General features: G+C 46.8%; 1 protein-coding gene across 1 annotated transcript; it reads right to left on the reverse strand.

The window, feature by feature from the left end:
• Positions 1-27,838: 27,838 nt before the first annotated feature.
• Pxdc1 (PX domain containing 1) lies at positions 27,839-53,565 on the reverse strand. The gene is made up of 5 exons (XM_006983516.4): positions 52,667-53,565; positions 38,176-38,267; positions 37,331-37,448; positions 30,791-30,902; positions 27,839-28,920 (listed from the first exon to the last, which is right to left on the reverse strand). The coding sequence occupies exons 1-5, from the start codon at positions 52,920-52,922 to the stop codon at positions 28,803-28,805; spliced, it is 696 nt and encodes a 231-aa protein (XP_006983578.3). The 5' UTR covers positions 52,923-53,565; the 3' UTR covers positions 27,839-28,802.
• Between the last annotated feature and the right edge of the window lie 18,524 nt (positions 53,566-72,089).

The raw sequence follows: 72,089 nt of genomic DNA on the forward strand, positions 1-72,089 counted from the left end.
GTGTAAATCCAGAGAGAGAGAGAGAGAGAGAGAGAGAGAGAGAGAGAGAGAGAGAGAGAGAACGCACAAGAAAGCGTAGCCGGCTAAAGCTTAAATGCAGCCACGTGTTCCCTCTTGTGCCGAGTCAAGGCTTGGGTCTGGCTTCCTTAAGCTCCGACCACGTGCGTTGGCTTTACAGGCAGGGCCCTGTTCGGCAGGGCAGGTCTGAGTTGTTTGTAGCACCGGCTTTAGGCAAGCTGCTCACAGACCTAGGCCCGGGCTAGAAGTTGCTACCCGGACTAGGACGCCAGCAGCTCGGACTAAGAAGCCGATCGCCGCCGGCCGCCGTGTGCCGCCGCTGCCGCCGCCGCCGCCGCCGCCGCGGGCCGCCTGCCGCCCTTGCGGGAAAGCGGACCTGCCGCCAAGCCAAGCAGTTTTTAATGGATTCTTGTCACGTTGGGCGCCAGATGTAGATGTATCCAACCGTCTTATTAAATAAGAAACACAGAAACAATGTAAAAGAGAAAGCCAAGAAGTCAGAGCTCAGAGCTAAAATCTCACCCTTCCTCCTGCTGTCCCAGCTTCGCGAAAAGACCTACTTCCTGTCGGTTCGTTTTTTTTAAAGTATGTTGTTCTGCCTTCTCATTGGTTGTAAACCCAAACACATGACTGCCTCGTCACTGTCTGAATGTACAGCCCCCTAGGTCTTAAAGACATGTGTCTCCAATGCTGGCTGTATCCCTGAACACACAGAGATCTTATGGGATTAAAGGCGTGTGCCACCACCGCCACACTCTTGCTATGGCTCTAATAGCTCTGACCCTGAACACACAGATATCTATGGGATTAAAGGCGTGTGCCACCACCGCCGCACTCTTGCTATGGCTCTAATAGCTCTGACTCCCAGACAACTTTATTTATTAACATACAATCAAAATAATAATTCAGTACAATTAGATTATCACCACATTCCTCCTTTCCCAAATCTTACCTCTAGTTCCAGATCTCCCTTTAACTATCACAAGAAGCATCTAGCTGTACACAGGTTGCCTAGCGACCGAGCACACTTTCCCCCACCCTGCAGATAGCTTGGACAGATAGGAGCCACAGGAAAAAAGAAGGCAGTTTTATTTTCTCCCATTGACCTAGAAACTTATAGATTCTTAACATTTTCTACCAATCACGTTTAAGACTATAGTTGAGCACATAAGAGCCCTCTTCTTAGCCATTACCCAAATTTAGCCTTTAGTTAATTTATTTCCCCATTAGTCACTTCCCTTTTGGGTTGCAAATGATAATTAACAATTACTGCCTCTCTATGTGAGTCTTCTCACCCCTCCGTTTGACCCTGGAAGCCTAGCTATGCACTGCCAAGGGATTACTGCTTGTAAGTGCATATATAGCGGGGCTTCCAGGGCACAAAAAGAAACAGAGAAGAGAAAAGAGAATGGAAGAGCTAGATGGGTAAGAAATTGAGAGGAACAAACTGAGACGGGGAAGAACTAGATTGAAGAGCTAGAAGAGAGTACTAGAGGAATGAGATGGAAGCCAGATGGGAAAGAACAAGATGAAGAAGAAACAGATGAGAGAGGAGATGGGAGAAGAGATGATATGGGAAAGAACAAGATGGATGAGAACCTAGAAGGGGCAGAACTAAGATGAGGGAACTAAGATAGAACCTAGAGGGGACCTCAGATAAATGTAGAGAAAAATCAGACAAGAAAGGAGTTAAATATGAGAGCAGAATATAAGCCTGCAACTGACACAGAATAATAAAGTATATGGACTAAGGAGTTTCATGTACATAGATTCATTTCTTTTCATCAAAGATTAATTATCAGCTGGTTGTAGATTCTTCCCGGACCCTGGGAGGGGACTATAGAGGGGCTGCACCCCCATAGTCCCCAATACTACTTGAAAAGATTAAAAGGATTAGGAGGTGTGGCTTTGTTGGAATGAATGTGGTCTTATTGGAAGAAGCCTTTTGCTGGAGGTGGGCTTTGAGGTTTCAAAAGCTCATGACAGATCCAGTCTCTCTCTCTCTCTCTCTCTCTCTCTCTCTCTCTCTCTCTCTCTCTCTCACTCACTCACTCACTCTCAGCTTACAGATCAGGATGTAGTTCTCAGCTACTGCTCCAGCGTCTGCCTGTGTACTGCCATGCTCCCCACCATGACGACAATGAACTAAACCTCTGAAACTGCAAGCAAGCCCTCAGTTAAATACGTTCTCTTATAATAATTGTCTTGGTCAATTGTATAGGGACTATGACAGATGACCACAAGGTTGCTATCGCTGTTACCCAGACACTGGAGACACACTGAGAGACGGAGAAGTACAGCTGTGATCTGATGATATACAATGACAGTAGAAAGCACCAGGGCTGTCACAAGGCAGACAGAGGCAATGTGCATCAGGTAACCTAGAAGTCTGTCTTTCCAGGCCAGCTTATCCTCACCATCAGCTTCAGAGGGCTCACTTGACTCCATGCACTACGGCAGAGCAGAATGGCTGCGAGAGTGTGTGGCAGGAGAAAGCTGCTTCTACCTCACAGCAGACAGGAAGTGGTGGCTGCGACTCTTTTTCTGTTATTTAGCTCTATTTCCCCCCTTTTTATGGGATCAATTTTCCTTTATCCCTATCATTTATAACCTTTTTAGTTGAATATTTCATCATTGTTCTTTTTCTGTTGTTAGCACATTTACATGTATTGGTAATTTGTATTTTAAATGGAGATCTGTAAGGAAGCCCAATAAACTCATTGGTTTCTCAGAGCAAACTTGGGTGGAATTGTTCCTCAGTTTGTCACTGGGATCCTGGGAGGAGGACTTTGCTTTATGGCTCCCAGTGGGAAGGAATTTTAGCAACAGCATCTCTTACTACAAGTATGCTTTCTTTAATTTTCCTCTCCAGCTAATTAGTTCTCTCTTTAGCTGTATCTAAGCTATGGTTCAGCCCATAGATTATTTTTTGTGACCACAGTTTCCATAGGAAAGGCTGAGAATCTGGATTGTTCTTTCCATGATGCTGGATGTCTCTGCAATCCTAATCTGGTGCTGGAATCCTGGAGGATTTCTGAAGAGTTGCTGGTCTTCAGTCTGCATTGAAATCCTGAGGAAGTTGGATTTAATCCCAGGCACAGCAACAGGATAGATGAGCTTGCCAGCGAGAGTGAGGACAAGCAGGCATCCTTTTTATGTTGGCTGCAACCAGGTGTGGCCCAGATGTAAGGTGGGTCTTCTTGATTCAAACAATCTGATTAAGAAAATCCCTGAAGGGAGTACCTAGCAGTTTTGGTTTTAGCTGATTCTTGATGTAGTTAAGTTAACAACCTAATATTCCCCTCTGAGTTCATCTCTAGCGGGAATTGCTCTAATGAGGGTTCCATATGTATCCTCGGTTGTCAAGGGCTTTCTGAAGTCATCTTCCCCATTGCTTCAGAAACTCTCCCAGAACTAGACTAGTTTTCTATTAAAGATTCTGGCCCTGCACAAGTGCTGTTGAAAATTCTGACCACACATCAACGCTCAGTAGAAGTTGTGGCATCCCATTTCTCACAACTGATTTTATTTCTGCCCATAGCCCAGGACTGACTGGGTAGGTTGTAAGTCATACAGATTTCCCTGGTGTCAATTCAATACATAGCACTATTCCTATGGCTCCAGAATTCATGGGAAAACCTCCTCCTCATCACAGATGTTCCTAAAACTTTGACCCTCATCCCTAACATTACAATCCTGGTCCCTAGACAATATTTCTAGTCTAGCTCCCTTTATGTGGTGTATTATTTTTACTTTCAGGTTTACATTTTTTTTAAGGATAAACTTAGGGAGCTGGAAGAACGGCTTCCTGCTGTACTTTATTCTGCTCTCACTGGTTTGAATTGTAAGGGAGATGTTCTTCCTCAGAACTCAGGTTTACCCAGACTGGCTTCTGACATCACAAGAGGGAGTTCAAGTCTTGTCCAGTTACATGGTAGTGCTGCAGCTGTTGGCAGACTGGTTAGGAGTGGGGCAGAAATGAATTTGAGAGGGAAACAAAAATGTTATATTATGTCATTTTTCTCATTCTCTTCATCATTGTGTTATGAGTGTGACTTTAGGGCCAGATAGCTACCAAACAGTTTTTGAGAAAACCACGAAAATGTTTTACATTTTATGCTCTTCAAAATGTATCAGATACCTGCATAATAAGCTTTAATTCTATGGTACTGTAACTCTAAACTTAAAAGAATCTAACAGTAGCTACAAAAGAAATGGCTGGATACATATTTAACCATTATGACAGGAAGCTAAATTGCTGGTCAGGATGGAGAGGCAACATGGTTGTTATTACATAGTAATGTTTAAAAGGCTTGCAAATTAGTAAAAGAGAAAAGGAAGGATTAATTTTATGGTGTGTAAAATATAGGAGGCATCAATATGGACCTATGAATTTTTAATATAAAGATGATAGATAGATAGATAGATAGATAGATAGATAGATAGATAGATAGATAGATGATAGATAGATAGATAGATAGATAGATAGATAGATAGATAGATAGATAGATGAGTTGTATATACATTGTTTAATATACATACACTTATTTCCTTGTCTGTTTAAAGGGTCTTTCAAGCAATGAAATCTGAGTATCAACAAACACAACTAAGGCCCAGCTCTTGGCATTCGAATACCACTTTCCAACTGGAAGAGCCCAAAGCTTATAAAGAAGTGGTTGATTCCAGGATAAGGGCAGAAAAAAACATGTAATATAAAGTGCCCAAAGTCTCCTCAAGAGCCAAAAGCAAAGAAGTGCAAAAAGGATCAGATGTTTGCAAACACCAGGGATGCCATCATGGAGTAACCAGTGGCCAAGACAGAAGCAATTCAACCAAAAAAATAAATAACCACAGTATTGAGTTGTATCCCAGAGAACAAAGTCAGAATTTATAAGTCCATGCTGATAGATACACAACTGAGTGAATACATGTTCCATATTCTCCATGAGAAAATATCCATATTAACAAAAATATCAGACAGAAAAGAGATAACATTTCCTTCCTTATAGAAGCATTCCAACTTGTAAATATTGCAAGAATTGGGGAATTAGAAGACCACTTTATCCCCAGGGCAAATGATGCACCCTGATTCATTGATGGATGCTAGCTTAGCACTGGGCGGGGGAAGATAGCCATATAGTCTCAATGTATCTTCCCCCCAGTTGCAATCACAAACAACAATAGGGACATTTGAATGCTGAAAGCTGGTAGACACACATCACCTTCTCCAAGCAGCCAAAGGGAACATTAGCAATAATACCTAGTGACAGTAGGATCTCTGGTATGGTGCACGGGGCTTCTATGAGGTCCTTTCCCCAAATACATAACCTCAACGTAGTTAACAAAAAAACTTTGGACAAACTTGTATTGAGGAGATAGCCTACAAAAATAACTAGTTAATACTCTTCAAAAGTGCCATGATGGGCCACAGATAGCTCATTGGGTAAACACACTTGCTACTAAGCCAAATAACCTGAGTTTGATCCTGGGGATCCCTATGGTGGGAGGAGAGAACCAACTCCAGCATGTGTCCTCTGACTTCCACATGTGAACCCTGGTACATATTCACCCCAACACAGATAAATAAATAACTGCAAAAATGTGCTAAGGTCATAAAAGACACACAAGGACTAAGGAACCATCAGACATGGTGGAAATGAGGGAGGTGGGTGCTAGAATTGCATGAACTCTGTACTGGGAAGACAGTATGCCTATGGAGGCTGAGGGGAATAGGAATATAGACTGCAGTGCAGGACCATGTTGTAGCAGGCTAATCCCTGCACCAGAGTTTTTATTAGTGGACTTAGTACACAGAGATTTGGCGGTGGGGGAGGAGGTGGAGACTTGGGTGAGGTTACACAGAAATGCCCTGAACTGGGGAACAGCAGTGAGAAGGAACCCAGAGAAAGACACTGACAATAAGAGAGGGAGCCATGTGACTGACAAGACTCACTGTGGGCACTAAAATGTAGCCTTATGTGATGCCTCTGCGAGTCTCATAACCTCCGGTGGGCTAGACAGGTAGACAGGAAGCAGGCAGGGAGAGAAGAGCATAAGAGTATAAAGAAACAGGGGTACCTAGGAAGCCTAGGTGATTTGGAAAAGATCTTCCAGGCAAAGGATATACGTTGCGCAGGTAGGATTAAATGCATTAGTAATCACTAAATTGTAGAGAACAATTCTGAGTTTTTAAAGCAATGATATTTTAGTGTGCAAATCTTTAAAGTTTTACTCTAAATTGGATATTACTTTTTTCATTTGACACCATGAAAATATTTATGATTTTTTATTGTCCTACATTCTGAGGGGGTTATTTGGTTAAATAACAAAGAAGCACAATTAATCTAAAGCACTGGGAGCCAATTATTTCCATGGACAACAATGCCTCCTTAAACAAGATCTTTCTCCATCCACCTGGTAATGACTTACAGAACAAGGGGTAAAATGGAAAAGATTGGGTAACTTCACACATTAGTTTTTACAATGCTTCAGCTGTTAAGAAAAAAAGAAATAGCATAGACCATAAGCCTGCACAGAAAGGAAGTTTTGCTGGCCATTACTTAGTCACGAAAAAGCTTTTGCTTTATACATAATAATTCATTGGTTCACTAGGAGAGTCACAGAATCATATGAAAGGAAAGTAAAAACAAGTTGAATCTTCTGTCTTCACACCCGCAGCCAGTTGGGTGGAACCTGACACAGAATTGCCCCCGCCCCCTGCTTTCCAGAAAATCCTCTGGGCCAGGCCCTTTAATCCTACTGAAATCCTAGAGACCTCCTCTCCTCCAGGTAAGATGAGGGCACTCATCAATAGCAGGCCCACCTCAGCAAAGATTGGATCCTGCTCATACAGTAGATGAAAATGTCTATAAAGAACAATCAAGGAAATCAAAAGCAAGAAACCCTCCCAATTCACCGACATGGCTTGTCTTTTACAATGAAGTTAAGCAGCCTGTGGGCCATGAGCTGCAGACAGGCTCCCATGACTTAGACAATGTGGAGTCTGTTGCATAACCCCTCCCAGCCCCTTCTCCAAGGCAGAATTTAAGCAGCTTCAGCAATGTGACCAGTACTGGGGGCAGCAGCCATTAGGATAACCAGATGGTTGTGTTTGCTCACTAGAAATGTTGAATAAGAATTTCTAGGTGGAAAGTCTTCAGTGCCTCTCAGTCCTGAACAATTCAGGGAGCTTCTGGGGATTTCCAGAAGCCAGTCTTGATTGTTCCTTCTAGCAGGGAGCAGATCAGAAGGTGAGATGGAAGAAAAGCAGGAACTATAAAGGAGAGCAGCACTGAGCCAAGAAATGTGTTTAGGGAAAGAGTGGCTGCCCCGGTGTGGAACTTAGGGGGAGAATAACATCCAGGTAATGTTGGGAAGCGTGCCTTGACGTTTACTATGCAAAATTCTCCTGTATGTCATACTAACAGAACAGTGACTAACACAAAGAGGCGGTGCAGCAAACCAGTTGTCACCATTGCATTGATTGACCAGAATGGTGAGTCTTTGTTTCAAGTACAGGGCACAAAGCTTCAAAAATCCTTGCAATTCCCTGAGGAGAGGAGTGTGTTGTGGGATATTTGATCACACTGTGAACTCCAAGATCGTGTTAATCAAATAAAATCCATCTTGAATCAAGAGGCAGAGTCAGCAACTACTTGATAGGAAGCAGCCATAGAGAGTAAGAGGAAGTCTGGAAAACAGATAGATAAATGCACAGGAAGTAGTGAGGTGGGACTTTCTCCTCACTAAACCATCAGATGTTTTAGACAGGCAAAGTAACACAGCTTCACAGAGTTAAACAAATGCAACATAAAAGAATGCAACACATCTTTGCATCATTAAGCAAATGTTTCACACCATAAACAAATGTAACACATCTTGAAATAATATTCCACAACATCAAATATGAGTGACTCCAAGAACACAGATTCAAGTTACTCAGAATGACATGTTTTACCATGGAAAAAGTCTCTGCAGAGACCCACCCTCCTGTACAGGTGTCGGGGGCTCCTTTATCATACTATTGGTTTCAGAATTGGAGGAACCAGAGATGTCCTAATCTAAATGACGCATCCTGAGAAATTTACTGATTGGTCATGAGAATGTTAGACCATATACAAAAGATGAGGTGGTTGACTAAAAGGCATAAGAGAGCCTGAGGTAACTTTGGCTGTAGACCTGCAATATCTCATCTGTCAACAGTCATGATGATCTAGCCAACTGAGGTCAAGGTATGTTCATGATCACCACTGTAGAAGCAACTTCTCCAGAGACTTCAGTTCACAGGCAAACCGCCCTAATGAAGGTTCTTGGGAAGCTAAGAAACATATTTCATCTTAGACCCATGGATACATATGACTTCCTTATTTTCCATTTCTTGTCTCACATTTCATGTTGTTTCTTAATCTCTTCACTTCTACTCACTACTACTTACCCATCCAGACCCAGCTTAAACCAACCTTCCCTGTAAAGGGCATGAGGTTCTCTGCTCACAGATACTACTAGGGAAATACTAGGGAACCAGGAATGTTTAAAATGTGTGGTTGTCTCTTCAGTGGAAGAAAATATAGCTGTTTTCCATCCAGACATTTGGGGGTGGATGTAGTTAATGGATCTGTGCTATCTGTAGGGCCAGGCCACTCCTGACTCCCATAGACTTTTATGTTTATCTCGTCATTGCCCCTAGACCTTTATCTTGAGTGTTGTTTCTGAGTCAATAGAATCAGTCTTTATGGAAGAGGCTATAAGTACTCTGTAAAGAGTTTCAATGTAAACATGTCTTAAGCTTTGTTGTATACATGGGATTGAGTTAATTATCATCAGGAAACTCCCAAAATTGTGCTGTGCTTAAATATGCCTAAATTAAACCGCCCAGTGTCAGACACTTGAAGTTTAAACCAACATCATCTACAGAGTGATGTTGGACTGGACTTCCTTCTTGCCTCATGCAGATCGTTATTCTGTTGGTCCTGGTATTTGCAGCGACCTCCACACTTTGCTATACCTCTCCCTGCCTGACTTGAGCCTAAGGTTCTCAGCCTGGCCTTCACTGTGTGCTTGGCCCATTTGGTACCTATGGCTTGTGGTTCTTTTGTTGATGTGTCTGTTTAATCCAAAGGATAAACAAGTTAGATCACATACCATCCCTCACACACCATAATAAGCACAGTCACAGTGGTGCACTGGGCTGAAATGTGCTGACATCATCATTTGTATGGGGTCTAATCAGGAACCCACTCCATCACTTACCTCCTTTAATCCACACAATAAATCTATGGGGTGAGTATTTTGTTATGATTCTTACTTGAGAGGCAAGGCAACCCAGTCCAGGAGATGGTAACTAACATGAACAGGCTTCCACTGCTGGTAAAGCAGAAACTTTCTTACTAGAGGAATCTAAATAAGTAGCACTAAATAAGGGACTCTGCAATGGTAAGCATAGATAACTCTTCTCTCCTCACCCTATGGCAGTCTTCTCGGCAATGAAAGATACATGAAAATAGTTTTCTGGGTCTGTTCCCAGAAACCCAGATGCACAAGTAAATGGGACATCATGAGTACAGGGATAAGGATACTGGCTGGACATGCTGAGCTTTGTCAGTGGTTATGGAAATAAAATCAGACTGAGCACAGTCTTTGAGGCAAGAGTTTGAATTGAAGGAAAGAGGATGGAGGAACAAAGAATAAACAACGACCAAGGGAGATGCAGGCTGCCTAGCTGCAGAGGAAGTTGCTGGTATCTCATCAGTGCCTTGGAGGGCCATGAAACTTGTTAATCAGGAGGGGAAATTTCTCCTCGTGGTTTAAAGCGACTTTCCTATGTAAGGTATATTTGGTGGACACATTCCATGTTACCATCAGAAGAAAGAAGCCTAGAGGCTGACAAACTGTGTGGATTAAGAACACGAGAACTTATGGTGCCCTGCCCCATAAGCATCTCTATTTTTATAATGCAATAGGGGGTAGGGAGATAGGGATGGATCTGGAAGGAGTTACGGAGGAAAGCGGGGGGGGGGGGGGGGAGTGTGGTCAAAATGCATTGTATAAAATTTTTAAAGAATTAATAAAATATTTTATCCAATATTAATATAACAACAAAGGATAGATGTTAATGCTGGAGCCCCACCACACACACACACACACACACACACACACACACACACACACACACCCATATAGCACCTTTGTGCAAAGCAGAAAAATGTTATCTGAAAATGCCCTGAAGGGACAAACAGAGCTTGTGAAGCAGCCAATCCCAGGCCCTGAAAGAGCTAGGCTAGGGCAGGAACTGGGAATCAGCTGGGTATGAGTTGAAAAGCTGAAAGCTACCTAATACTGAGCATTCAAGTTTACCAGAACATTCTCCTCATCAGAAAGTGAAAAAGAAAAAAGATGATGTGACATTGCCTAATTCACAAGGTCAGTATAAAGAATGAAATGAGTAAGGGTTTGTAAAACCCTTGGCACAGAGCAGTCTTCAACATGGGTTGTTTTCAGTGGGGTGATCCTGAGAACTCAACGAGTGCAGAGTGAACGTGAGTGTGAATTGTTCAGCCAGGGTCTTCTCTGGGCTGTACGTAGGTAGTACTGTCACTGTCTAGGGGTCTTGATTGGGCTCATTTCTCTGCCAGTTGTCTCGAACACAGCAAATAGAAGCAGATAGAACCAGCATTTAAGAAAGGTGTTTATTGGGGGTGAAAAAAACACACAAATGCAGCAGACATACAGAGAAAGACCCTTGGCAGAGCAGAGGCAGAAATCCAGTCTCTTCTCGAGGGTGAGGCTTTTTAAGTCTCTGAAGGGTCTTCAGACTCTAATTTGGGGCTGGTCGATTTGAAGAAAGACGGAATGTCTGATTGGTTGAAAACTGCTATGCAATAGGTCCTGATCGGCACTAACCTTGTTGAGCCAGTGTGTCGGCAGGGGGGCCTACTTGAAGGAGGAGGAAAAAGAAAAAAATCATACAAAGTCTTTGTTTTAAAGAGCCAGGCTTTTGTCTCGGGTCTGTAGCGGAGGAAGAAGCCGGCCATCTTGGAAGTTCATCCTCTTTATTACCTAGTCACGGACCTCATGTTATAATTTTAGAAACGGTGAGCGAGAGCAGACAGACACACCATGCAACAGGGCTCATGGAGGCTCTCATTGGAAGGGTGGGGGAGAAGGAAGAGACGCAGAGGGCAGTGGCCTCTGGAGACAGTAGCTGAGGAGAGAAGGAAAAGGAGAAGCAGCAGCAGCAGGCTTCTTAAAGCGGCTTTAGCACATGTGCACAGGGATTATGCAGCGTAGGACTTAGCAGCTGGACAGGTACTTCCCTGAGTGTTAGCAAGAGCATGCGCACAGGAATGAGGCAGCCTGCCAGGTCCCCAAGGGGCGGGCCAGGTAATGCCTGAGTGTTAACCCCTCTCCCTCTCTGTCTGTCTACCAGGGAATCTAACTCCTAGTCCCTCAGTTCCAAAGGCACCCACTAGTGCACAAGCCCGCTTCCCCCTAGTCCTCTACTGCCCACCAGGTTTGGGGGGCGGGGTGCTGCCTGACCACGGAGTGAGCTGAGCTGCACTTCTGCATTTAAAGGTGGGGGCCAAGAGCATCTCTGGCCCTGCCTCCAAGCCCCCTCTTGGCTCCAGCCCAGGACAAGATCCTCTCCTCTGAGTCTTCTGAGTTTAAAAGAAAGAGAGGAGTTTTCAAAAATGTGTATGTTTGAGTTAGAGTGTGCATGTGTGCATATATGTGTGTCTGTGAGCAAATGTCTGTGTCTGAGTTTGCGTTTATATGTGTGATGACACTTCAGTCTGTGTATATCTGCATGTGAGCATGTAGAGCTGTGTGCCCACCTGTAAGTATAGCTCTGAAGGGGAGTGTATATCCATGTGTGTGTCTGTATGTGTGTATCTGTGTGACTGCATGAGTTTCTATCTATATGTATGTGTACATGAATGTGTATGTGTATCTGCATGAATGTGTATCTGTGTGATTGCATGTGAATATGTCTGTATGTGAATGTGTCTGCATATGCTGCAGGTCATTGCCACTGCTTGGTGTAGGGAGCCGCCATTTTAGGATGGCACTGACTTCCTGGGAGCCCAGCTGTAAACAACTCCATATTTGGCTATGCTCTCGGGACTACGTGTCCTGTGACCTGTGCATGCACGGGTATGGTAATCGACCTTATGTCCTCAGCCTATCCCGTGGCTCCCCGGGCTTGCATTCTGGCGGGACCCAATCACAGTACGGCACGTTTGCCTGAGTCCTCATATAAGCAGCTGCAATTTAGTTCTCGGGGCCCCTCACCTCCCGCTCTCCCTTAACCAAGAGGCGCTCCAATAAAGTGTGATCTGAGAAGAATCCTCGAGTGGTGGTCGTTCTTCCTCGCTGGCCGAGGAGCTCGCCGCAGCTTGGCACCAACAAGGAGGACTTTTAACCTGGAGGGGGGATCCAAATTCAGATTTCGAAGTCTAGATTTATTGACTTCATATCACTATTATACCATAAGCCACAAAATCCCAAGTCAATCTTATGTATATGTTGAGGAATATTATTTTAATTGGGCAAAGATGTATTGCATTTGTTTATGCTACGGGATATTACTTTAACTATATAAAGGTGAGTTACCTTTGTTTATGCTGCATTTGTGTAATGATGTAAGGATGTGTTGCATTTGTTTCACCTGGCCTGCCTAAGGCACCTGATTGGTTTAATAAACAGCTTAATGGCCAATAGCTAGGCAGAGAAAGGCTCAGCGGGACTGGCAGGCAGGAAGAGAGGAGAGGATGAGGAGGAGAGGGACATGCCCAGGGCAAGAAGCCAGGCAGCTGCCAGCCAAACACATGAAGCGGTGAAAGTAAGATATAAAGAAGGAAAGAAAAGTAAAAAGCCCTGAGGCAAAAGGTAGATAAAGAGAAACAAATTAATTTAAGTTAAAAGAGCTAGCCAGAAATGAGCTAAGTTAAGGCTGAGCATTCAAAACTAATGAGAAGTCATGATTCGGGAGCTGGTTGGTAGCCCCCACCCCACCCCAAAAAGGCCTGGTACATGTATATGTTCTATATAATATGCATACAACATATGAACTATGAATGCATTGTATGCTTATCTAATTGCTGCTAGAATCAGCAAGAAAGACAGGAGCATGCTGTCTAGAGGAGTCTGATTGCATCATTACAGAGGCTATGTGAGTGTGACAAGTTCAAGGTGTGGCATGGGAGTGGATGTCTGAGTGCAGCTGGTCAGCATCTGCTGGGGGCCAGGAGCACGGAGCTAAAACATCCCAATTAGACCATCTGTGAGTAAGTAGGCACAGTGAAAAGACAGCTACCGAGAGCTTGAGAGGATCAGTAGTTATGTGAAGGGGCAGAGCCTGAAATCTGAAGATACTGATGTTCACCCTGGGAGCTGGAGCTGAAAGGTCACGTGCTCCTTGTCTGCTATAGCAATGAGCCATCTCCCTGGAAAGTGGGGCTTCCTAGAGAATGAGGGCTTTGCTCGGATGAGTATGTGAAGATGGGCAGGGTAAGGCAGAGATGGCCCTAAGAGGCTTAGCTTATTTGGTGTCCTGGTGCTGTATCACCGTGGTCCACATTTGTCTAGAGGCTGGGCTCCCTCTCCTGATTCTGCCAATTTCTGATATCACAAACTCCATGCTAAGATGAGAATTTTTGCTAAAGATGTGTGCTGTGCCTGCCAATGAGTATGTTTCACTGTGATGATCAAGACAAGACATGGAAGAATTCTCAGGAGGATTACAGTCAATCTGAGAGCAGTACATTCTGGCTCCAGGCACTGTTCCCAGGAGACAGGGCCTGGTGACATCTCTCATCCTGGTGCAGAAGGCACTACAGGATTCCTCCCCACACCCACAGAGAGTTCAGCCCCGGGCTTTATGTGCAAGTGAGGGCTGAGGGAGCCTTTCTGTCTTTAGGGAGCCAGCAGGCTCTGCCTCTTGTGTTCACCGTGGCTCGTCTCACTGATTAAACCCACCAGCTGCATGTGTAACTGCTCCACGTGGATAATTAATCCAGCCCGTGAGGATAACTGGGGCTCCGCAGAGACCTAGAGTTGAGAATTCCTATTGTCCTCTGGTCTTTTCACATTGTGTGAGGAAAGAACCAAGAATTCTTCGACAAAGGAAAGTGACAGAGAAGAAGCCCCTGGTCCCTGGAGGCAATCCCACTGGGAGCTTGCTGAGGCAAGGCCACCTGCCACTCACCTGTCTGCTAAAAACCATAGTGTCGCCTCCTCATTTCACAGGGCAGACTGAGGGCAGGCACTTCCTGGAGTCTCTGGTGTTCTGGGTTCCAGCTGCTGAAAAATCAACCTAAGTTCCAGATGTTCACTGCTTGTAAGGGGAGTGAAATTCACTAGGGCTTTAATAATAAGGTGAGCACTGGTTGGAAAGAGAAGAGCTACTATTCACCAGCTCTGGGCGAGGCAGTCACATTTGCGATTTCTTTTAGCTGGTTCCTGAAAATTGTGGGAAGACGACCGTGAACCAAAGTGTGCAGCCTGCTGGACCAATCCTTGCCTCAAGTTATCTGTTTATGCTCTTCTCTCTCTTGGGCTGCTATTCACTAAAGAGCCCCCAACTCCCTCCATATTCCAGTTTAATGACCCCTCATTCAGGAAAGTCCCCGAGAGTCCTAGCTACCCTGGGATTCTCTATGGTCCATCTATCTGAACACATGTTCCACTTGTAACCAAGCGCTGCACAGGATGTCATTCTGGCTACAGTGTAAGTTCTCTCAGGGTTGGGTCTACATCTGTCTTTCTGTGTAAGCCCAGGATCCATGCAGAGTAACTGCCCTGTATGACTGAATACAAGTCAGAATGCACTTGAAGGCCACACCACCTAGGCTACAAAGAACTTTGATATTATGGCTACAGCTATTGGGTGGCTGTGAACTAAGCTATCACTGTCCACCTGAAAATTTCCACAAGCTGCAGGAAGGAAGAAGCAGAAATAGCTCTTCCTTTGATTTTTCTTGTTTTGGGATAGGGTCTCATGTTGCCCAGGCTAGCCTCAGACTTACTTCCAAGGCTTGTTGTAACCTTCTGGTCCTCCTGCCTGCTTCTCTCTGCTGAGATTACAGATGTGTGCCCTATACCTTACTTCTAAGAGCGAAGGCTTCTGGGAAAGGGAAATGGCTCAGTCAGTAAGACGCCATTGTGCAAGCATGGGGACCTGAGTTCAGATCTCCAGCACCCATGCAAAAAGCTGAGTATGGTGGCACATAACTCCAGGGCTGGGGAGGGGAGGGGGAAACCAGTAGATCCTGGGAGCTCATTTATCAGCCCTTAGTCAGAGTGACCTAGTCCAAGGTATAGTGAGAGACTCTCAAAAATAAGGTGCATGGTATTTGAGAAAGACACTCATTTTTGACCTCTGTACTCCACATGCATGATCACACATGTATGCACATTGTACACAAACACATACAAATACCACACACACTCACACAAGAAAGAAAAGAAAGAAAGAAAGAAAGAAAGAAAGAAAGAAAGAAAGAAAGAAAGAAAGAAAGAAAGAAAGAAAGAAAGAAAGGAAGGAAGGAAGGAAGGAAGGAAGGAAGGAAGGAAGGAAGAGAAGGGAGGGATGAATAGAGGGAGGGAAGGAGGGAGGGGGAGGACAGACGAGCACAAGCAAGCAAGCTTTATAACAGACTTGTTATTGTCAGGTCCAATCACCAGGAAATTGGTGTTTAAGTCCACTTAGTTCTGAGGCAAACCTTGACAAGTCATCAGAGTTTTGCTATGATGATTAAGCGTCTCTCTTCCACATACTGTTTCAGAGTCGCTATGACTGGGCCTTGGTTCTCATGGTGACTCATTCTTCAGTCTTCCTGCTGCTGCAGGCTGAGCCCTGAAATTGCAGCCAGAGCCTGCTGAGGTTTGAATGTGAGATGTCTCCCACAGGCTCATGTGTTTGAAAGCTTGATCCCCAGCAGATAGCACGGTTTGGGGAGCCTAGTGAGACATTCAGGACCTGAAGGAAATGGGCCCAAGCTTTTTTTTTTTTTTAATTCATTAAGATTGAGGAGTCTCAGCTGCATGCTCCCCATGACCCTGAGCTCTGCCATACCTTCTCCATGAGCCAAAAATCCTTCTTCCCTTAAGATGTTTCTGTCAGATGCTTTATCAAGGCCATGAGGAGATAACTAATACAGAGCCTCCTACCTGTGATTTGAGATTTTTTGACTCTGGACCAAGAAGGAGTCAGAGTTCTTCATACTAAAGTCAGGCTTTGGTGCTTGAAGGTAAATTAGCAATATGATGGCAGGTTTCATGGAAGTAAAGAGAAGCCGAGGACCTTCAGTGGTTATGCATATGAGCATGTAAATGTAGGCAGGACACTCTCTCAGGGCCTGATCCCCAGAGAAGATCTGCTGGGTGGATGGACAGACAGGTCCCACAGCTAATATGTAACACGAATTGCTAAACAGTTTTCTAAAAAAAAAAAAAAAAAAACCCAGAGCCAGATATTGGGGTGAAAGCTGAAAGATCAGAGGAGCAGAACAAGCCAGCCACGTTCTTACCTCTACAAAATCCTCAGCCTCAAGAGAGTGAGTTCCTGTTTCCTTATGCCTTGTATACCTTGTAATCCCTGACATCACTTCCTGGGATTAAAGGCATGTGTGCTTCCCAGTATTGGAATTAAAGGTGTGTGCCACCACTGCCTGGCTCTGTTTCCAGTGTGGCCTTGAATTAACAGAGATCCATATGGATCTCTACCTCCCAGAGTGCTAGGATTAAAGGTGTGTGCCACCACTGCCTGACCTCTATGTCTAATTTAGTGGCTGGCTCTGTCTGCTGATCCCCAGGTAAGTTTATTAGAGTACACAATATATCACCACACTAGTACTTACCAAACAGGCTGTAGTTCAACACATGCTGAAGGGCATTCTTCCCAGGAGGGAGAACAGTGATGAACGAAGGCCACTGTCCCCTATCTGATGTCTCCCACCCCATTCTCTGTGTGTTAGTTGAGTACACCCTCAGACCCCTGCTAAGTATTTCCATGGGAACCGCCCACAGAAACCCAAGAAAAGCCATCCCGGAGTTAGACCAGTGACCATCCCAGCTGCTAATTTGATAACAAGACCTGGGAGTCTTGGGGAGAGCAAGTCTACTCCAACCTCAGAAATGAATAGGGCTTGGACCCATCTACTTAGCTTCCCTCTGGAACCAGTACTACATGTACAAACTAAATTATTCTGACCCTCCCTAGACTCAATTAGAAATATAAATGTGTATTTTTAGCCATGAACAGCTTGCTTCACTTTTAGGGAAACAAATATAAGCTGTTCCAGACCAAACTCTTAGCAGCAATTGAAAAATAAGAATCTAATAACAGAATCTGTCCCTTACCAGCCACATTTTCTAGACAAAGCAAAGAGCTTTGCATATTTTCCTTCATTTAATTCTCATTTTAATGCTGGTAAGTAGTGATTTTTATCTCTACTTACAAGTGAGGCAACTGAGATCATTATGACCAACTCAGAGAGGTCCTGTGAGGAGGTCAAAGTTTCAGGGCTGTGGTAAAAGGGCAAATGTTTATAGACTGTTGTTAGGGATTATGTTGGTTTAGTAAGTCAACCATTATGAATTCTCCTCCAATAACCATGATTTCACTAGCGCTAAGTCCAATTGGAGAGATGCTGTTTACTGCCAAGGTGTGCCTTACATAAAGAACTACAGGCAATGGAGTAAAGCTTGGAGAGGGAGAGGTGGTCCTCCTCTGGGAAGAGCACATCAATTGGTTGTCCAGTACCAAACAGTCAGCCCTGAAAACATAAATACAAGTAACATTATACAGACAGGTTATTCATATATATTTAGGAATACATATGAATATGTAAATATATATGTGCATATAATAAACAGTTCATGAATAATGAGGCCATGAATTTGAAGGACAGCAAGGAAGGGGTATATGGGGGGGATCATTGGAGGGAGGAAAAGAAAGGGAGAAATGTTGCAATTAAATTAATTTCAAATAAAACAAAGTTACAGGGCTGTTTAGTAGTGTAACCAGCATGTGAACCCAGGTCAGTCTGAACACTATAGACTCATGATTTATCATAACAATAGTGATGCTTACTAATACAATAAAAGAAGAGTGTGCTAACAACTACTTCACTCTTGAGGTATGATGAAAGTTATTAACAGTGAGTAACAATAGAAGAACCTGGAATCCATCCAAGTTATGTTAACAGTGAAAGACAGTAAAGGGATGAGCTATGGTTTCCAAGAGCAGCCTGGAACTGTATAAGAAGGGGAAAAGCTAAGCCTGAGAAAGGATGGGGTATCAGCTCGCCATTTCACCTATTTCACCTAGACCAACATCATCTGGATCCTATTCAAAGTCAGTGTTTCCAGTTGATTATCTAGGAGATTATAGGTCTAGTCAATCCTGCTGCATGTTTATAAGTTTATAAAAGTTAAAGATGCTCAAGTGAATTCATCTCCCAAACAGGCTTCTACTTGACTGTGGACTCTGGTGGTGGGTGGGGTGGGGAGTTTACAGCAGCCTGGCAGCAGCACACATGGGACAGTAAATCTACTGCAGATCAGTAACACCACCGACATGCAATGTCTTGGATAGCAGATGGCACAGACATTAGTTCTGTGGTCCCCTGGGTTGGAGAGCACTGCCAGTCTCAGTGTGGATTAGTGGGAAGAGTGTGTGAGGAAGGAGGCTCTATGTACAAGTGTATTTTCAAGGGTCTCACCTTGTCAGATACCTGGCCGTTCCAGCAAATCCAGACTTAAGGCCAGCCTCCCCACTGGGCCAAGATGCCAAGAACTAGGTCTTTCGGGCACCCAGCTCACAGTCCATCTGCTAAAGTCTGGGGCTGCTACCTGTAGACCAAGCTGGGATTTTCCAAACCTCAAGGGCTCTCCTCATCCTCTGGTATTCCTTTAGTAGATGAGCTGGACCTGGAGCGTACAAGCAGGGAAACCCATTGCTACTCTTCTGTATTTTCTTTGTAGGAAGAAAAGACATTATTCCTGGTGTGTGTTAGGGGTCAGGGGTTGCAAGTTCCCCCAGAGACTACTGAGTATCAAGTTGAACTGGATTATCAGAGAAAACAAGGATTCCTGGGAGGTCTGAAGGTGTTGTAGGAAAAGGCGCTGTTTCAGCCACTACAATATACTTCTTCCGCACATGGCTGTTCAGCCATTCTCTCACACAAGACACCATTTCCAAGGGCTTGAAATGGAACTGGGTGGGGTGAACATGATTCCTGAGTCTCTGATCCGACTTCATCAAGGCTAAGCATTACTGACGAGTTCTGAGGCTTTCATTCTGTTCTTTATCTGGATGCCAGTCACATTCCAGAAAAGGTCAGCTCTACAAGAAGCTTGCTTCTAAGCCCAATCAAATCTGAGCCTGGAGTGTGGGCCAGACGCAAGGCAAAAGCTATGAAGCCTATGGAGCTCAGCTCTACAGCCAGTGATGGGTTAAACGTGCATGTTCTCTGTGTGTGGACTGCCTTGGTCAGGCTAATCAGAGAATGAAATCATGGGGGATGTTCTCTACAATAGCTAAAGAGACTCTCCAGATGACCTTTTAGCACACCTCCTTGCTAACCTTTTACTTTCAGTAGAAGCTTCTTATTCTTCTCCTTCCCCGTCTCTCCCCTTTCCCTTCCCCCTCTTCGAGCTATGTTGCTGTGCAGTTTTGAACACGCTACCTCTGCCTTTAGAGGGCAGAGAGAGCATCTTACACATCCCTGAACAGAGTCCTTTCATAGTGTTTGGGACTTTATAATAAAAGTCCTTTCCTTTCTCCTCCTCTTTCCAGTCCCTGTGGAGGGAAAAAGACATCTTCATCTGTGGTGTAGCCACTGGAAAGTTGCCCATGCTCCTGTAATGAACCCTAATAAAACTCAGTGGCTCACAAAGCCAGCAAGCCAACAAACCAGGGCAATTTGTCTGCCATCTGCCCTTGGTTCCCCTCCTGGTAGTTTGGTATGAATGGTTGTAAAACCAGCAAGCTCTCTTAACTCATCACTGTGTTCTGCTACTGATTCAGCTGTCTTTTCATTAGGAGTGTTTCTATTCGAGAAAGTTCCCACTTGTTTTAAAAGACAGACTTAAATTTATACAAGGAACTGGTTGGAAATAGCTTCATACTGAAGGGTTTAAACTAATTATGCTAAAATTCAAAGTATCATTTCATCAGTGTATCATGTCTGTTGAACATTAATTGTTCAAAATCTATCTTGATTTGAAAATAACTTCTCTTAATATTTCATACAAATTAAGTAAGTTTGGCTTAATTGTATTATTTCACTGGATTTTTTTTCATTGCAATTATGCCTATAATCAGCCATGAAATATTTCAGATGATTCCAGGGATGCCACTTTGAGAATCACTGATCTCATTTTTTTTTTTTTGAAAGTTTCTTGCTGTGGATATTGCTCTGTATAAATAAAATGCTGATTGGCCAGTAGCCAGGCAGGAAGTATAGGCAGGACAACCAGAGAAGAGAATTCTGGGAACAGGAAGGCTGAGGCAGAGAGACACCACCAGCCACCACCATGAGAAGATGTTAAGATACTGGTAAGCCATGAGCCACGTGGCAAACTTATAGATTAATAGAAATGGGTTAATTTAAGATATGAGAACAGTTAGCAAGAAGCCTGCCATGGCCATACAGTTTATAAATAATATAAGCATCTGTGTGTTTATTTTATAAGTGGGCTTCGGGACTGCCGGGGCTTGGCAGGACCCTGAGAGAAAAACTCAAGCTATAGTTTCTCCTTCCAATAAAGCTGATTTTCATCTCCAGAAATTTCACATGTTACATTAACGTAGCACCAGAAAATTTCATTTCTTACTGCTAGTCTTTGTTTACTAAGAATAAGACAAAATCATTCTATTCCTCTTGAGTGGCAGAACCACCCCTCCCCCCAAATTTAATCTTTCCTAAAATAAGCACCACCTATTCCTTCAACTGTTCCCTGCTCCCCTCAGCCCTTTCATCATTCTGGCAGCCATTCTGTCACTCCAGTTCATGCTTCTTCACTGTGTGACACTTCAAATGTAACATAATAAAGAATGTTGGTCAATAAGCAAGAGGGCCTTGGACCATGACTAGTCATGGGGGCTCCGGCTTCATGAGTGGGATTGGTTCTCTTACGAGAGGCTGGAGGGAGCCTGCTTGCTCCTTCTGCTGTGTGGAGACACATATAGGAGGTAATGGACGCTCAGTAGACTCAGATCTACTTGCTTCTTCATCCTGGACTTTCTGGTCTCCCCAATTGTGAATAATGAGTTTCTGTTATTCACAAATGACCCAGCTTAAGGCACTTTGTTTTATCATCCCAAAATAGACTGACAATAATCTCCCTATTTCCAGCCTCACCCCTCTCAAATCTTTTCTCTACCTCAAACCAAGAATGATCCTTTTTTTAAAAAAAAAAAGATTTGTATTTATTTACGTATATAGTGTTCTGTCTGCATGTATGCCTGCAGGCCAACAGAGGGCACCAGATCTCATTACAGATGGCTGTGAGCTACCATGTGATTGCTGGGAATTGAACTCAGGACCTCTGAAAGAACAACCAGTGCTCTCAACCTCTGAGCCATCCCTCCAGCCCTCCAAGAATGATCCTTACACACAACCTATCTGTGCTCAAAACCCTACAATTCCTATCTCACTCAAAATAAAGCTAGTCTATAATGGTTCCAAGGGCCTCAAGGCCCTCAAAGGACCCAGTCCCCTACCACCTCCTAGTATTTGTTCAAACTTCACCTTCCCAGGTGAACCTATGTGGTAGCCACATTTCAAACTGTACCCACTACCTTCACATTCTCTATCCTCGTGCGTGTGTCTATTGTATCCTCATCTGCTGGAAATGAGCATCACTGTTCATTGGTACACTCCTAGTGCTGGAACAGCCGGTGTCCATTCAGGCAACACCTTGTACCTGTCTTTTCAATTAACAGTGTGTGCAGACATGGATAATATTCTGAAGTATTCGGTTACTGATTTTCAGGTTTTAATTAAAGGAGAAAGGGAACAGGAAGTTTTATGAGGAAATTATAAGAAAGGAAAAGTGTAGCCTAGCCAAATAAACAGATGTCAGTAAAAAGAATGAAGCAGCTCTAAGAATATGCATCCAAATCATGAAGTGCAAGATGCAGGTGCATGAACGGGAATGCTAGCTTTTAACAAAATTATACGCTTTTCGGGTGTTACCCAGGAAACTGGCGATGACAGCTGTTCCTACATGAGGAAAGTGAGTGGCTAGGAAGCGAGGGTGAGCAGGAACTAGCATTTCAATGGGCAACACTTCACTCTTGACTGTTGTACCATGTGCAAACAATATCCATTAATTTAAAATTTAAAATAAAATCCTAAGAAAAGAGCAGCATCCATCATTAGCAAATCCCAAATGAACACTCAGTTGATTAGAAATGAGTTGCATATTATTCGAATAGGAAGACTTCGTCCCAATACTTGAGTGTTAACACCCATCTGAACATACTTGAACATCTAGGAAAGAAGTGACTCGGGGCTGGCAAGATGGCTCCACAGGTGAATGTGCTTGCTGCCTAGCCTGATGACCGGAGTTCGATCCCTGGGACCCACATGGTGACAGGAGAGAATAGACTCCTGCAAGTTGTCCTCCAACTTCCACAAGCATGCACACACACTAAATAAATATATGTAAAAAAAAAAAAAAAAAAAAAAGTAACTCAGGAAGGGCAGTCAGCCACAGTGAGTTGCGAGGCAAAGCTGTTCAGTGCCATCAAACACCAGCTTGACCAATCTAACTACATTGGCTACTCCGTCCACAAGGACATGGTTAGAGCATGAAACATGTCCCCCTCCACTCCCATAGACACACCTCGTGGAGAAGCATCTTTCTGATGATCAAGGGTGCTCCAGGACAAGGAAGAGGGTCCTCTCTCCAAACCCCTTTTATGACCATTTCTGTCATATCTGTCTAAGCAAGGCGACATAGATGGGGAGAAGCTAGAGTTCGCCTTCCCATTGGTGACGCCACCCCTGTGTCTCTTCATTTGCCTCACAGCTTCCAGTGAATTCATTGCTTATCTACACCAAATTTTCACTCATTCATAGGGAAGTGAGGAATAGTCAGCTTTAAAACAACTTATTCCCTTATACAGTACATGCCACAGAGTGTGTGTGGAGAGCAGAGATACTCAGGCTTAGGTTCTCATCTGCCACCTTGTGGGATCCAGGGATCCATCTCAGGTCGTGAAGCTTGTGCACAAGGGCTTCTTCTATACACTGAGCCATCTCGATGGACCAACTTTCCTATACTACTGAGTTACTGGATCTTGCGGATAAGAAATGTCTTCCAGGAAAATCCCAAAACCTTGGTACCGATGATGTTTTCAGTGGTATAGATGTAATTAATTCTCTCTATTCAAATTCCTGTAGCTTTTACATCATTTGATGATTCCTCCTTGTAGTAAGTAGGTGAATGCACTGGCTGTCCAATAAGTGTTCTGATTTCTGAGACATCCATTATGCATTTGGACATCTGCCTCAACATAGTCTAATAGGAGCCAGGCATGGTGGCGCACAGGAGGCAGAACCAGGCAGATCTCTGTGAGTTGCAGGACAAGTAGGGCTGTTAATAGAGAAACTCTGTCTCAAAAAAACCCAAACCCCAAAACAAAAACTAACAACCTCCCCCCCCCCCGAAAAGGTAGTCTAATATGTGTGTATCCACACGAGATTGGCATTCAAATTTACCATCTGTAAGGCTGTCGGCAACCCCTGTGGCAATCTGACCATTCTTTGTCACCTTCCACTATTCTATGTTTACCTTACCCACAAAATAGGAGCAACTAACAGAAAATCTAACTTCACCGAGAAGTCTGGAAAAATTAAACATGCCTAAAGGATCATGGACTCTTATTAGCTAAACCCTTGAACAATTTGGTATGATTTGGGCTCCAGGGTTTCAAGTTCCCAATGCAGTGTTTAGGGATGGGGCTCTGAGGGGATGATTGGATTATATGGGTGCTAATTCACCTAATTGATGAATTACTCCATTGATAGATTCAAAACTGAGTGGACACTGGGAAGTGGTGGAAAGTGTGAAAAGTGGGTCTGGCTGGAGAAAGTGGGCCATCTTTGAAGGGTGTCTCATGTCCTGGCCTCTCTGCATCTGCATCTCGGGTGCTGATGAGGTGAGTACCACCACAAGCTGCCCACTATGATGCTCCCTCTCACCATGCACACGCCCCAAAGCAAAAGTTGAAATCCTGAGATAGCGGAAATCTTGCCCCCTTGTTTGTGCTGGGTGTTTGTCAAAGTGGCACAGATGACTAACACATCACACAGACTTTTGAGTTAGAGGTAAAATTCAGCAAGCATGAGCACGTTGCTTCTGGATGTGCCTATATAGCAAAAGCTTCCAGACTTAACTTACTGGTCACAAATGACAAGTTATGTACTTACAGAGGATCCCTAGCTGCCGCTTTAGAAGTGTATGCTGCCTGCTTACTATTTGCATAACATCATTAGATGGGCTGAGAATGATGGCATGCACCTGTAACTTCAGTACTTATGAATCTGAGTCAAGAGGACTGTGAGTTAGAGGCCAGCCTGGGCTATATAGAGAAGAAACCCATTTCAAAACCCAAAGGGCTGGAGATACACCCAGTGGTAGACTATACACCTAATGTGCAAGTCCCTGGGTCCAATCCCCAGTAGTGAAAAGTATCACATAGATGTGATGGTTACACTAGAAACTAAGCAATGCTTTTGAGGATCAGGGTGGGAACAAAAATGCTAAATACCTCTTTATTCTAACTTTTGTACCATGAGAATGCATCACCCACTGAAATAAGCAAAGGCAGCTACATGGAACCCTGTGCCTTGTGTAAAGTGCAGGGTTTATCATGAGGCATGCAGACATGCTACACTTTGGGTTTTCTTGGTACCCCTAAATGGGGTAAAACCAGATGCCCATAGACTAAGTTTCTTAAAGTCAGATGTGTGATAACTACATTTTCTAAAATCTCTATTTGATGTTATGGCACCTTGGGGACACATTGACTTGGACTTTCACCCAAGGATAGTTCTTAGAGATCCACAATAAGGACTCACCTGCAAACCCCCCAATCCAGACCCACAACCCCAGCCACCTCCTTTACTGGCTTCCATATTCTGGGACACTATCCACATGTCCTAGTGAGCCTGGGCCCAGATACCAAACAACTAGGGGATGATTCTGCCCCTGAAAGCATTAAACTAAATTCTACATTGGTCCCTTCCCCTGTGCCCTACCTGGTCCTCCCCTCAGAAGCCACACTGAAGTCTCTTGCTAGGTGTACTGCTGGGGCTTTCTTATATAGTGATCATGACATGTGCCCTTCCACTGTGGATCTGCAAGAATAACAAACTATCCCTTGAGTGGCTGTCACCTCCTGATCTATTGGCCTAGCCATGCCAACATAATAATATAATCTACATTTAAAAATAGAATAAGAGTATAATGCTGTGCTGCAAGAGGTACGTTAGCCATATAGATATGGGACAACAACAACAAAATCATTACTGGAGATGTGACAGAATGCCTTCTTAAGTAAAAGCCAAGAAAGTCACCTCTCCCCAGGAGGACAAGGTAAGGATACATGGCTCAGGGTAAGGTGGCCACCAACACCCTACAAGAATGTCTACCAAGTGCTCTCTAGGTGAGAATTGCATTCTTATGATGAACCCATGGTCCACTGAATGAATGACCGGAGGTAAGTGTGTGCACATGCCTGGTCTACGAGGAGGACATGTACTACAAAGTGTGTGAATTCTGTGTGTAGTGACCAGAGGATACTTCTGGTGTGTTGAGGATCATATTTTGTATTTTTTTTACTTTATGTAAGTCTCACAGGAGAAAACCAGCATTATTTACAAAAAGGGGAGGATCCTTTAGCCTGTGAATAGCGTGTGCCAAAGGTGCTTTTCCAGCTGAGTAGACTTAAATGATTTTATTGGCCAAAGTCTTTAATTGCACACTACTTAGGAGATGCTTATCCATTGTGGATGGGACCCAGAAGAGCAGTCAGTACACAAACTCAAGTAATAAGAGGGCTTCCCAGATCAAGATGGTCCTCTGCCTAGATCAGGAATGAAAGATGTGGTCACCCACGAAACAAAGGGAGAAGCGGATCTCTGGAGGAAAGGATGGCAGGTGTGTGCAACTTCTCTTGAACCTGCTCCTCTGTTCATTCTCAGAACTGACCATTTAGAGGCTGCAAGTCCACTTGGTCAAGTTCCCTGTTCTTGTTTTATGCCCACACTCACAACTGGGATCTTTCACCTAACAAGTCAGACTTTTTCTCTCTATTGGAAACTAATACATCTGACCATAGCAGCCATACTAAGCAACAGCGATGTCTTCCTGTGTGCCAAACTCTTTGTCCACCATAGACCTGTGACTCTATACGCCCCAAGAAGATGCTGAGTGTCAGAAACCTCACCATCACACTGTAAGGAATATCCATCTGCAATCCCAGCACTCAGGAGTCTGAGGAAGGAAGATTTTTGAATTCATGCCAGCCAAAACTTTTCTCAAAACAAAACAAACAAAGAACCCTATTCACTTATACTTCACTTTTTCTCTTTCTGGGGTGGGGGTAATAGAACGGAATTGAGACAGAGTCTCATATATCATAGGGTGTCATTGAATTCCATCTATGGCCAAAGATGACCTTGAACTGGTCCTCCTGCTTCTATTTCCCTAGAGTGGAGATTAAAGACATGTGCTACCATGCCTGGTTCTATGTGGTGCTGGGGACTGAACCCAGGGCTTTGTACATGGTAAGCGAGCATTCTACCAAGTGAGCATCACCCTCCAGCCTTTCTGGTTCTTTGCAATGTGGAAACATGAAGAACTGGCTTGGAAGTGCACAGTTTCCCCACAAAAAGACAGAGAATGGACTGTTTTGATAGGACACCAAACACAAAGATATTTGGCCTGTATTTTAGAGGCCACATTGAACAATTCTATAGGAAAAGAAAATGATACTTCCTCGGGGGAGGGGTGGGGAGTCTGAAAGAGGCTGTGGAACCAAACTCACGTGTGACAGAGAAGTAGTCTGAGCCAGTAGTTTGAGAAGAAGAGACAAAGTCCCTGGCCAAGTGCAGGTTTGAGGAGCATGTCTGTAGAGTGTGTTCAGTGAGGGTGACCCAGGCATCAAACATTGAAAGATAGATTAGAATTAATTGAACACATTGGGTTTTGTTTGGTTTTGCTTTTGGTTTTGAGACAGTGTCTCACGATGTAGACTGAACTGGCCTTGAATTGCAAAGATCCCCATGTCTCAGTCCCCCCCACCCCCCAGTGCTGGGATTAAAGGTGTGCACACATGGGTGTTAATTGCTAAGGGAAACTTTGTTTTTGTATTGATCTGATTTTGACAGTAAGACAACAAAGATAACTGGTCGACCCCCGCCAGTCCCTCAGTAGCATATATGAAAAGCAGGATGCATTAGGCTGAACACAGTTGGAAGGCAAAATTCACAGAAATATCATTTGTATTGTAGCTGGGTCACCAGAGACTCTTCCTGTGACTGCCAAAGAGGAAAGCGGAGAAGGGGGAACCCTTAAGTCAAAATGAAAGCAAACCCAAGCTGTTTGATCAGTATCTGGTTTGGATCGATCACTCCCTGGGGTGAGAACACATTTCCTAAATACTAGTGTGTCAGGAAGAGTGCTCCGGTCAGGTCTCAGGGTAGAGGTGGGGTGGGGGTGGCCGTCAGCCTTTACCTTCCTTCTTATCCCTAAGCAAGGAACAAAATGAACCACATCTTTTTATACAAACATCCCTGCTAGATCAAAGTAGAGCAATAGATTTTATTTAATTAAAATAGATTAAAAACAGACTGTGTAAAAGAATTAGAATTTTCAATAATTTACTATTATTTACATTAGCAAATGCTGGTCGTTAGTAGACACAGTGAGGAGACGAGCGGGCAGGACCCAGACTTGCCTGTGGTCCAAGCCGTAAGCTTCCCTTCCTCCCCATCCCTTCCTTTCTGATTCATCATGGCAGTTGTGCCATTGAGTGCACCAGGGGAGGAGCTTCGAGCACCCGAGATGGTAAGAGCATCACAGTCAGGCAGAAGAGCTGACAGGGGCTGGCAGAGAGGAGGGAACTCTTTCCTCTGGAGGAAGACTTCACACTGGGTTCATACACACAGGACTCTGAATGCTTTCCCCTCCCTGATGCCAGCACTTCCCTCCAGGCTTGACATTGCGTAAACACTCCTTCCAGCTGACCCCCAAACCCCATTTCCAGGGAGGAGATGTAAAGCAAGAAACAAAAGCCACACATCTCAGGGAAGCCCTGAGTCACTTACTCTCCCCTGCCCTTGTGGTCCAGACCTTGGTGACTCATCAAAAATCCTCTTGAAATGTGCCTTTGACACATGAGAGAAATTTGGGGAGTCAGGGCCCTGTGACCAAGCGGAACGCTCCCCTCAAGAAGGCAGTGAGAACAAGAGGAAGCATGGCCCGCAGGAACAGTGTGTCCCGGGAGAAGAGGCAGGCTAGCGGGGCTGAGTGCTGGTGGAAGACCCCTCAGAGCTGCAGGGCATGTGGCCTCCTGTTGCTGGCGTCAGCCTGTGGACAGCAAGAGCCCCTGTGCTTCCGCTTTCAGGATTTCTAGGCCTGGTGAATCTCAGGGCCCAGGAGGCCCAGGCTGAGCAGCGGCTTTGGCCCGTGGGGGCCACACAGTGGACAGCATGAGGACATGCAGTCAAGGACCAACTGAGGCAGAGAAGGCCTGATGGAGTGGCTCAGTCCAAGATGTCTGTCTCAAACGGAACCAGGTGGTAATAGGACAAGTTGGTGACATAAGCTGCTGGGTCATCACCATCCTCCAGCTCCGGAGAGAACTCGCCGCCATTCTCAAACCTGGAAGAGACGACAGAGGTGACCTCAGCTAGAGGGGAAAGGACAAGAGGCGGGACAAGGGGCAGCCAGTGCAGTGTAAGGATATGGAGAGATCCAGGCTCTGTGGAAGGGGACGAGGGATGTCAATGAGATGAGGTCCTTCCCAGGCATGGGGCAGACACATGGGAAGAACCGTGAATTACAAACTGGATAAAATGGGTGGCTCTGCGCAGGAAGATCTTCTGAGCTTTGGTGCCTCTGCAACTTCCTGCCTCTGTCTCAGCAGAGCAGTGGGGCCTTCATCCTTCCTGTATTTGCAGGGATATTCTGGCTCCTGTTCTGTGCCAGGCTCTGTATCAGCTTGGAGAGCAGCAGGGACTGGGCAGGTGGAGGGCATGTTTCCTCAGGGAACAGGAGCTTGCAAGGACACCAGAGAGGCACACTACAGGAGGTTCCTTACAGTCATGGAGGGAGGCTCTACCTGGTGGCCAAGCCTGGTTTGAACCAGTCTGATTCAGGCTCAGAAGGATGAAAACGGCATGGATGTGGGACGCTTACACAGTGCGTGCACAGGACCATCCTGAACTTCCCACCACCTGAACTGCCTTCATCACTTCCCCTCAGACCGAAGGATGTCCTGAACATAGGAGGAACAATGGGAAGCTGGAAGAAGAACGGCCAAAGGCCTCAGGACCAGCACTGCTAGGGGGCCCGCTGACCCTCCTGCCCCTTCTCCATCAGGCATACTGATCCCCAAATGCTCACTCACTGGTGCCCACCTTCCTTCTGGGTCAAATTTGGATGCTGTCTGGATGCTGGAGACTCCACTGCATGACAGCCCCTACTCACAGCCCAGGGCCACATGGTAAGCATCAAGTGCCACCAGCCTTCCGGTCTCCGAGTGTTCAACAGCCTACTTCTAAGGGACTGAAGCACCTTCTGGATCACAGTCACTGGGAATACTGAAGAACTTCACAGAGGGCATGATGTTGTAAGCTTGCATGAGAATGTGGTGAGAAACTGTGTTGACAGAATAATCCTAGCCTCTAGGCATGCCTGGCCAAGACACCACTGGATACTGCTCCCACCACATGCAGTTTCTTGGGGACCTGTGGCCGGCAGAGATGGCATTCTGGTGCACACTGAATGAGTGTCAATGGAAGAAAAGTCCTTCAGCTTTGTGTGAGGAGGTGCTAGCCAGAGACTGTCATTGTAGAGGAGTCAGCTGGAGACCTTTTCACACCACCACCTGCTACAGGGCCTAGGTCTGCCTCCACCGCATTCCCAGGGACCCCTTTCTGTCCTCAGGAACACCCAGCAACAAAGCCAGACTTCCTGTCACCCCAGGTAATTCACCAAGGAGCTGACCTGCAGGAGCTAAGCATGCAAGCAGCTGTTCCTCCAGGCCTCTAGGTGGCAGGCTCTCTCCAGCACGTCCTGGTCAAAAGTCCCATTGCAGAGGTGGGAGACTGCAGGCAACAGTGGCCTTTGGCTGTCCAGCCCTCAGTAATCCATGCTCCTCTCTAGAATAAGGTTCTAATGGAGCACTCATAAACTTGTGAGACCACCGGCGTGTCACAGCTCCAGTCCAGGAAGTGTAGAGTAATATAGATCCTGGATCTGGAACCAGAAGTTTGGGTTTCACACCTCAGAGCCAACACAAACTAGATCCTAGAGCTTTGCCACTTCTTCAGAACTCCCCTCACATCTAGTGATTGGGTGACGAGGCCTCTCCCTAGATCCATTAACCAAACTCTCACAAGCTTTCAAAATAGGAACCCCTAAACTGGCAGCGTCTGCTGCTGGGTGACTGGGGCCATGTCCTTTCCTTCTTATAGAGTACTACACAAGCTACCAGCTTTTAACCCCACATAAGAAGCTGTGTACTCACAGACGCTCTGTGGAATCCGCATCCAGGAGCTGGTCCTTCCCGTTGGGTATGCTGTGGTCAATGACTATTGTTTCTGTGTTTGCCAAACAAAATCCATTGGACCTCATGATTTCTGGAAACCAAAGCCATAAGGTAAGTATTCAGCGCCTGAGGTCTGGAACTTCAGGATTTCTCACAGACTGACTGCTCTCAGCCTTGCCCAGAGCAGCTTTCTTTCCGCAGTGGGCAGTTGTTAATGCAAACTCATAATTGATCACAGTGCTGGGAATAAGTGATGCTAAGTGCTCAGCCCCAAACAGGACATCTCTAGCACCCCGCCCAAGGCTCAGGGACCATTGTGGACGAGGAGACAGAAAGAATGTAAGAGCTGGAGGATGGCGAGGAGGGCTACGAGATGCTGTCTTCTGGACTTGACCCAGCTGTTGCACCCAGGAATTCACAACAACAGTGGTTACCTGCACAAGACTGGATCCATAAGCACAGATATGGGTACTTTAGAAAAATCAACAAACAAAAGCAGCTTCCTGTGTCTACACTGGCTCTTAGGTTCCAGGGGCTCTCACATGGCTGGGAGGGCTGAAATGGAGGGTTGGTGGCAGTCACTAGGCTGGAGGTTTAGACTGCAGTTTCAAGGCCTTGGGACTCCTCTCCTCCATGGAACACCGTCAAGATTGTATTTGAGAATCTCCAAAAAATTTACCTAACTCCAGTATCCCAGGATGTCCTGAACTCCATCATGGCAAACAAGTATCCATTTAGCTACAGACACCCTCTTTAAACAGTAAAATTTAACCAATGTTCAAATTTCTAATGCAAAACAGGGCAGTGTTTCTAGAATCTGCACCCATCCTCCATCTAGGCTTTATGTCATCTTCAGATCATGGATAACACCTGATACAACGTAAATGATAAGTAAATCATTATTACAATGATCATGGATAACACCTGATACAATGTAAATGATATGTAATCATTATTATAATGATGAGGAGAAAGGGCTGCACTTGATCAGTAGACATAGTACTTTCCCCCAGTATTTTGGCCTGTGCTTGATTGAATCCACAGATTCTGGACTACAGATACTGTGTGAGAACCCAGGATGGCTTGGCTCTCTCTCTGTTTTTAATCTACTGCAGCCTTGACATTTCAGAAGGGACTGCGTTTCTCTCTCTTTCCTCAGGAGCTCAGCACCCTAAGTTGCCATCTTGGCCCTGGGATCTTCCCTTTTCTGTGAACCTCGCTCATCTCCAGTCCTTGGCTCTTAGGCGGCTGAGCTCCATTTTCAGGATCACTTCTGTTAGTCTTCGCAAGCCAGGCTCTCACCCTAAAAGACACGCTTAACGCATACCCCAGATGATGGGTTTGTTTAGTTCACAGGATCTCATCCTCACTTTAGGGATGCAGCTGACTTGAGTCCCTCCTCTCCTCCTGGCACACAAAGCCAACAAGAGCATCTCTCCCCATCTTAAGGGTTACGGACATCAGAGGCCTTTGTGGCTAAAGGATTCTCTTAGTCCTCTCCCCACTTGACCATGGTCTAACTTATTCCTGAGTATAAAATTTGCTTTTTCATGAGGAGATTGTTACTTCCTCTTTATTTTTAACCTTTCTAGGCATTTGGTGCTCCATTCTGTGAATTTTTCTCCATATGCAGAGAATTGGGGAACTACCTAGAAAGGAATAAAGAAAAATAGGTTTCCTTTTCCCTCTCACAAAAACGATTATTCCCCAGTTTGCTAAGTATTGCTGAAATATATGTCCGGCTTCCTGGAGAAGGGATCAGCATGTGTCGTGGCTCTGCAGTACTTCTCAGTCAGTCACACACCAGCTTCCGGCTTCCTCCCTGCCTTCCCTGCCCTTTCCCCTGGGGCGGAACTCTACAAACCACTAAGGAATGGGTCTGGGGACTCGGGTCAGCTACACTTCTTTGTACAAAGAACAAAAGGAAGATGCTTAGCTAGTGATCTGTCAGACCGAAAATCACGGAACCCCACACAAGTTCCGATTCCCTCGCCTCCCCACTCACAGGGTGTGGCAGCAGAGAGCCTCTCTCTTTATTGTTCTCATTAACTGTGACCCAAATCTGTCTGTCTGAGGAAGTGCAGGCAGTCCCAGTGCATCCTCCACACTGCTAACTGACAGCCTAGGTCTCCTTCTCCCACCGCTTTGCCGAGGGAATCTGGGGTGGGGGAGGGACCCTGGAAGTTCAAACAGATGTCACTGATGCAAGTCACTTCTGTACAAACTCCTGGAGCTACTGGCATGCCTAATTTTTGCTCAGTGTGAATTGTGGAGTCTGGGATGTGGAATTTATGCTGGTCCCTCCTGAATTGATTTGGAACAAGTCACTCCTCAGATGTCTATGACAAAGAGCCTTTGGGCGCATAAATGAGATTGAAAGTTCCCAAAGCCAGTTGGGCCCTGAGGTCAATAAGTAGATTGGTCTCCAGTCCCTTAAAGTTCCAGCCTGAGGTCACAAAGGGACCCTGCTCAAATTAGCCAGTATTTCCCAAAAGACCCCCGGAATCAAACTCAAGGCCTCAAATATGCTAGGCAGTGGTTCTGCCTCTGAGGCACGCCTCAGACCTCAAGATACTTTTATATTCCTATTTTGTAATGCTTAATTTATAGTTAACTTTAGAATTACAGGTAGCCATGAAGACGTAGACAGGGCTCTGACATACCCCACAGCAGCTTTCCTAAGTCAACACTTCATACAGTTAGGGTCCCCCATCACATCCGGGGAATCTCAAGGGGACAGTGCCACTAAGTGTAGAGGCCCTTCATCGGGGTTTCGCCAGCATCCTACTGATGACCCTTTCTTCTGCTGCAGATCCAATCCAGGACTCCTCGTTGTACCGAGCTAAGTGACTCCAAGGGCTCCTGGGCTTTCCTTGTTTCTCATGATTTGTAAAGAATTCAGGTGAGCTACTTTACAACTCTTCCTGGAGCTGGAGTCCCAGGTGGTTAGGACTAGGTGATGTGACATTGGGAGGAGTCCCACAGGGCCTGTTGAGTGCCCCACTGTGGAAATATGGGGTGTGCCTGTATGCATGTGTATACTGCAAATATCCATAGGCCCACTGTCCAATATCCATTAACAAATATCTTAGAGGATAAGGCCTATATACTGTGCAAGCCCTGCTTCCCTTGAACCCCTCCCACCACTGCTTAGCTTATCTCCATCAACGGATGTTTTTCAGAACATCTTCCAATCCATGTGCATGGTGCTGGAATGGTGGTTTTCCTAATTTGTAACTGTGGCAGCGTCCACATGTACCTTATGCCACCACCCCTCAGTTCATCAATTCTCCGATTCCATTTCTGCAGGTCTTTAGTCAGCCATGGAAGCATTCACAGTATAACCTTCCTCCCTTCTAAGTCCTCCCTGGCATTATATTTTCAGTTTATTCCAGCAACAGAACAAAAGCACAAATAATATGCTTTTATTAACTGGCTGTCTATCCCTGTATAGTAAAAATTAAGGCTAAGATTGAATAGATACTGAATTAAAGAACACACACACACACACACACACACACACACACACACACACACACACACACGCATGCACACACAAAATGTATTTCCTTTCAAACCTTGAATGGGAACAACCCACGTTTGTGGCTGAACTCTATTGGTCCTATTAGCCATAACTAGGTGGAGCTGAGGCCTCTGTTTCCTTGTGCTGCATAGATGTGGTCTCACTGCAGAACACTTAAGATCTGTGCTCTCTTATGTTTAATAAACATTTAAATCAACACAGGAAAGGAATGCTTATGTCTGAGTGGTTATCCTTGATGAGGCCCCAGAATATCGACAAGATTGTTCAGCACAACCAGTACCTGGTGCCATCTGGTGGAGCCCTCAACACCTACAGCCTCAACATTCAAAGAGAAAAGTCTGGACACTCAGGGCCCAGGCTTGGTAAAATCACCATCCCAAGAGAGGGTGGGATTCTGTGCCAACTCCATAGCACCCACCATCTCCCCAAATGAAAGACTGCATGAAGAAACCCCTTAAGAGAAGGGAAGAAGGATCAGTATAGATCTTGGCCATCAACACCTGTTTCCTAAATGGACAGAATCGATGAGAATGGCAGTGGGTGGGCAGTGTTTGCCTTGGTGACCCTTGAGGGTCACAGCTCAAACCATGACCAGAGTCTAGTGGAGGAGACCCAGGGTGTGGAGAGGATGTGACAAGATCAAAATTCATCCACCATTCAGACTTTAATCTATCTGAGATGACAAGAAAGTTGGGCTTTATTCTGCGGGTGGGGCTTTGAGAAAAGCAATGACCATCAGGAGTCAGTTTGGGGTCCTCATGTCAGCACATGGGGTGAACTCTGGAGAAAAAGAGAGGCAACAGGGAAGGTCACGTGCATGGGTTCCTGGGAAGCCAGAACTCCTCAGACTCTGGGCCTCCTCCCGAGAGCCACACGCCCAGAAACATACTAGTGAATAAGGGCACTGAGACCGGAAAGCCTGAGGTGCCCACAAGGGACCAGTTTCCCCAAGAAGATGCCTGTGCTTCTGAGCGAAGAGCATCATTAGAAATCAGTGGTTGCAGGGAGGGGGATCGGACTTAGGAGATAGATGCTCTTAATCAGCAGTTAAGAGCACTTGTTGCTCTTGCAGATGATCTGGTTCGATTCCCAGCCTCCACATGGTGGTTCATAAACTACCCATAACCCCAGTTCCAAGGGATGGAATTCAGTGCCCTATTCTTGCCTCCATAAGTACCTCATGCATGTGGTGCATAGACATACATGTAGCCAAAACACTCATACATATAAAAAATAAATAAATCTTAAAAAAAAAGAAATCAGTGTGGAAGTCTCTGCAGCTTATTGAAAGTGTCTGCTCCCTCAGTGAAGAGGGAGGTACATCCTAAGTGGAGCTGACAGAATGCTGCTCCCTGTATACACGCCAGTTCATATCCATGCTCTCAGTTCATATCCACGCCCTCAGTTCATATCCACGCCCTCAGTTCATATCCATGCTCTCAGTTCATATCCACACACTCAGTTCATTAGGAAGCTCTGGCTTCAGAGAGGCCTGGTTGTTTGACAGCCAAAATAGGAGGGCTGGGAACAGCCAAGGGCAGAGCCTCAGGAGTGGAGGAAACCTGTAGAGTTCCAAATACTTCCCTGAGGAAGGAGGCTAGCCCCCAGACTGCGGCTTCATGTAGCAACAACCCCACACCACATGCGCACACACGCATACACCATACCTTGCACAAAGACTTTTGGCTGCAGGCCATTCACAAAGGCCCTTCTTGTCAGCCAGGGTTCTATGCCAGGCTGGCCCCAAACCAGCCCCTGGCCAGCTCTTTCCATTCAGGTCCACCAGTGCCTAAGGAGCAAATTCCCAATCCCCCTGCCCCATTTCTTCCTACTTGTTGACCCTCCCATCCCTGGTCTTCTCTGATGCAACAGCTTGTTTTGCAGTGTGTTTGGAGCCAGGCATAACATCTCACATGGTCTGGTGTCTCAAGGTGCACAAGACAGACAAGATTCCTGCCTTTATAGGCCTGGATGCTGCACCTCTGTCATGAGCAAAGGCCACCAGGGAGTTCTCATACAGCAGCAAGGACCTGCCTGTCACCAGTCCTTGCAAAAGTACATAAAAACTTAACTTAAAGCCCCATGTGGCATCTGCATTCACCCCTTTAATTCCTCCCCATTATTTCAGCCTTACAAGATAAACATGCACCACGTGGTCATTAAATCATGATATGATCATTACATGATAAAATAAGGCAAGACAGGGGACAGGGGACTCCTCCAGGGCAGCTCCTGAAACTCATCTGTCTGCTGAACCGCGGTGCGTCCGGGTCATCTTGAAGCAGGGTTCCTCCGCCCCTTTAAGGATTCTGCTGTTCTCTTTCCCATTTGCCCCAAACAATGAAATAATGCAACACACAGGCCTGGGACTCAGTGCACGGTTCCCATTCAGACTCAAGAGCAGCTTTCCCATGTGCCAGGTAGGGAATCAGAGCCCCATCTGACAACCAGTGAAACTTCAGAGCCAGTGGTGAACTCGGTAGGATGAAGGTTCACAGACATCAACCCAGACAAATAGCCTCACTCCTTACAATCAGCTACAAAGAAGGTTCTAGAGGCCAGGTCCCAGTTACCCAGAGGCCCCTAGGCCTACACATTGTCCACTCTCCTTTAAGATAATCCAGGAAGCTTCCGGACACTGAACAGCCCCGACGGACCACCCACCCTGTGCACTCAGAGTCACATCTAGGAGACCTCTCCCACCCCAGGTCCCAGACCCACCCAGCCAGCTCACCCGTGCACACAACTGGGATTGTCATGCCCGCGTGGTAAGGACACAAGAGTACCATCACTCTGCCCTGGAAGTCTTCCCTCCCCCCCCCCACTCCCACGGATGACTCCTCCTCCATCAGCTTCTCACAGAATGCCCTCTGCTCCTCCCAAGGGGGAGGCTGGGCCCACCCACCGAAATACCACACTTGTAGCCACCCCAGCCACAGAGAGCCGTGCTCCCAAGCCTTCACTGCAGCTCTTACCTGATATTTTGACAGGACTTTGAAAGCTGGGTTGAATTTTATGGACATTATCATTTTTTAACACCTGATCCAGAGGCGATCTCTCAAAGAAGGTGAGCACCACCTCAGACCTAGAATACTGGGGATAAACAGAGTAATTACTGGAGATGCAAAGCTCTCCACAGTGGGTCCCATGTGTGTGCTTGTACACAAGGTAACCCCAACGGATATGAAGCTCAGAAGGCAGTCCCGGGCCTGTGCAGGGGCTGGTTGATGACCTATGATGCCCAGTAACTGGATCACTGCAGTTTCTTTGTTTACACGTGGCTAACGGGCAAGGCCTCTGGCTAGGGTGGGTGGCCCTGTGGAATGCTTTGCACACGGCTGGCATTTCACACCCGGCTCCCTCCTTTGCTATCGGCACGGTTGCTTCTACCTCAGCCATTTGCCAGAGGGGAAAACAGCTAAGGGGTCCTGCCTGGCCCTCCGGGTTCTTAGTTCTCCACGTCAAGCTCACAGACTCAGGGTGTGAGTTCCAGGGAGACGGAACTGAACACCGTGGCTGCCAATGATGCTGACGTTGCCCTTGGCTTCCTGGTGCCTGTTCTAAACCTAAGAAGAGCAGGTTCTGAGGCGAGGGAAGAAAGCAAAGGCCACCGCTTCTGTAGACGGCCCCGTGCCCTCCTGCTTCACACCTCATGACTTAAGGGAACCTAGCAGAGCCCACAGAAGCCTTCCTTCCCTTGATTGTCGGCCCGGACGTCTAGTGGGAATGAGACACTGAGTGGGATACGGGGAGCGGTCTGCGAGCCTGGGTGGTGACAGGCCACTCTGGCCTCCCCGCTCCACCGCGACGTCTCGCTCACCTTACAGGGCATGCTGATGACAGTCTCCAATAGCTTCTCAACCTCATTGAGCCTGGTCTCTGTGTCGTGTGCTTCCTTGATGGCAAGCAGTCCTAGAAGAGAGGCAGGAGTGGCCAGGTCAGAGAGGCGAGCAGCCTGTGATGAAACAAGTGACGGATAGCAACAGGTGTCCCACGATGAGGACACCACCCATGCTCTCTTCCGCAGCAGACTGTCCTGATCCTAAGGTCAATACGTCTCAGTGTCTCCCATGGACGCTTGAGACCACAGACAGAACCAGACCCCAAAAGATAAAACTTCTTCCTCTGTAATTCAGCCCACATCCCGGACCATGGCCGTGGCTGTTGCCTTTGCAGTCTGAAGTGAGATGGGAAAGCTACCATGAATTCATCTCCACAGTTTCACAGTCAATGCTCCCCACAGCAGGTCTTAGCCGCCTCTGCCTGCAGTTGTGGGGTGTGTTTTTGGTTTTGGGCTCCTTATTCAGGTGAGACTATTCGCCTCTCCTCTTGAAGAGGGGCTTTGTGGCTTCTCTGTGCACGCCCCAGTGGCCAGCATCACTGTTCTCCCACTTTAGGACCAGCGTTAAGCAAAATGGGGACTATAGGACCCTGAGGTACCAGGACAGCTGCTAATGACTGGTGTGTGTGTGGGGCGGTATATACAGCATGGAGACAGACGTAAGACAAAGGAACCATTCTCATCTCAGGGGAGTCAGGGCGGGGTGGCTTAGCAACTCATCCTGCTGCTCAGAATGGCAGGCAATTTGAAACTTAGGAACTGTTTGTTTTGAGAACTTTTGGCCTCAGAGAACAGAAAAGCAAGCGTGAGATAAGGGAGACTTAGTACTCACTCTGTCTTGTGTGTGTCTGGTGCTCACCTGTGAGGTCCCGGGCTACCCCTCCCCCTACGAAGCACACTGGTGATGTATGACTTTGCTGCAACCAATGTCACACATCCAAAAATGACTGTGGAATGAGGGCACAGGTGGATGGTCCCCTGCAGTGGGACATTCTGGGGCCCACGCCACTAACATCTGGACACAACCAGATCTTAGCCCTCGGTTGCCATCAGTAAGATAACTGCCCAAAGGGTGGGTGGCCCAGGACCCACCAGCCCTGATGACACAGACAAGGTCCCACTCTGCCAGTGACAGCTGCCCAGACCACAAGGTCTGTGTAAACGGAGCCCATATTTAGACAAGTCATCTAAATGCAATGTTCAGAAGGGGAAAAGATCTCAGAGAAAGCCCTTGTGGGCATGAGTCATGGCCCTCTCCAGGAACCCAGGCATCGGTGCTTGTTATGGGCACCACAGAGTGGTCAGCACAGGCTCTGACTGGCTGTTGGGCTGTGCAGTATTTTATTTTTAAAACCTTATGGCTCAAGGCCATACTTGGGAGACGTGGGGTTTTCTCTGTCTCCTATGAGCAATACAGACGCAAGAATTCCCACTTCAGCCTCTCCCAACAGCTTTCAAGGGACAGAATTCAGACTCCTGTGTACACTAGCTTTGTCCACAACTCTGTATGACCAAAACAGCACAATCCCCGTGATCTGCAGCACATCCCCAGAGACCTAGATCCCAGAACTATGGTCGGTCCCTGAAAGTTTCTTTCAGGTTCTGGTTTGGTTTTGTTCACAAAAGGCAGTGTTGAGGTTTAGGTAAGTGATCAAAATTTCTAAAAACAACCTGATTAGGAAACACCAGAACACATAGTTCCTGGGAACTCCTACCAGAGTCCCCAGATGTAATGAGAGGGCATTTCTGAAAGGCTAGCCTAGGCTATCCCTAATGTCTACACCAGTGTCTCCTTCACCTGACCTCCTGGCATGCAAGTACCCCTCCTTGCTGATAGTGTTTTCTGATCCCATCCCATCCCTCCCTCCCTCCCTCCCTCCCTCCCTCCCTCCCTCCCTCCCTCCCTCCCTCCCTCTCTCCCTCCTCAGCCATACAGGCCATGGTGGCCAGCCATGGGATGTGCAAAATCCAGAGGTGACAGAGTGGGTTGTGACTGGTCCTCTGGAAACCTGAGGCTTCATATATACCCACTCAAGCACAACACCCTGAACATCACCAGAGGAAGAGACTGGGTCACCTCTCTTCCCAAGTCCCATCTCAACCTGTCTGTTGAAGAAAAAGAAAAGAAAAACAGAAAACACCAGGGTGTCAGAGTTCCTGAATGTCTCTGCCCAAAGTTCTGAGCTCCTCAAAGAGAGAAACAGAGAGTCATCCGTGGCATGATGTCGTGTTTGGGGCACAACGGGGCTTGTGTGACAGTGGTCCTGTAAGAGATGTCACCTAGAAACAGCACAGCTGGCTCAGTTGGTGTAAATGCACTCAGGATGTTCACACAGTGACAGAAATCAAAGACTCCTTTCCCAAAGCATCGCTGTCATTAAGAGGGGTGGCTGTGTGTACACATGAGGATGAGGATGCAGGATTTTTCTCTGCACTAGGTCACTTTGAACATCCTTCCTTGCCACAGAGTAGTATGCAGAGAACAGAGCCAGGTCTGAATCCCTTGGAAAGTTATTCATAAAGAGGGAAAAAAAAAATCACATAACAATCCCACAGACAGCTGCTTTCTTCAAAGAAGCAAAGCCGCCCTCCAGTTTCCCAGAACTACAATCCTAGACGGGAGTCCATCCCACTGACACAGCAACTACTTTTATTCTCTGAAAACATGGTTCATAGGAGACCACCCTCCTGTACAGCCAGCGTACAGCCAGTCTACACCACTTCCAGGTGGAAGCATCCGCCTGGATTCTTAACGAAGGAGCCTTGATTCCGGCTCACTAGTGGTGATGACAAAGCCCTGGTTCTATCTTTGTTTCTGTTGGTTGGCTTTACAACTGCCAATGGAGAGATAAAGACACTCTGCTCTAGACCAGTGTAGTGCTTTAAATGAGAATGTCCCCAGATGGGCTCAGATGTTTGAACACTCGGGGCCCCAGTTGGTGACACTGGGGAGGTTTAGTAGGTGTGGCCTTGTTGGAGGAAGTATGTCACAAGAGGCAGGCTTTGAGAGTTTAAAAACCCACACTAGCCAGGCAGCAGTGGTGCACGCCTAGCACTCAGAAGGCAAAACCAGTTCAAGGCCAGCCTGGTCTACGGAGTGAGATCCTGGACAGGCACCAAAATAACACAGAAAATCCCTGTCTCGAAAACAAAAAACAAACAACAACAACAACAACAACAACACACACACACACACACACACACACACACTACTTCTAGTTCTCACTCTTCTTGCTTATGGTTCAAACTGTGAGCTGCATGCCCACCGCTTGCAGCCACGCTGCCCCAGCTGGTTTGGACTCTGGAGCTATATAAAGCCCACAAAGCCTCCTCCTTCTATGAGTTGCCTTGGTCACTGTTTTATCACAGCAAGAGGAAATCATCTAATGCAATCAGTCTTTTGGGGCCGCCAGATTTCACAAGGAAAATATAGAACCTAGTGGACCGAGAATTTCAGATAAATGAGGAGGAACACCATAGTAAAGGCTGCTCCACTGAAAACACTCTGCTGTTTGTCTCGTGTTCAACACGAACTTCATGCCCCGCACTCTGTCTTTGCTATGACCCATTTTCCAGGCTGCAGCAGAGAAAAGCAAGGGTACCCTTCCGGCCTCTAGAAACAGCATCGGCACGTTGGCCCTGTTGGAGGTGACCCCAGCCCACCTTACCAGTTCCATGCCCTGCCATTTCTCACAGCTCTGGGACAACACTGAGAAACAGGCCCCGCTGGCCAGCAAGTCTCCAGTGCCCTCAGTGCAGCCGCTGGCACAGTCAGGGGCACAGTGGCATTCTTCAAGTTCGGTTGCACCTGCTTCCTTGGACCAGTCTTTATGCTTCGGAATGAAAGAAGCCAAGTGGTGTTCTTTGGAAACGAAACCGGGCTTGAGACTAGAACAGGGAGAGACACCCGAATGGGGAAGGGAAGCCTGTGGGATGCTCACTCGCAAGCTCAGAAATGACAGGCGATTCTCTCAGAGACTGTGAGGTAGAGGTGTTTTCATTCAGCATTTAGTCCCCCATGCTGGCTCCTTGGTAACAATCAAGTTGGCAGTCTAAATAGGCTTTCTTAAGGTACCACATCCTGTCTCCAAGAACCACCCTCACCCGAGGGACAAGGAACACTGGCCCCTAAACCAGGTGGTACAACAGCTTTGCAAAATGGTGGATGCCTCTGTGTTTGAGGAGGCTTTCCTAAGAGCAATACAACCCGATGACCATTGCTGCATTTACAGTCCCAAGGCCAAGGAGCACAGCCTCAAGAAGCAGGAAAGAGCCACCATTCAGCATGCCTGCCCTTACCCTCATCAGCCCCAGGCCAGCAAAGATGAGTCACCACCAGCCACCTGGCTTCTGACAGCCCCAAGCCCCAAAGCTCACAGTGCCCAACGCACGCACGCACGCACGCACGCACGCACGCACGCACGCACGCACGCACGCACGCATGCACGCATGCACACACACACCACACCCCTCCCTCTACTCTGGGGCCCTAATGCAGAAAATGAAATACATTTTCCTCTGGAAACTTCTAATTGTTTCACACTCCTGAGGCTTCTTAGTTTCACCGCTGGCGGGATCCCCAAATATCTGCCACCTCTGTAGTAATGATATCAGATTCTCCAAGCACCTCTGTGAAAGGCGGAGTTCTGAGAGTGGTCTTCACGGGGTCTCTGCTTTCATTTTCAGGGACAGGTGACAGGAGCCATGGTCTAAGTGGCATGGCCACCAGCACAGTGTGCTCTTTGCTCACATTTGCATATTTTCCTCTTGCACCTGCTCAGGGTTTTCCTTCGAGTTTAAGTCAGTTGGCTCTTAAAGGCTCGGGCTGGCTTTTCCAAATGTCACTTGTGTATACAATTTCAACTTTACTTTTTAATGTACTTAAATACAATAGCTCTAGAGTACCTGATGCTTCTGAGTTTTATACTCCAAGTATTATTGGTGGTTTAAGAAAAGTCAGCCTGGAGCAACCCAGGGGACCTTTCTCCCTAAAAGGCTTTATTTAGCCTTGCAAGAAAAAAACAGAGAATTTGTGCTTAACTGATTTCATCAAAAGCAAACACCTGCTTCATTCCTGGAACCAAAACTGAATGAAGCAAGCATAAACAACTGTGACTTCCAAATCATGTCTAACATGGTTTTGCTATCTCAGATTGTAATGATCAATAGTGCAAGTGGACAAGATAGTTGTGAATGTGAACAGATGCATTCAAAAAATAGAGCTTCATTGAGAGGCTGTAGTTCTATAACTGGCCAGCAGGGGGTGGCAACACACCGCATAAGCCTAAGGATTTCACTCACAAACTCACAGAAGTGACAATTGCCCACTCTTCAACACGGGGAAGAATGTGACCCAGGTTTCATAATCCCGGAAAATGTTCTGATTTCTGAAAAAGTAATCATTCATATAACCTCAACTTCTAAAATTTATCAACACATACTTTCTGACATAAGAATTTATCCAAGTTTAGCACAAGCAGTTAAAAGCTTGAAAAATTAACGATATGATATACAAATTTCGGCAAGCCAAATACATGAATATTCAGGGACTAAATGTCAGCCTGGCTGTGCATGGTGGTGCATTACTTTAACCCTAACATTCAGGAAGCAGACCCCAACCCCAGGGGGTGTGGCTTTCTCCCTAAGGGGCTTTAGCCTCACAAGAACAGAACAGTTTGTGGCTATTTTATAAATGACTGCTTTTGGCAAAAGTAAACACCTTTATTCCCGGACCCAAAACTGAACAAAGCAAGCATAAACAAATTAGTTTCCTGATATCTCTGAAGCCTGAGTCTGAGGTCCCATGTTTCTGTTAAACGGAGCTTGGTCTCCACACACGTGACAACTGCCCCAGGCTTTCTCTGCAGAAGTCTTGGGCTGGGTGGGGGATGGGGTGAGGTGGGGCTGCAGAGGAATTCTGGTCATAAAGGCAAGACGCGGCCAAGGTCAAGAGAAGACTGCATTAAGGATGTCCACGGCCCACAGCACCTGCCTCTCTTGAGAGGAAAGACGCTTTCTGACTCTCCACAAAGAACAGCCCTGGGGGAAACTTTCTGTTGGAGGCATTTTCAAATGCGGCCAGATAACAAACTGCACTGAAATGGCTTTTTGTCCATTAACAAATGTGCCCATCAACACACTGCACACAAAGTGCAGGGCTCTCGGAAGTATCCATTCATGAGCTGCAGGAGAGGTAGACACAATCTCGGAGCTGGCGGATCCTAAAAGGCTGAATACACAGATATTTTGGAGACAACAACCTTAAATTAAAGAGCAAAACAAAACATAAACACTCAATAATTTCTAAGTATCTAGTTTCTTTCTCCTTCCCTCCTTCTACCTCGCTAGGGATAGAACCCGGGGGCCTTAAATACTGCAAGGCAAGAGCTCTCTCTACTGAGCAGGAACCCCAGCCTCTAAACAGGTAGTCACCACCACTCAAAAAGTAGAGCCTAAGAAATAACCAGCTCCTAATTCTGTGTGAAGCTGGTGCTACAGTGGTTCTCAAACCCTGGAAGACATCAGTGCAATTGCACAATATAAGCACGTGGCACCCACATGCACAAGTGTGTGTTGACACAGGGAAGAACAGCACTCCACGCTAAGCCGTCACTGGAACCCTATCACAGGCCAGAGGACTCTGGCTGGGGGGTTTGCCCCTCCCTTCTGTCCGACTGATCTGGGCACAGCCAGGCTTGCAGGGACCACAGAGAGGGAGGAGAGGAGTGATGTCCCATCCAGGGACCCTAGGTGGAGGTGTCCCGCCACACCTCTCCCAGGATGAGAAGCTGGACTGGGAACAGAAGAGGAAGAAGCAGAAGAGGTGGAGGCAGAAAGAAACTTCCCTGGACCCCACAGGAGGAAGCTGCTCTTCCTTTGCTTCCAGGCTTCCAGCTTCCTGCTTCCAGTTTCCTGCTCTCAGCGTACAGGGTGGGGGGGTTGGGGATAGGGAGGGTGGGGGAGTTGGGGGATGGGGGGCGCCTCCTAAAGGGACCAAGCGGTTTTCTCAGTGGGGGAAAAAGGCATCTGAATCAAACTTTCTGATTTTTCCTGTTTTCTTAATCCCTCCTCTCTGTTCATTATTCTCCCCCATCTAAAGCAAAATTCCCTTCCTAAAACTCAGTTTTCAGAAGCCATTCACAAGTCAGGCATGGTGGCACATGCCTGTAATTCCAGCCCTCAGAAAGCTGGGGCAGGAAGATATTAAAGGCAGATATTGAGGGCAGCCTGGGCTACAAGTGAGACCCTATCTTAACAAAACAAACAGAAAACTCATTCACTGGGTCATTCCTTTCCCCCTGTGCTGGAGATGAATCCTAAAGCTGCCTTCACGCTAGGCATGTGCTCTACCAGTGAGCTACCCTACCCCTCCGGCCCCTGCCAGTCTGCCTTAAATAAGAGGCACACAGGATACCTACCCATTTTTACCTCTCACACAGGAAGGGCAGGCACACTGTCTCAAGTTCACAAACCAGAGGTCAGGGGACGGTGTGGCCGAAACTGTGGCAGGAGCCCTGCCTCTCCTAGACATGTGTACTGGCTACCAGACGGCTGGGAAGCATTCAGTAGCCATACACCGTTAGCAGGGTCTAGGCCCTAGGACAACACAGAGCATGCACCTACTCACCCTAGCAGGAGGAGGCCTGAAGGGTGAACAGATGTAGAGGGTAAGGGAGGGACGGAGGGAGGAAGGCAGTATGGAGGCCCACAAGAGGCCTCGAGGCTGGGGGAGGGGGCATGTGGAGTGGTAAGAGCTGAGGCAGAAAGACAGACAAGCTTAAGGAGACCACAGCTTCCCGGGCAGGTTCCGACAGCAAGCACCCCACATGTTTGGCAACTCTGTTTCTTGGAGTGACGCACACACTGGCCCCGGATTCCCTCAGTCACTCAAGTCTGACCCACACCAAGCAATAAATACTAGTTTGGGAACCCATGAAACCATAGGCCCAATCAAGCCCCACTGTGGTACATGGTACACTCTCTCTCTTAGCCAGGGCAGGGAGTCACCAGGAGGGTGGGATCACACCAACAAAGGCCACTGTTGGAAGCATGAGTAGGTGGATCGGCTTCGTAGGACACTGGTCTTGTTGGGTACCAGGCCTCCCCACATTCTCCTACCTAGAGGCCTTTTATTGGGGTTACTGGGATTACTCAGGGCATAGGATAGACAGAAAGCCAGCAACTCCAAGTGTCTAGTTGGGTGCTCAGCACTCTGTGGCTATTACTCAGTAGGACCCATCACCTTGCTACACAGATGCTCTTATTGTTATTATAGCAAGAATGAGCCACCAGCAAGGAGAGAAGGGGACAGGGAATGGTGGTTTGGGAGGCAAATTAGAAGAAAATATGGATGTGGACTGTCACCACATCCATAATTGGAACAGGAGCAGGAGGGGAAGGGCAGAAATACCAAGCCGTGAGGATCAAGCAACTTGGCTGAAAGCCACAGGCCAGCAGCTGGGTGAGAACACACAAGACAGCCCCGGCTGTCTGGGAGCAGATGCAGTGTCCTCCTATGGTGACCTGGCTGTGTCCCCGGCTTTGCCGCCCAATCTCCCAGGCCCCCGATGTCCTCACACAGGAAGCAGCAAAGGTAATGGCGGGAATAAGGGACACCGTGTGACCAAGTCCCATCCACTCGCCTCCTTTCCCCGTTCTGTCCAAGTGCTACAACATGTTTTCCTCCTCGGCAAAAGGTAAGGAGACTTCGGTTCTCCAAACAAACGGGAAAAGGAATTTGCAAGAATCAGTTACAAGAAAGATGTGGCTTGTGACCATCATCACTCAAGCTCGGGGTGGGATGAAGACAGGCACCAGCCCTCGATGTCATCAGGACAGCTAATAGCACATGAGCACACATTCCAGAGACCTGGCCTCATTCGGGAGATGCTGCAGCGGCCAGGAAGGAACAGAGCACAGGACCGTGGCCACTCTGCCCCGTCATCCCACCAGCAGGGACAAAAGTCACATCAAGGGGCTCTCAGGGGCTTCTCTAGACGGGGAAGTGACCAAACACAACCTTTTAAGTGATGGCGACTAAAATTAGCCAGTGGACGCATAGCGTGACCCAAAGCTACCAAAGGCAAACAGAAATAGCATTAACGCGGGGATGGGAGTGTAGATCAGAGGTAGAGCAGATGCTTAGAATGCACAAAACCTCAAGTTCGACCCCCAGAACACAAAATACAAAAACACCCCGACTGTGGTCCTTTCTGTGGACTGGCACTGCCAACACGACAGTACATGTCTTCAATCTACTGCTGCCAGCCTGCTGCTGGCCCAGGGGAAAGTGCCAAGGCCTGGACTTTCACCTTTGAAGACGCTCAAGCAAAACACAGGCTGCCTTGTGCCTCCCTGCCAGCCCCTTGCACCCTCCCAAGTTCAAGCCCACGCACCTCATTTGCAGCAAGCTGAGCTCTGTGGAAAGGTACCACAGCCCTCGTTCCTTTATTCTCTCTGTATCGCTGTCCACAAGTACTGTGGCTACTCTTATTTCCAACTGTGCACAGTGCATGAATGGATTTCCTGTCACTTCTGGAAAGTGTCTGCCAAAACAGACAGCAGAGAAACATCAGGAGCATTGAGGGTACCTGCGGGCTCACAGCGAGGCCCAGTGGAGAAGAAGAGGCAAGTATCTCCTTCAGCATTTCACAGGGAGAAGCTGTGATGTACGTGCAAGGTGCTGGACCGGCTGTGTAAGCTCTAACTAGTTCCACCTACTGTTGGGCAAGGCAACCAGGAGTCATGGTTATCCAAGGCATAGTATAAGATCTACAGCATGAAATCAGGAAGGAACCAAGGACAGCCAAGAAGTCATTTATGGGAAAAGAAGAGTCGCCAGGTAGTGGCACAGGCCTTTAATTGCAGCACTCTGGGAGGAAGAGGCAGGTAGATCTCTGTGAGTTCAAGGCCAGCCTGATGTACATAGTGAGTTCCAGGGCAGCTAAGGCTACACAGAGAACATTCTGAGAGAGAGAGAGAGAGAGAGAGAGAGAGAGAGAGAGAGAGAGAGAGAGAGAGAGAGAGAGAGATATGAAGGAAAAAAAGAGAAAAGAAAAACAAGAAGTCCAGGATGTCAGAGTGGAGCCTGGTGTGGGCAGCAGGACGTGGATCTGGGAACAAATACAAAACAAGGAAGAGAGGAGGGGTAGGCACCCCAGGACAGGGTGGGTCAGGGGTCCTATATACAGAAGAGTCAAAAATCGGTGAGTGAGTCAGAGATGCCCAAATCCCCTGAGAAATAAAAGTGCCCAGGTAGGATGGCAGGATGACCCCGGGGAAGCTCCCTAGGGGGGTGGGGCTGCAGCAAAGGTCAAGGGCAGCATCCCACCACCCCTAACATCAAAGGCCAGGCAGAGGTGGCAGCCCCATGTCCTGCTTTGCTGTCCAGAGCCATGCGTAGCACGCTCACAATAAAAGTCAAGTCGGTTGGTGCCTCTGAGTGGCAGTTGGTCCGTCCATTAGGCACCATTCTCCTTGTTTGGTGGCAACATCAAACTTCTCCCTGACATCCAGGTGAAGACAACGTGATGGGGAACTGGGGCAGACCTGGGGAATGCAGCAAATGTCTGGGATGTGGGAGTCAGGTGCTGTATCAGTGTCCAGCCTTTCCTGGTACCATCCCAGCTGTGGCTCTCAAGTCTAGGAAGAGCCCATGTCCTGAGCACTGAAGAGACTCATCATTGGTGATGAAATTGAATATAGCAAGGACAGGAACACCGTGCACAGGTTCCCATGACAAACTGTGCTGCTAACTGCCAGGTTCCAGGCTGGCACCCTCAGCCAGCACCTCCCACTCCATAATCGCCTGAGGTGGCCTCACTGCAGCACAGGGCACCTGTGCCAGAATTCTGGGCATGTGCTGTGTGCCACACACCAACCTCTAGACTCTCAATGCATCCATGGCTCTCTTCCAGGCCAATCAGTGTCCATCCCCTTCTCACACCTGCTTCATTACACCTGGTCCCAGCAGCCCTGCCTCCATGTTCTCCCTTGTTCTAGCCCATCTTTTTCAGCGCATCAGCTTGAGCTCAACTCAGATCAAATCAATTCCCTGGCTCAGAGCCCTCAGTGATGATGGAGCCCATGGCTGACCACCATCTGCCTCTCTCCAGTTCCTTCACCACACTCTCCACTGCAGCCACAGTGATCTCTTGATTGCTTGGTGATCTCATTTATTAATGCATGTCTCCTAACAAAAAATACAAATCGAAAGGATAGGTCACAAGGCTTTAGTTGCTCACTCACGTCATTGTCCCCTGCACGGTGCCTGGCAGCCACTAAGTGACCACAAAATAAATGTAAACCCAAAAATGTAGTTACCAAGGATTCAAGCTCACCTGGCCACTTTGAAATAGAATCTGTAGTTGCAGAGGTAACCAGGCGGGCCCTGACGTCACAGATCTGCAATGGGTGCTACTAAAAAGAGGATCAAAATACTCCAAGAACCTCAAATGGTCACCAGGAAAAATCTGCATGTGTCTGCTTTAAAACGCAGGCCTTATGTGTGGGACACAAACAAAGTGAGAAGTCCCGCTCACGAATGTGAACCAGTAGGTAATTCACACCACAGAGGACTTGAACACATGACACAGCCCGGGGATGAGACCAGAAAAGTAAGAGGGGGGCACCTTGACAAGCCAAACAGCATGTCCACAGGAAGCAGCTACCCGCCCCCCGGGGTTGGAGGGTAACACAGCAAGAGGTGGCTATTTCAGCCCTAGGTCAAAGCTGCCCACCTACTGTAGTGTCTGGGGAGAGTTCCATGAAGACACGATACAGGAAGCCATGGTCCTGAGATCAGCACTATACTAGCTCATCAAAACAGAAGGCCAGGAAGGTAAGGGAGTGGGCACTGTGCCTCCCCCTCATGCAGTGGCACCATTCCCCTGCCTGTGTGTCACCAGGCCACATAAAAAGCCCACGGACATCCACCAAGCATAACACCACAGAGGGAGAAAAAAGTCCGATCCTCTGCACCTAAAATCTCTCTCATGGCAATTCTGGAGGAACCAAAGCTAAGGGCCTGGCACCTCTTCAACTGCATGAAGATTCAGAAGAACTGCAAAGTAGAACCCTGGCTGGCCTGCTGTGTGTCAGGAGCTCAGCCTGCCAGGAGCAGTTCGGAGACACATTTCCCTGGGAAGCTCTTCTAATGAACCGAGAACACAAACCTAACCCAGCCCAGAAATTTAATAAATACTTGAGAATCTGACCGACTGGGATTAAAATGCCAGCACTACACACAGCTGCATACCTTTCCTGTTTGAAGTTTGAAAAATCCAGACCAATTTTTTTTTTGATGCAAATAACACATTTGCACGGAAATGTGTTATTATTCGTGTTATGATGTATTATGTGTATTATTTGTGTTATGATGAGGTATTTTACTTGGTGTATGACTTCCCTAGACATGAAGGGATCAAAGAAAGGAAAGGAGCCTTCCTGGCTTTGTGAAACAAAACTCGGGAAGAACCAAGCAGAGAAAGGAGAATCAGAACGGATCATGATTCATGGTCACCCTTCTACTGCTCCCGGGATTCATCTGCATTACGTCTAGGGGGTACTAGCTGGAGGCTCCCATCAGATAGGAATGGGCCACCGGTGATGGACGGTTCTAATAACTACATAGCGGGCTGTCGGAAAGTCCTTTCCCTATGACCACTGGGACTCACCCCCACTGCCCCTGCCACTCCATCTCCACATTCTCACCCCTGCTTCTGCATTCTCCCACTCTTTAGATGCTCGGAAGCAGCTCTCATCCACTGCAGCACCTGGGACATGATTCCAGGAGTTTGTATAGATGCAAACGAGGCCAGGTGAGCAGGGCATGACGATTTCCTCCCGTCTGCCCCAGGGAAGCTCTTTTTCACCTGTGGCTCCACACTGAGGCCACACCCCTTCCCACACCCTCGGCACCAGCGTGCTGACAGTAAACAGGTGGCATTTACAGAGTTACTGTCACCAGATGCCACCAGGCATTTCACGCCTCACAAAAGCCCACAGGTAATAGGTATGCTCACAGATGGAGACCCGGTTCCGGTTTGCCTGAGGTACCAGCTGAGATCTGAGACCGACTCAGAGGAACAGCCCGGAAGTTCAACTCGTTTATGACCTGCCTTGTTCCAGAAGAAGCCACGGAGTAAACCACTGACCCTTTGTTATGCTTTCCTGGTCAGACATTCATTTGTTAAATTAAAAATACAACAAATAGCAAATTTAAAACAAAAAGAAAAAAAAAGAAACAGGTCCAATCTTGAAATAGTGCTCAGCCACCAGGAGGGGCTGGGATGGAGATCTAAAGCAGGCTTGTCTCTCGGGGCCTCCACACTCACTGGCTTTGGGAGTCTGTCCAAATGATGTGTCTGCCAGGGGATGTGTCATGAGAATGGAGCTAATTATCCACATAATCCACACACGGGTGGGGCCTATCACCAGGGGGAATGGAGGTTATCTCAGACCTTAGCCAGACAGGCGGCCAAGGAGATAGGTCCTGGCTAACCTGAGTAACTTCGCCCCAAGCTGCCCCAAGATTGTTGCTTGGAGGACTCTGAAGAAAGAAGGGCTTGGATCCATGGGTCTCAGAGCCCCGGGAGGCCACACACTGATGGGAAGTCTACTCAGAAGCTCCTGTCCCCAGCTAAACGCCCCACACCTCACTCTTCCCGGTCTCAACCAAGGCCTCTCTCCGGCTTCCTCTGCTCTTCCAGTCCCTTTGCTGGCGTAGGAAAGGGGAAGCCACCGCTGTTTGAGAAAACAAGAATCACAGCCAACCAGGACCGTCACAAGGGCAGGGAGGAGGCGGCCATGGCTAATCAAATCCGAATGCGGACCCAGCTCAGGGGTGGGGACCCTGGGTTGGCTCGACAGATGCAGGCGGGGCGGTCCCCTCCTAGGAGAGGTGGAAAAGATTGCTGCGTGGCACTTCACGCTCAGGCTCAGCTGTCCTGGGGCAGAATAGGGACGGGGCCTCTCCCAGGCAGGACCCCGGCAGCGAGCGTACTGGATGCAATCCCCCAGTTCCGACACCCTATAACTCGAGCCGCCACTGGTCCTCTATAGCGGGGTAGGCGGCTGGAACCCAGTAGCTGTCAGCCCCCGGGTGTCGCCTTGCAAAGCTCTGCTTTCTTTCAGAAGCGACTCATTCTTTGGGACAGTCAGGCGAGAGTCCTGCCGACCTCGTCGCCTTCCCCACCCATCTCATTTATCCTCCAGGATTGTGTGCCCCAGGCTCCATGCCGACTCCCAGTCCTTCCTGAACCACGGCTGGGTGCCCTTCTTCAGGGAACCCGGGGTCTAGATGTCAGGTGCCGAACCGTAGAGGGAAGAAACAGTCTCAGTTTAAGTAACTCTTCCCGCTGACTTCATTGCACTTGGACGCGATCTCGTCGCTCTGTTCCTCCCACAGCCCGCAGCCCCCGGCGCCCCGCAGCCCCGGTGCCCCGCAGCCCCCAGTCCTGCAGCCCCGCACCTTGCCGCAGCGGCGCGCGCGTCAGCTCGGGCCGGTCCTCGGGGAAGGCGTCACGGAGGCGCTTGCACAGGCGACCCAGGTCTGCGAAGCTGCGGTGCAGGTAGAGCACGCTGCGGTCCGACCACTCGGTACGGATCTCGAAGAACTCCTCCTCGTCGCCACGCCGGCTGACGATGAGCCTGCGGATCCCGTTCACCCAGCAGCCGCGCACGAACATGTTCACGAGCGACGTGCCCTCAAACACCGCCGAGGCCATGCCGCGGGCCGCGCATGCCCCTGCCGCCGGGGGCGCCCTCGGCCCCCAACCCGGGGTCCGCCTGGGCAAGAGTGGTTCCGGACAGGGGCGATCAGGGGTCCTTCTTTAGGACGCGGTCGAGCCCAGCCACGGCAGTTAAGAGTCTGCGTGGGGCGAGGCTGGTACCCCGCGGATATGCCCGGGCTCCGTACACACTCTGGGGCGGCTGCGTGCGGTCCGCGCTCTGGGCGGCGCCGCCAGGAGTCTGTCCCGCCGCGCAAGCCGCGGCTTTATAAGGCACTTCCCATCGCGGGCGGCGCGGGCGTCTACGTCGAGTCCGGGCTGCGGCACCTCCCTCCCGCCTCCCGCTGACCCGCCGCGGGCCCCGCCGAGGGCTGTCCTGGAGCTCTGCTTTCCCAGTCTGCCGGCTGCTGAGCAAGGCTGGCCCTGCGCTCTCCCGGCGCGCAGGGAGACTTTCTATTCTTTCCTACTATCGATCCTCGGGATTCTCCAGCCCCGAGTTGAGCGCTCTGCCCGCCTGGCGCAGGGATGGGATCGGCTGGAGTCTGGAGTCCCCGTGCGGCGCCGCATGGGTCGGGGACGCGGTCCCATAGAGCGCGGGAATCGAGGCCGAGGGCCTGGTGCTGGTCCCCGCGTTGCCCTCGACCTCTCCGGCCTGGGCCTGGCCTGGGCCGGGACTCAGGCAGGCCCGCCCCGTGTCCCATCGGTTACCGGCGTCTCCGCCCCGGGTCCTCCCGCGCATTCCGGTCGTGCCTTAGCCTGGCGGAGGCCCGGGACGCAGCGGGACAAACGGACCACAAGGCGAGACCGTGTAGTTGTTAGAGGAGGAGCTCCCAGGAGGTCGACGAACCACCCCAAGGGTTGTCCTCCAAAAGGGCATGTGGCACAGAATTGTAGGGGACAGGGTCTTCCGGGAGATAGTGACTCGGGAGGAGCTTAGGAAATCCAGCTGGTAGGGCTGCCCACCGAGATTGCATGCACCGTGCATTTCTTAGACTGCTCCCAATAGTGTCTAGCGTTAAGAATTTTAAGTGGGTTCCAGACATACTCTTTTGCCCACAACAGGGGAGAGAGACTGAGCCTTTACAGGTTTCTAGAAAGTCGCGGAAGCCCAATGTGGAGCAGAGACATTGGAAGCTGACAACTGGTCTTCCTTCTCTGGACTTCATTTGACCCTGGCTTCCATTCCCCCCACCCCGGGGTGTGTGTGTGTGTAGGTGGCAGTTGTCACTGCAGAAACCTGCTGGGCAAAGGAGTGCCTGCCCTCCTAATAACTTCTTAATAGTTCCCTCCTGTTAGCCAAAAAGTCCTGCTGAGGCACTGCGATGCTAGCCCCCACTCCTCTCTGGACCCGGGTCCCTTCTGAAGCTGTCTACTCCCTCATCATGGGGTCCATTCTTTAAGGTACCCCATCTTTAGGGGAGGGTTTACTGGGAACAATCAGGTCTTCAGTTCCCTGCTGCCCAAGTGGCCTAGCTTAGGGAGGCTGGCCTGCACTTTGAGCCTGGCATTCCTGAGCGCTGAAGAAAGTGTTTTCATATTAATAGTGTTTCCTTAAAGAGACCTGGATGTAATGAAACTAGATGGCAGAGCAAAAACAGTCACCATCGGAAAGTCACTGGTTAGAACTTATAATCTTTTATGCCCTGCAGAACATTAACCATTTCTGTCATGTGGAGGCCCACAAAGGGTTCCTAGTGAGATCTGAGCTTGCTTTACCCAGCAAGGCTGCATTAGAGAATTGCTTGACCATGTGTGTGGTTACCAGGTGATTGGAAGGGTCTGCACTTGGCTGTGCTGGGGGAGGTCTTTTGCTCCACCCCTTGGTATTCCTATAAAAGGCCCTTTTGAAGAGACAAAAGGGGCTGGTGGATGAGGATCCAGGCCCTCCCGAGGCTATCCTGTGTTTCTCTGTTTCTCTCTCCTCTGTCTTTCTACCTAAATACTTCTCAGTCCTCCCTCCTCAAGAATACCCTGGGGGGAAAAGTGGGAGCAGACCTTCCACAGAGCAATGAGTAGGCCCACACACACATACACACTGTCAGGGTTTCTCTCTGTAGTCCTGGCTGTCCTAGAACTTCATTTTAGTACTTAAAGAAAATGAAAAAGACTATGGGTCTGGAGTAGTGGCTCACATATGTAATTCAAGTATCCCAGGCTGGTCTCCTATACACACACACACACACACCTCAGAAAAAGAATAAACACCAAGTAACTTCATGCCAATTCTTTTTGAGATAAAGTCTCACTTTGTAGCCCAGGCTGACTCAAACTACTGATCTCCCTTAGTCTCCAGGAGGTTGGAGATATTCGCCACTCCCAGATGGTCTTTGGATCAACTTTTTCATATTTCAAATTTTCCCACTGATTAATGAGAGGACTATGTTTTGGCATATATGCATTCCACAGAAACATTTGGAACATGTATTTTTAACCTTTAAAAATCAGATGAATTTGACAAGAACGAATGTGTTTGCTTCTAAGGGACAGCATGAACTTTTAGAGACTGACACTAATGTTTCCATTGAAAGAAGCCCTTTGGAAGGCAAGCTAGCAGGACTTGCTAAAACTAAAACTATTTATAAATTATGGCCCAACAACTCTCTCCAGGGAGCACGTTTCCCAGTTCTAGAAAAAAAAAAAAAAATGCCTCTGTGTGCTCACTGAGAGATGACCCAAGCAACTGTGGTTGCACTGTTTGCTAAGGTGAGAAGTGATAATGTAGATGTTCATCCAAAGGGGGAATGATTAAGCCGCCGGCATGTGAGTACAGGGGCCTCCTATATGGCTGCACAAGTGAACCAGCTCCAACTCTGAATGCTCCAAAACCGACTTGCCTGGCAAGATGTGCCTAGTGCAACAGTGGTCTCGTGGGTGTGGGAGCATGCGAGGCCTGCTCTATTGTAGGGATTTCACGACTGGTCAAAAGCCCATTACCAGGGAGATCACAGGCCCTAGGAAAAGTGATAATTGCATCACTTAAGGGTCATGTTGGCAAACTGCTTTCTAAATAATATGCCCACACCTATAGATCCGTGTTGCTCTCAACTTTAGTTAGGAAAGTTTCTTTCTGCAATGGGTAATGGTTAATGCAAACTCATAACTGGCCTAAGTGTGGAGTAGAACTGACTGTGTTTAGCTGTGGATGCATCATCTACATCTACCCTCACCTAAGGCTCAGAGAACATCACAGAAAGGGGAGCCGAAAAAATATGTCGGTAGGTGGAGAGGAACCATGAAATGCTGGCTGCTGGGCATTACATGGCTGCTGCACACATCAGCTCACAGGGTCTGTGTTTACTGGCACGTGTGCAATGCTTGGAACCAAAGGTGGTTCTGATTTTGGAGTCTTTCATGTTTTCAGATATGCACATAGACATTACCAGGCTGAACATCCCTAATCTGAGATCCACAATGCACCGAAACCTGGAACTTATTGAAAAGCATCTCAATTTCAGTTGAGAATTTAAAGCCAGAATTCAAAAGCCTTTCACAACTATTAGGGACAGCAACAGGGTATGTGGCGACAATTGCAAACATCTTTGAGGACCTGCGTTACATAAATGTCAGTAATAGATACACGGGACATGGAGTGGTTTCGGATTATAAGTCAAGCCAATTGGCTGATTCGGTGCTGGGAGCCACATAATAGAATGTGAAAACGGAGAGCAAACAGGAGCTCTCTGGGTCACCTGCTCCACATCCAAGCCCGGTTTACAATTACTGAGTTCTATCCAAGGCGGAACATTGCTCACAGGTAAGAGCTTGGGGAACCAGATACTTCATTCCGATCCATAGGAGTAAATAGTGGCCTTGTACACAAGTCTGCATGAAATTCAAAGCCTGTGTTTTGGGAGGGGTGCTTGGATATTCAGTTTAATTTCTTCTGTGATTGTTTTACTTTTGTTTCCTTTTTTCCCCCTTCAACTTTTCCCTTTCTCCTTTGGCTTTCAGAATTAAGAGAAAGAAAACACAAAGGTTTGGTAGCTTTCCCCCCAGCTAACCCTGAGTGACCCATGTGTTTGGCAACAGGACCATACAAATAGTGCCGAATAAGACTGAGTGCTCAGCCCAGAGCAGAGAGTGAGGATGAGCCAAAATATGTTGCCCAGGGACACTTGGGATCCCGGAGTGCCATCCTTTATAACCATCCACATCAGCCCCTCTCTCCACCCCATCTTCCCAATATTCACAGTCGGAGCAGCGGGCCGCCTGATTTCATCCCTTGCTTGGGGAGTTCAAGAGGCTTTTGCCTCACCGGCTGCTCTGCCCAGCAGTCTTACAGCAATGGGACCTCAGAGCTGCAAACAGGCTTCAGGAACACCGACAGGTGTGGGTCTCAGCAGCCTAAGGGCGCAAGGAGGAAGTCTGTACTCCTTGGCATAGGAGGAAGCTGGGGTAGGGGTCACCAAGGCAGAGACCTAGCCCCAAACCAAGAATCTGAGGACCTACTTAATACAGACTACACACCCACTATCCTCATCAGCCAGAATACTGGCCTTCCTTCACTATCCCAGAACACCAAGTATCTTCACACTTGGAGCTGGCAGGCTCTCACTGTGGAATGGCCTTCCTGCGGTGCCTAAACTCTAGGTTCCTACTCGGTCTTTCCAACAGCACTTCTCAAACTCAGTGGGCCTGTGGATTTCCCAGGACCTCAGTACAAATTGTGGTGTAGCGTGTCTGAATGGAGCTTGAGCTTCTGCACTGCTGGTGAGGACCTAGAGTTTACTGGTCATCTGTAAGCTTCTCTGTGTAAGTAGCATGGCTGGCCGTGGTACAGCCACACTCAGTCGAGAAGATGTCAGGAGACGCTGTGCTGTAGCTCTGCAGGGTCCGCATGGTCACGGTCGTATGACGTGGTCATCCGATTTGTCTGGCTAAAATGGAATCCTTACAGGGCAAGGGCTCGCTTCAACCACATCGTTCATGTCTGTATGACCAGTTTCACGGGGCCTGTCACCTGGCAAATGCTCACTGACTACCTGCTGAGTGAGTGAGCCAATAGTGTGAAGAACTGGATGAGATAGACAGTCTGGCCTTTGCCTAGAAACTGGCCTTCTTCCCCTTCCAGGAATGGGACATTGGGAAAAATTTCACAACCCATTGTCAGCCCTATGTATTGAACCACCTTGCAAAAGTACAATGTTCATGGTCACCGTCCCTCCAGAGTGGAGTCTTTAGAGTGTGAGGTTTTCCTTTATGTGATGGTAGCATCTTCTAAGTGTAGCACAAAGCCAGGTAACTGCCAAGTAATTTCAAAGTTCATCTGAGCGAATTCTTTGCTCTCAGTGATCACTTTTGTTTTTCTCCTTTGCAGATGGTGAACTCACAGTGCGGCCACTGTCTATCTCTGCTGCTCACTTTACTCAATTTTCCATCATTGTAGCAAAAAAGCTCAGGATAAGACAACTTAAAAGGGAGACGGTGTGTTTTTGACTTTTGACAGTCCATGGCCACTTAGTCCTGTTGCTTTGGGCCTATGGAGAGGCCACACATTGAGGTGAAAGCATACAGCAAAGATCTGCTCACTTTGGCAGCCAGCAGGCCAAGAGGAAAAGGAAGGGGCTGAGGGTCCCAGTAATCCTTCAAGAGCGTGACTCCAATGACCCAGCTCCCCCCACCAGGCTCCACCTCCTAAGGGTTCTAACCACTTCATAGTAGTGCTACAATCTGGTGGCCAAACATTTACTGTATGGGACTTTGGGGGACACTTAAGATCCAAACCATGAAAACCACAAAGTGAGGATGGGCTACAGATGACCCCTGGGACCTCGGACCTCCCCAGTATGACTTTTCCATGAACTCTGTCCTTGAATCTATGTTTGCTATTCCATCTCAGCCTTGCCATTCACAACATGAGGCAATCCCACGGCCTTTCTTGACTGTCTCGTATCTGCCACTCACACCCACCTGGACACTGTTCTGTCTGCCCCCTTTCCTGAGGACGGAAGTTGCTGCTCATGGCCTAGGTAACAGATTTCACCTTTGGCTGCCTTAGAGGTGTTAGCATAAATTTAATAGATTATTTTTACTTATATGTGGTACAATAAAGCAGATATAAAATTATGGTTGGCCAGAAGTGGTAGTGCACCTCTTTGATTCCAACATTCAGGAGACAGAAGCAAGGGGAATCTCTGTGAGTTCTAGGTCAGCCAGGGCTACATAGTGAGACTTTATTTTTTTAAAAAATTATGATCAAGAAAAATTAAAATTTTCTGTGAAAATTAGATATAAAATCAAAGAAGTAAAGTTCTCATGATTGTAATTTGAACTGGAGACATTGGTATGAGACAGTGATTTGCATTTCTCCTTCTATCACCACAGCCGCTCCACTGGACTCTGAGAAAATTTGTTTTATTAGGAGCCCTTCCCATGCCCCATGTTGATTAGTTTTTTATTTTTGTTTTTTTGTCTACTTGACACAAGCTAGAGTCATTTGGGAAAAGAGAACTTAACTTGCAACTGGCCTGTGGGCAAGTCTATGAGTCTTTTCCTTGATTACTGGTCGATGGGCAAGGGTCCAGCCCACTGTATGTGGTGCTACCCCGGGGTTGGACTGGATGAGGAAAGCAAGCTGAGCAAGCCATGAGGAACAAGTCAGTAAGCAACATTCTCCCACGTCTCCCCTTCAGCTCCTGCTCTGTCTCTTCACAGTGGATCACTACTATAAGCTGATATCAGCTCTGCCCCAAGGAGCCTTTGGTTATGGTGTTTATCACAGCAACAGAAAGCAAACTAAGACATTCCCAACAATGCTCAGATCCCTTCAACCAAATGGTATAGTGTGAGCACAGAATGTATGCAACCCTCCCATATTCCTTAAATTATGTCCAGATGACTTATAATACAGATACAATGTAATGTTTAAATAATTACACATACTGAATTACCAAAAAAAAAGTCTGTAAATATTCAATATAAACACTTTTTTTCTCCTCTGTGGTTGGTTAAATCCATGGATATGGAGTTCGGGCTGTATAATCTGGCTTTGTCCATCATGACGGTCTGTACATAAATCACCACATTTGAACACTGACATTCCTAACAATTCTAAAGAAAACTCAAGATATGTGAAACTAGCCGAACTTGGTAGCTCAAGCCCATAATTCCAGCTATTCAGGAGACTCAGGCAGGAAGGTTGAAAGTTCAAGGCTTACCTGAGCTGGAGTGAGTTGGCCACCAGTATGGACAACTTTGAAAGACCCTGTGTCAATGCAGAAAGTCAACAAGCAGGTGAGAATACACAGCTCAAGAATGAAGTGTTGACTAGCATGCAAGAGGCCCGAGGTCCAAGATTGTGTGAGACCGTATGCAGCCACAAGGAACCCCATTGGGAAGGCTTGGTGCTTTACACCTTTTCTAATATTTAACCTGTGAAATCATTCAGCAAACAGCCCGAGGTCAGGAAGTGTTGGTACCCTCCCCCCACCTCCTCTATCCTATCCCTCACTGGCAGGAGTACATGAGTGTTATCTTTGGGGTTCATGTTTCTTAGCTGGTGGAAGCGCCTACTTGACCCACTTTCCATGGGCTGCCAGAGCTTGTCGTGAGCAGGTGAACTGGTAAGTCTGTCTGTGGAAACTGTAGGGAAAATAAGGAAAGTCTAAGGGTCAAACTGGAAATGTTTATGGATCAACACTGTGACTGGGAACAGTGACGTCATGCTGGTTCGTCATATTGATACCAGGACTGCCTGTGTTTTGTATGGTTAGATAAATTCAGATATTACCCTTCCTGCTAGGATTCGGCATTTCCTTATAGTGCTAAAGTCACCAAACCTGAATGTCATTCTTACTTGTTTTGAGCTAAGGCAGTACCTCATTAAACAGCAAAATTTGTGTAAAACAAGTAATATGACTTTAAAATTTTTACCACATAAGTTGATAGAGGTATAGAGTCATGGATATATAAGCATATAAACATAACAGAGATATAGAGACATGGATATATAAACAAAAAACATACAAAAACAGATGTGTTTTGATTCCCCCAGAGGATTCATGATAACTTGCTCACATTGATGTATAATAAAACATGCATAAATTAGGATGTGAGGCTCAGGAAAATGGAGAAAGAAAAGGAGCTGAGGAAAATTGGTATACAGATAAGTAGTCCACAGAAGTTTATTCACTTGGTCATTGTGGATGTGCAGAGGCTTCTCTCCAGTGGCTTCCTGTGTCAGAAGAAAATTCTAAAACCTTAGCCTGGCTTCCAGACTTCTGCATGGCCCATGCTCATCACCCTGTTACTTTGTCAGCCCTGTCTTTCATCCCATTTCCTGACACCTCACACTCTTGTGGTGGGGTTCAGCCGTTCCTCAGGGATGGCACTGTTCCCTAGGTCCTCAGCTGCTGTTCCTCAGGGATATTAGTGCTCCCTAGGTCCTCAGCTGCCTCCCTCCCTTACTGCAGGTGAAATCTAGCACCTCTTCAGAATGTCACCCTTGAGTGCCTCCCAGGACGGTCCGCTCTTGCCCATCACTTGCCTGTACTGAGTAACCTTGCCTGTTTTCTGCTGTTGTAACAAAGTATCTAAGACTGGCTACTTTATAAAGACCAAAAGGCTATTTCTTAGCATTGAGGAGGTTGGAAGTTATGGCTGGCAACAGGGCTTTGGAACCCTGGGAAATACGTTTAATATAAATAGAATATTAGATGATATTTTATAACTTGTGTTTATTTTCCTAAGCATACTTATTGTGCTTTGTAATATAAGTGTCCTTTTTGGTGTTATATGCTGAAGCTATGGTTTAAAAAATTCTGCCTTTAAACAGCTCTACAATCACTACACATATAATAATACATACAACCATATAAGCATAACACATGTCGACAGACAGCAAATTTATGAAAGTAGTGAATTTATTTAGCAAAATGTTAAAAACTGTCAAATCTAAGAGAATCCATTCAAACTTTTGTAAGACTGCCCCCAGTCTCTCATTTTTTCTGACTAAATGAAAATTTTCACAAGAAAAGGCTGGAGAGGGAAAAGAACATATTTCCACTTCTTACAATATCCAGATAACCCAAACACGGCTTCAAACAGGTGCATTATACATCAAAAGGAAGAGAAGGAAAAAGTTAAGCCTTCTGGCTTCTGAACCTGTATTTCTCCTGATATTCTCACCGGTCGTTGCATTCCAGAGAGCGAGAATCTGCCCTATGGTCCTCGCTGGGCCAGAACGTCTGTGAACACTCTGTGGGCACTGGTAGGGGGACCACCTCTACCCAGATAACCTGATGAGCCCCCTAAGAATCCAGGTCTAAGACCAGTGCTAGAATCTTCCTTTCCTAAGAAAATAAACAAGAAAGGCTCAGGTTCCGTAAACTCAGGAGTGGCCTGAGCTTTTATGAAGCACATTTAAATTGTCCTCAAACTAGTGACTACTCATGGATTCAAGGGTAGAGAAAGAAGATCAACATTATCCTGTAAGTAATACAAGTTCACAGAGTTATGAGCTTGTGACATAACTTCACAGAGGACTCACACAGCATGTGAGACAGCCTTGGAGTGTTCACTCACACAGAGTATTTATGGCATGTGTGAGAAGCTTCACAGAGTGTTTGTGGATTATGTGAGACAATTTCCTAGAGCATCCGTAGAGTATGTACAGCAGCTTCCTGAAGTTACCCAAAAGGTAAAAATGATGTGGTTGCTGTATTAAAGCTTCCTTAGTCCTGGGAATGCAAAGCTCAAGGCACACCAGTCTTATCAAAAGGCCCAAGAGCCTTCGGCTAATTGAGTCTAGAATACTGCTTTTTATACCTAAATCCCCCAAGGAGGTTTTCAACTAGGCATTCACAGAATCATTTCACATGGCCACTGAAAAGGATGATGATAGTCATGTGACTGTAGTCAGCATCCACTGTAAGATAATGCCGGCCCCATGGGGCAGCAATAGTGCTCGGAGTGCATTGTTTCTGTTGTATAGCATGGACGTCTTAGTTATTTTTCCACTGCTGTGATAAAAATACCATGACAAAAAGCAGTTTATGGAAGAAAGAATTTGTTTTAGGCTTATGTTTCCAGAGGGTTTCCAGAGGGCTAAGAGTCCATCAGGGAGGCAGGGCAGCAAGTGGCAGGTGTGGTGGCCGGAGCAGGAAGCTGAGAGATCACATCTTCCGCCATGAGCATGAGGCAGGGAGACCAAACTGGAAATAGGGTGAGACGATAAACCCTCAAAGCGGGCCCTCAGTGACATACTTCCTCCAGCAAGGTCCTTAACATATTGCCAAACAGCAACCCACAGGGGACCAAGTATTCAAGCAGCTGAAGCTATGGGCGACAGTTTCTCACTGAGACCATAATGGACTTTCTAGACTAGCACCAGTAAACGTTTTTTTTTCTACAAAAGATGATAGAAGTCCTTCACGGTTGTTTAAGGAGTTGTATAGGAGTATTTGGCATGATGCTTCCTTTTTAGGTAGCTGCTTGTATGTGTATGCCCCACGTCATGCTGTCTGTGTGCAGTTTGAAGGGTAAAGGTCTGACCTCTATACTATAGAACAGAGGTCATAGGCTAAGATTTTTAAAAATATGTAGGTAAATGTTTAATGAGGAGAAACCACTGAACATTTAATTTTGATCAACAACTGAAAAAAAAACCTAAGAATAACTAGGGCACTCATTCTCTCCTTACTAACAAAAACTTAATCGCTGGTAATGCTTACATTAGACCTCTGAATGAGTAATGTGGGTGTGTATGTACATGTGTGTGGTTTGTATGTGTACATATGTGCATGTGTGTGTGCAAGTGTGAATATTTGTTGCATGTGTTTTATGTGCATATGTGTGTGTGCGCGTGTGCGTGTGCGTGTGTGCGTGTGTGTGTGTGTGTGTGTGTGTGTGTGCGCGCGCGCATGCCTGTGACTAGGAAAAGTTTGTGCCCTGTGGCGTCTATTGCCACCCCTCTCTTGCCCCACCACCAAGTGTACAGTCTAGCAAATCAACGTTAGTTCTGGTGGCCACAGTTTAGGAGCTAAGCAGCTGCGGCCTGCTCTTCGTTAATAACCTATGTTAAACCGGCATCACCTGGACTCTAATTATACTTCTTCTAGAACCGCACTCTAAGTTCCACATCAGCAAATCCCTGTCAGAGAGTAAGTTAGGTTGTTTTCTTGGCTCGCCAGTGCTCTGCTTCCGAACGGCAGACAAAACAAGAGCTGCCTTGGAGAGTCCATAGGCCTTCCCACCACATCAGAGGGTGGTTTGACTCACAATCAGTTGAAATGGCCGGTAGACCCAGCGTGGTCAAGTGGGCCTGTGTTAGCAAACAACCGGGACTCCCATGCTCTCCTCTGTGTCTCGCTCATAACCACACCTGTGTGTAGTTTAAGCTCTGTCTCGTCTTCAGAAGCCTTTATGTAATTTTATCCTTGATGATAATAGCTCTTGGTGATTAATTTTCCTCCCGTTTCAGGGCAACAGGTTCTAACATGCAGTCAGTATATTTCAATCGAGAAAAAGTGGAATCGAGGTGAGCGTTTTCAAATGAATTAATCTCAATGATTGGGAAGCCCACGTTCGAAGAAATGTAATTCTTCTAAGAACATAGCTGCACAGAATGTTACAACCGCCCTGGTGCCTGCCGGGGACTGATAACAAGATGTCTCGAGGAGACCAACCTTCTGTAAAATGACAGTTCTTCCCTAGAGCCTGTGCACAGACACACCTTTCCCTTCATTCTTCTTATTTTATTTTACAGGAATCGAACCCAGAACCGTGTGCATGCCGCACAAATACTCTACCACTGAGCTACATTCCCTGTCCGTTTCCGTTGGGACAGAGTCTTTGTTATGTTGCCCAGGCTGGCAGGCCAGCTTTGGTCTTGCTATCCCCTCTCTTAGCCTTTTATAGCTCAGTGCCATCACCATGCTCAGTCCCTGCCCCACCCTCCACCCCACCACACACACCCCTGTGTAATGCAAATTACCTCTAAAGAACTTGTAACACCATATAAATAGTTACCATGCTATATTGTTTACAATAAGATGGTTGGTTTTTTGGTTGGTTGGTTGGTTGGTTGGTTGGTTGGTTGGTTGGTTGGTTGGTATTTTTGATCTGTGGTTGGTTGGTTGAATCGGGGATGTGGAACTGGTAGATAGGAAGGGTGAGCTGTGTCTGTCTGTATCTACTTCATTCCAAGAAGAATTAGAAGCAGCTGCCAAACAAAGGATTGACTTGTTGCTAAGGATACAGTGCAGACTCCGAGCACACCTGATTGATTTTACTTTCCTGTCACTGTTGCTGTTCAGGTCAGTTCATGACGTGTAAGGGATGAGGATGAGTGACAGGCCAGGGAAAATGACACCAATTCTGGGAGTGTCCTCGTTCAAACTGCACGTGTGCACAGGAAAGCAAACAGGACTATTGATGTTCTCTTGGCTGTTCCTTATAAACATAGCGTGAACACATTTTACCATGGTGGTAATAACCATTTTGATGTTGTCGTATTTTCTCAAAGCCACCCCCCCTTCTGCATCAGAAAGTAATTATTCTTCCACAGGGGGATTTTTCCTATTCACTGTATTGATTCTGAGATGTGTGAGCCAGTCTGAAGTTTCAAAGCAATCATACTTCTAGGATCACTCATGTCGACGGAAGGACACGGTTCTCTTGGTTTGGGTGGGAAGATGGGGGTGCGGGTGTGGCGAGCATTCTTCTTCTCTCTTCAGACGGTACTTGGTTCTTCAGTGGAACAAGATGGCCGGAAACCAAGACTTTAAAAAGGCTTCTGTGTAACACGGTGTGAACAGCACATGTCCTAGGGAAGTGAAACTCCCAAATGCCACTGTGATTTTATTGGTGATTTTGAGAGAAGTTGCTGTTTTTTTTTTTAAATTTTCCAGTTTAATGATTTTAAATTCAAATGTAAAACCCAGGTCTACAGATCTGTTTCCCAGTATTAGGCAGATTTCACATGTATAAAAATGTTTGTTTGTCTATTTAATCTTTCTCAAATATGTATTCATCCAGAATGATTTTTCTGCTCTCTAAAGTCTCTTTGTCCATGCGTCTTTCTCAACCTTCACTACTGTTTAGTTTTTCACTCAGCATGCTTTCATTGCCGCTGGCACAGCATAAGGTGCAGCACCCAGGTTAGTGGAGAAATCTTCAGTGACGTTGGCTGTGTCTTAATAAAAGATAAGCCATCAAGAGCCCTGGGGAGGAACAAGGTGATCGATTGTTTTCAAGTTTGGATTGTTTTAGCTTCTGTGATTTGGATCCAGACCATCCCCCAAAGGCCCATATAACAGAGTCTTGTTTCCCAGCGTGGCGCTGTAGGGAATGCCCTAGTTAGCTTTCTGTTGCTGAGATGAACACCATAACCAAAAGCAACTTGGTAATAAAAAAAAAAAAAAGGGCTTGTTTTAGCTTACAGTTGTAGTCCATCATTAAGGAAAGGCGGGAACCCGGAGGCAGGAAGTGATGCCGAAGCCTCATCTTGCTGCTTGCTCCCATGGCTTTCTCAACCCCAGGACCACCAGTTCAAGGGTAGCATCACCCACAGTGGGCTGGACCCTCCCACATCAATTATTAATCAAGAAAATGCCCCCCCACTCCCCAGACTTGCCTACAAACCAGTGTGATGAAGGTATCTTCTCCATTGAGGATACCTCTTCCCAGATGGCTCTAGCTTGTGTCAAGTTGACAAAAAAGCCAGTCAGCACAGAGGTAGACATGTAAAAAGGTGAGTCATAGTGGAAAGTATTCAGGTCATTGGAGATGCGCTTTCTGGGGGGATTGCAGGACCCTGATGTGAGCAGTTTTGCTCCACCATATGTGCTGCCTCACCACATGCTCAAACCAACAGTCATGGTTTGAAAGCTCCCAAACTGTGAGCATTCATAAGGTGATGGCCGCCAGTATTTGTGATAGCAATGCGAAGCTGCCTAACACATGAGCCTGGGAGAACACGAATTTCCTAGGTCCCAGATACTACAGGCATAGAAAGATGAAATTGTAGAAGCTGGTTGTCTGGCATCTCCAATAAGTTCATATATCAGATTTTAGTTCCACCATGGCTGCATTTTCAAAGTCAAAGAAGATTGTTGTGTAACAGGAGCGATAGTCCCCACAGCCTCAAATGTAATCAAAGCGAGCTCTTCAGAACACAGACATGCTGCACATGCTTTCTATAGGATGCTTCCTGGAAAGCAAGGCTAGGATTCTCCCCAGGTGGCATACTAGGCATTTCTAAAAGTTTTATAGTTTTATATTTTCATTTTATGGTTATGATGGTGCTGGGGATTAGACTGAACTGGGGTCCCCGCACACATGGAGCACACACTGTAGCACTGAACTCTACCCCTAGGTAGACAATTTATTTCTACCCCTATTACCACATCCACTTCGAAAGTCACGTTCAGACTGAATGTCCAATTCAAGGCTCATTTCATGTACTGCTTTTCTAATGCATTTTAAATGGCATATTGGATTCATCAAGGGAGATCTCTCCGGTCCTCCCTTCTTATAAAATTCACTTACAGATTCCTTGTCCTGGATTTCAGTCATTCTGTACCCTATAAAGAAAAAAGCCATCAAGAGAAGAAGCTACAGATGTATTTGAGTATCCCAAACTTCCAATTACATTCCTCTGATAAAGAGTATTATCATTGAGTTGCATACTTCTGCTGTCCAAGTTTCTGCTGAAATATGCTAATCATAAATATGCTAATCACAAGTGTGCTAGCCATTCTAAGCAGTTCAGAGCATTGTGCCTGCAAGGAAGGTAGAGATATAAAAACACAATCAACTCGAACAATATGGTGAGAGAGAGCATGCCTAACCACAACAGACAAAGAAGAAAATAGCCGGTTCATTCTTCCCTCCTTTGCTTGTGATGGCTGCAGCTAGGTTGCACCTCAGAGCCTCTGTGCTCAGCTGCTTGGTGGATTCAGCCCTTTGTATTCTGCAAAGCCACCCAGAACTGGGGGCGGGGGGAGGGTCCTCTCAAGGGGGCAATTCCAAACTATTTTCTCTCAGGAAAAGAGAACTCTAAAGATTGCTTGTTATGAATACATACTCACTATATTTGCATAACAGCTACCTGGTGGTCCTGGGAGCCCATTCTCAGCTTCCCGAAGGGTACAGGAAGGCATTTTAATATGTATTTTATTCTATGCAATGGCTGAGGCTTGAGCCTCTAATCTCATTACCAGCCTGTGTGCTTCCAGTGAGTTATTCCTCTGTCTTCAGAATTGTACTTCCAGTTTGTAAGCCCAGCTAACAATTATGTTTTCATTGCTGAAAGATGTTAAATAGAAGAATGCTTTTGGTGAGAATTAAATAAAAAATCACAGCAGGGCTCAACAGGGGCTGGTGTTATAAAACTCCTCTTTGGAGCATTCATTCATCTTTCCTCAGACAACCTCACAGAAACTATTAAGCCGGCATCCATGAGCCCCATTCACTGGATGTTCAACTTGACTGTGCCAAAGAAAAGGAATGTTCAGGGTTGGAGATAGTGCTCAATTACAGAAGCACCCTCGGAGTGAGGTGGCAGGGAATATGGAAACAGCCCGCTTCAGCCTTGCCAGGATCACCAGTTCCTAGCATCTCTTGAGTTTTGCCACCATGGTAAGATCAGTTGATTTGTCTGAATGTCTAATACCTTTTCCACACAGGAGACAGACCCGAGGTATGGAACTGCATCTGTCTCATCGGGTATGAATTAGCCCATGTAAAGCTTTTCATTTATCCTTGAGAGCCTTCCAGGTCTTCTGCCTTGGTGTACTTTCTAGGACCTTAAAGGGTGGGGCCATGCTCTCAGATCTTCTCTCCTTTTACCAGGCATATGCCAACCAAAAATCCTACTTTTCTGGCTTCTTGGTGGCCCGGAAACCTGCATTCTGACAAGGTGGGTGTTTCCCACACCAGTTTCATCCTGGTTAATATCTACGGTGCTTATTAAAACCACAGGCGCCCAACATCCCTTCTCAGAGACTCTGGAACCTGGATCTGCTTGAGACTCAGAAACTTCCACTTAGCAAGCTCACTGCAGGACTAATAATGACTTGAGTGCATCCTCGACAGATTTGTATGTGGAAGCCAGGGCCCCAGCAAGGCAGTGGGATGGGGGGAGGGCACCTTTAAGAGGTGGAGCCTATCGCAAAGTGATTAAGTTATTGGGAACACTCCCTTTGCAGCACGTCAATACTTATCCTCTGGAGGGAATTAGTTCTCATGAGCGTGACTTATTATAAAAGAACATGACTGATATCTGGCTTCCATCCCACCAAATGACCGTCTTGTGTGGTACTGGGGCACAATAGAAAGGCAGGGGAAAATCAAGGAATGTGAGAAGAGACAGACGCCTTGGAGCCCAGTTGAAGCCTCTTGCCAGCTGTGGTGGTTTGAAAGAAAATGGCTCCCAAAGGGAGTAGCACTATCATGAAGTGTGGCCTTGTAGCTGGAGTTTTCTCCAGTCCTTCCTGGCCCACAGTCAGGACAAATCTCTGTCATCCGCCAGTCCCACAGCCGCTCAGACCCAACCAAGTAAACACAGAGACTTATATCGTTTACAAACTGTATGGCCATGGCAGGCTTCTTGCTAACTGTTCTTATAGCTTAAATTAATCCATTTCCATTAATCTATACCTTGCCACGTGCCTCCTGGCTTACCAGCATCTTCACATGTGGCTTGTCATGGCGGTGGCTGGCAGTGACTCCTTTTCCCTTCCTGTTCCCTTAATTCTTCTCTCTGTTAGTCCCGCCTATACTTCCTGCCTAGCCACTGGCCAATCAGTGTTTTATTTATTGACCAATCAAAGTAATTTGACATACAGACCATCCCACAGCATGGCCTTATTGGAGTAGATATGGTCTTGTTGGAGGAAGTGTATGACTGTGGAGGTAGGCTTTGAGGTCCCTCATGTGCTCAAGCCACACCCAGTACGATAGTTCACTTCCTGTTGCCTGTGCATGATGTAGGACTCTCAGCTACCTCTCCAGCACCATGTCTGCCTGCATGTCACCATGTCCCACCATGATGATGATGGACTAAACCTCTGAACTGTAAGCCATCCAATTAAATGTTTTCCTTTATAAAAGTTGCTGTGGTCATGGTGTCTTTTCATAGCAATAGAAACCCTAACTAAGACACCAGCAAAGAAGCAAGAATTTCAACAGAATTAACAACTGCTCAGGGCACCTCTCCCTTCCTAGCTGTAAGCCTGTAGTACTTTTAGTAATCACACCAAAATGTCTATTTAAAAGAAAAGGACATATCCTAAGCTGCTTGACAACTATAATGACTCCTGATTTGAACGAGAAAAGGTTCCTAGATACCTCCTTATCAGATTATAATTCCACCTATAGTATCTCAGGAATCCCCTCATTTAACTCTCCTACCAAAGACAAAGAGAAAAAAAAAAGGTTTTAACAATCTTTTGAGATGTAACTTGAAAGCCACCAAATTGGTACTTATAGTTAATATCAACACAATTCATGTGACTGTCCTCCAAGGAGCCCATCCCCACACTTGAGTCTTATTCTCTTAGACTCTCTGTTCATGCTCTTCGATGTGTCTTGCCTTCTTCAAGATGCCTCTTTTTCCTCTACATTAAAATATCTTTAATAAAATCTATAACTCGACTTCATTACTCCAGTTAGTCCTAAACTTCTCTTCAATGTTGAAGCCACAAATCCCAGTCTGACTAAAGGTCCCTACACTCCTTTGGCTGCTGAGGGTGACAATGTAGAGCTGTGTCTCTGTCCCCTCTCTGCTAACAATTCCATCTGCTGAGTCCCTAATGGTCAAACAGAAGCCAGAGCAGTACTCTCAAACCTCTAGAACTGTGAGCTAAATAAACTTTCTTACCACATATCCAGACTCAGATATTTGGTTGTAGGAACAGAAAGCAGGATAATAATTCAAGTTAGGGAAAATATGTGATTTCAAACCATGAACCCCTCTACATAAAGCACTGACCAAATGTCATCTCAATTTTACTATTCTACTTTAGAATATCAAAGGATATTTTGCAAACTGTTTCTAATGTAATATTAGCAGTGATCATGATTTGATGCAGTTCTACCTTTTCTTGTTCAATGGCTAGTGCTACCCAGTATTTTAATATGAAAAGGTATAATTTATTGACAAAACAATGTTAGAATGTCCTATCACATTTTGTTGGGTCTTGGGAAGCAAGGATTAAAATAGTTCCTGATGGACCATGTTCATGACATGGAAAACTGAGCAGAGACTTGGTGTCTTTATTTTTTCATGTTTGTTACAAAATGAGAAAATATCTCTTTTATAAAGAATGGAAAAGCAGTCAGATAGTACTACTTTCTCATTTACACAAGGGTGGTGAGGTATGGGAGACTCAATGTCCTCTAAGAATTTTTACTCAGTGGATGTAATCAGTAAAAATGTTGATGCTTATTTGAAGATCAATTATCTTATATTTTAAACACTTTTGTTTAAGGGCCAGTATTCCAAATGCTTATGTAGCTGATAGCCTATTCTGGGTATGAATTAAAACACACAAATAGAAGATTAAGAATAATGTGGAATGAGAGAGTTGATCAGTGGTGGAGCACTTGGCTGTCATGCACAAAAGCCCTGGGTTTAACCTCACCCCACCTGACTCTACTGAAAAAATAATAACCCAATTGTGGTAGCAACCGTGATCCCAGCTTTAAGGCTGAGGCAAAAGAAACTTTAGTCCCACAGTAGCCTAGGCTACACAGTAAGAACATGTACTTTAAAACAGAAAAACATGAAACTGTGGGCTGTCAGAGACAGAATCTGGACCTTGTCCACTGAGGGCTGCAGGACTCACTCCAGGACACTTAGGAGTCACAAGATCTTAGAAGGCCATCTTGAAATAATAGTTGTGTGTAGATGTAACCAACCGTCTTATTAAATAAGAAACACAGAAACAATGTAAAAGAGAAAGCCGAGAAGTCAGAGCTCAGAGCTAAAATCTCACCCTTCCTCCTGCTGTCCCAGCTTCGCAAAAAGAGACCTACTTCCTGTCGGTTCGTTTTTTTAAAGTATGTTGTTCTGCCTTCTCATTGGTTGTAAACCCAAACACATGACTGCCTCGTCACTGTCTGAATGTACAGCCCCCTAGGTCTTAAAGGCATATGTCTCCAATGCTGGCTGTATCCCTGAACACACAGAGATCTTATGGGATTAAAGGCGTGGGCCACCAC

The sequence above is a fragment of the Peromyscus maniculatus genome, chromosome 5 (genome assembly GCF_049852395.1).
Source record: "Peromyscus maniculatus bairdii isolate BWxNUB_F1_BW_parent chromosome 5, HU_Pman_BW_mat_3.1, whole genome shotgun sequence".
In the NCBI taxonomy this organism is placed as follows: Eukaryota; Metazoa; Chordata; class Mammalia; order Rodentia; family Cricetidae; genus Peromyscus; species Peromyscus maniculatus.

Bases quoted from the DNA above. Each gene is read 5' to 3' on its own strand.
- Pxdc1 (XM_006983516.4), bottom strand. From the start codon at position 52,922: ATGGCCTCGGCGGTGTTTGAGGGCACGTCGCTCGTGAACATGTTCGTG. The intron at 37,449-38,175 runs GTGAGCGAGACG...GTTTATCCCCAG, and splicing joins TCATCAGCATGCCCTGTAAG to TATTCTAGGTCTGAGGTGGT. The intron at 30,903-37,330 runs GTAAGAGCTGCA...TTTGGTTTCCAG, and splicing joins AAGTCCTGTCAAAATATCAG to AAATCATGAGGTCCAATGGA.